At 39.0% G+C, this 72,089-nt stretch overlaps 2 protein-coding genes across 2 annotated transcripts in view; both read left to right on the top strand.

The window, feature by feature from the left end:
• The first annotated feature begins 3,488 nt into the window (after positions 1-3,488).
• On the top strand, positions 3,489-22,167 carry LOC137660648 (interleukin-5 receptor subunit alpha-like). Its single transcript, XM_068395596.1, has 10 exons — positions 3,489-3,591; positions 3,944-4,098; positions 4,233-4,380; positions 4,964-5,072; positions 5,158-5,345; positions 8,736-8,872; positions 13,096-13,240; positions 17,085-17,172; positions 19,607-19,697; positions 22,057-22,167. The coding sequence occupies exons 1-10, from the start codon at positions 3,489-3,491 to the stop codon at positions 22,165-22,167; spliced, it is 1,275 nt and encodes a 424-aa protein (XP_068251697.1).
• Positions 22,168-57,843: 35,676 nt separating this feature from the next.
• Positions 57,844-72,089, top strand: part of CRLF2 (cytokine receptor like factor 2) — a 15,075-nt gene continuing 829 nt past the window's right edge. Inside the window, exons 1-7 of the mRNA XM_068395598.1 lie at positions 57,844-57,919; positions 64,639-64,750; positions 65,493-65,665; positions 67,243-67,382; positions 68,118-68,280; positions 70,218-70,332; positions 71,370-71,454. Of these exons, the coding sequence (XP_068251699.1) occupies positions 57,844-57,919; positions 64,639-64,750; positions 65,493-65,665; positions 67,243-67,382; positions 68,118-68,280; positions 70,218-70,332; positions 71,370-71,454 (864 nt within the window). The remainder of the gene's footprint in view (positions 57,920-64,638; positions 64,751-65,492; positions 65,666-67,242; positions 67,383-68,117; positions 68,281-70,217; positions 70,333-71,369; positions 71,455-72,089) is intronic.

The following is a 72,089-nucleotide window of genomic DNA, read 5'->3' on the forward strand; positions in this document are numbered from 1 at the left end:
AGTTTCAACATTGTCTACTGTCAAATATGGGGACTTTAAAAAATATGAATTGATGGCATTAAATGAAGCAAAATCTTCAGGTAGTCTTAATCAGACAAACAGTCCTAATGATCCCCCTTAGCTAAGACTTTACATTAGAGCCACAAATAAAATATTTCATTGCTTAATGATGGAATTTACCCTCTAAATTAGTCACAATATATTTGTCAAGAGCACTTGAAATTGTCTTTTTGGACATATTTATTATTTTTTCAAAGAAAATACTAAAAATGTTCTTTCTTAAACATTATCTTTTGTATTTGAGAAGATGTAATAATCAGCCCCATAAAATTTTCAAAAATGTCTTTATTCAGACACATGGCCAGTGAACAGATCTACACTTCAGGAAACTCTCAGGCCTCCTGAATTTTTAAAATTAAATGGTTCATTTTCCCCACCCTCAAAGTAACTACTCTAAGTTTTGTGAAGAGTGGTTTCACTACTTTCATTTTTCTTGCCCTGACTGTCTACTTCCCAAATTCAACAGGTGGGTTTTGCACAAACTCTTATGATCTTTGCAGCTGCAGTGGCGTGTGGGCTGGCAGCTCCCCTTACGTTACTTCCCTTTCCCTTACTCCAGCAACCCGCTATTGTAAACCAGACATTGCTGGGCAGCAACCAGCAGGCCTTGGCTGTGGTTGAAGCTCAGCAACGAAAACAAGGGGATAAACGCAATACCAAAAATAGTAAAATATAAGTGTTTTAAAATATTAAGAATACTTTCCTACTAAGAAAAAAGTATCTTTTGACAGTGCGCTGTTTGGAAAGCAATAGTTTATTTTTTATTTTTTTGCTTTATGGTTATTTTTTAGATTATTTAGATTATTAATATAATTTCTATCCTATTAGATTAACTGGACTGTCTGTAAGTATGTTTGGCTAGTGTGCATTTCTCCAGAGACAAAAGGATCAGAGAGCCTTTTTAAAAAAAATTTGTCAGGCAGTGAATTTTATTTTGCACATCATAGACTGAATTTCAGCACCACATGCTAGCATAAAGCTCTGTAGCACAGGATTAGAAACACACAGTCCCATCTGCGTACATCTGAGAAGAAATGTTCTATCTTTCTGCTCATCTATGCTGACATAAATGGAAATATGCATTCTTTGACAAGTCATAATCGAAAGCCTTTTACGTATGGACAGCTTTTTGTTCTCTCCTGGTCGCCTCGAGTGTCTTTATGTTGCAGTGCTTTCGCTTTGCTGTTTTCTGTGGACCAATTCATTGCATATAAACTCAAGAAATACCCTGGGGGGTCAGCCCAGTGATCCATCTGCTGTTCTGCCTGCAGCAGTGGCAATGGCAGGTGCTACTCAGATATAACCTGCAACTCTGGCCACCTCCTGAAACCCATTCTCCAAGTATTCCTCCAGCATCTGCAGTTGCTGAATTAGGGATGTTAGATGGCACATCCATCTCTCATACTTTTTAAGTACCTTCTCATGTACCTGCTCTCCATGAATTTACCTACTCCTGTTCTCAGCCTGCTGGCACTGTCTACTGTCACAGCGCCTGTGGGAGCAAGGTGCATGAGTTCATTGCACACTGAGTGGAGAAGGGCCTCTCGGTGCTGTACCAAAAGGTACTCCTGGGAGCAAGTCAGCTCTGCGAAACAGCAATGATCTCTCCTGAAACGTCTTTCTTTGACTCAGGTTGGTTGTTTTTTCCTAAGTTTGTTCAGGTTTACTTTAAAAATCTTCCTTCTCTGCCCCTCTGTTTCCTCTCTCCGACTGAATTAATTTATATTACCTCACAGATTATTTTTGTTTCTAAGACCAAAAGTTGTTGCTACTTTAATATTTATTTTGTTCCTTTTCCTGCTTCAGGTCTCCTTTTGACTTGTGTTTTCCACAAAAGTCATGTTAATATTAGCCACAAATATTTTAACTTGCTTAGTGTTTTCCATCCTCATTTTTCCCTTTCTCCTAATCTAAATAAAGTACATACATGTTCCTATGACTATTTTTCATTGCCTCATCTCATGGGAATGGATACACCCTTTACAGACAGCCACTACGTGTTGAATTATAAAGCCTTGAAAGCTTCTTGTTTTCATTTTATATTTTCCTTGACTTTGTCTCTTGCCACACACCGTGATATTCCAGGGACATTCATTAATGGCACAGCTCACCACCCCTTCCTTCTCCAGGCAATTGGAACTGGCTTCTTTCCCAGGCACACCAAACAGGAGAATGTACTCACTTTTTTTGTTGGCCATGTGCATGGTGTGGTACATATATTACAGCTGCTGCTGCTGCTGCTACAGCTGTGATCAGTACCAGAACGAACCAGGTGGGGGAATCTCTGCCCTAAAGCATTTTGTTCTGATTTTTCATAACACTTCATAATCAATGACAGCATTCATTAAAAGACCTCATGTTCACCGCATTGTGCCAAAATAACATTATAAATGAATGTGTATGTATATGTATTTGCATAAGTGTATGTGTATGTGTATTTTTTTTTCCAGGTAACCTTATTGCAAATCTTTTGGATGTGCTGAACTCTCACACATTTTCCTTTACATGACCAGTGCCACTTGTTAGTCAGTGTATTGTGAATATTTTGATATGGCTCCAGGGGTCCTTTTGCTGATCCCTGGGTAACATACATAGAGTGTGTCTGAGGATTTAGTATTGAACACAATCAGAGCCAAGATACATCCGTTAGTTTGTGAGTGAAAGACCCTGAACACAGAGGCGTATTAATTCTGTGGAGAACCCAGAAAGTCTCAGAAGTTGTTTTACATTAAAGCAACCTTTTAATGAATACTCAGCCATCAGAGGAACAGCAATTATATCTTTCTAAAACCAACTTTGATCAGTGTGGAATCCGTTTGCTCACTGTATCCCAAATTTAGCAAACACCTGACATAATTCTGCTGATACTTGCTTTTGCAAATGACAGAATTCATCTCTCCTCAGATAGTTATGGTTCATATCCTCCTAAAGCAAATACCTAAACTAGGTAACATGAATCACAACCTAGAAGTGACAGTTGCCCTACTGCCACTAAAGGTGAGATAACTCATAAAGATACAGGTGCTGGTTTTGTATCTAGCCAAAGTTATGTCAGGTGGCTCTTACCTAAATTGTCTGTTTTCAGTATCAGTAACATCATTTCTGTGGTCTTGCCTTGCAATCTAAGCAGTACTGCCATTCAAATCCAGCTCAGTATGGCACACATATCCTCTTTGGCCCCGGCACCCAGTTAAAGAGTGGGCTTAAATACAAACATCCTGGGAACAGAAGGCAACGATCAACAAGACCCGTTAAATATATGTCATTTCATATTTACTTCTTATACTTTGGACATCACTTAAGCAGTTAAGTGAATGTTTCATATTTTTTCACAGATGCAAAATGAAAACATCATGTTCTAACTGCTTTTTCAACCGAACTTGGAACTAGTCTCAGTTTCTGCAGACCTGTGGCCTAAAGCATTTGCTATGACACGTGTTACAGTCATTCCTGTCGTGATGATATTAAGTTTTTTCCAGCGTAAGACATTGTTTTCCACTAGCCTGACAAGTGGACAACTAGATGTAGTGGGTAAGTAATGTATTGAGTAACAGTTCATCCTGCGCTAACCATCCCTGATGTCTGGTCTGAACTTGTTGTGAAGGCACTTTCTACAGCCCATGGAGAGAAACAGACACCTGCATTAGGACAGGTGTCTAAGACAGGTAAAAGTAAATCACCTAACATTTTGAGAGCTGCAGATAAACACGAATTTCAGTGTTGAAGTCAGTCATATTCAACAGAGCTCAGAAAACACCTGCTCCATGTAAGAACAGAGCTCCTGGGAGAGCTACCAGGTGTGCATGCCTTGCTGAGAGTCAAATCCTTTTTGTACACAGTGGTGGGCTCTCTCTTCCTCTATGTAATAACATTGTAATTGCAGATGCACTTGGGCTACGTAATGTTCTGTGGATTACCAAGCATGAGTCGAGAGTTGTTCTGTCCTGGAACAATAACCTGACAAAAGAAGAAACTGAGAAGTACACCGTGAAGTATATTTTGAGTTACAAATTCTTCAATACCACTCATGAAAGGAAAGTAAGTTATTCAATGGTTCCACATAGTTTAAAGTGAAATCATGTATTACTTCATTCAGTAGATGAATTTGCATAATTTCCCTTTCAATACTTAGTACCATCTACCTTTGTGCAATTCCTTCTTACTCCTCTTAGGAAAGACTACAGGAGAAGAAAAAGATAATACGTCTTGAGTTATATTCTGGTTTTAATGCTAAAGTTAAAACACAAGTTTTTGTGAAAGAAACAGAAGATGTAATTAAGGAGAGTGGCTGGACAGAATTTACTTACAAGGCACCTCCAGGTCAGCTATTTCCTGCATGTTGTTAATATGTCCAAGTGTTCGTGATAATGTTCTATCTTACTTGGAGACATATAATTTCTGAAAGCTCATTATTATCTTATGCTATTTTTTTGGTACGGATTTGTTAAGAAGATGACAAGTCTTCTTAACACCTTGGAATATTGGAGAATTATTTCCTTTGTTGACACGTTCAGGTTCAGAAAACTCCAGCTCTGCTGAGCAAGATGTCAGAATGACCCAACCACTCTCTCCATTTTTCCTAGCAACTCATATGTCTCTTGAAGATAGCCTTCTGTATCACCTGCTTTCAGGAAATCTTAAAAGCGCAGAGCTTTTCAACTGCTACTCCAGACATTTTTTTTTCTTTAAGTGGGTTAATAAGGCTTTTGGTGGTAGTAGCAGATGTGCTTTTCAGTTGTCATTGTCCAAAAATCTGAAAGACCCATTTGTTCTCACCTACCACTTACTCATGCTTCTAAAAATAAGGTTACCTAATGGGTTTGTAAAGGCAACCATCATGTTGTTATTAGAACATCTGTGTAAAATAAACATCACTTTATTTTTTCCCCTTTCTTTGTTGCAGTATATATTCGGAATCTTTCATGCATCATATATAATATCTCTTTTTTCAATTGCACCTGGCATATTAAAGCAGAAGCTCCTGAAGATATCCAGATTTTTTTTTCATACAGGTAAAGCTCTTGTGCAAAATAAGTATGAAATCATGTTTTTGTACATAGGTCCTTGATTTACAAGGCTCATATTTCCTTCTCACAGACACATAGGAAAAGATTTTGAATGCCAGAAATATATAAAAAATGCAAGGAAGAAAAATATTGGATGCCATATGAAAGAAATATATTTCCAATCATCAAGAAAAATCAATTTAAACATAACTGTAAGAGATCTGAGAAATAATTCAAGAGGACCATCTTATTACAAAGCTTTTATACCTCAGACAATAGGTAAGTATTGTCTATTATTACCTATTATGAAAAGTTCATTTATTGTTATTTCATTGATCTGAAAAGCAAATAAAAAAAGAGGGAAGTGTGACAAAGTCAGAATATTAATTCTAACTTTTTATGCATTAATCTCTCTGGGAATTTTACACAAGGATCAAACAAAAATTGTTATGGCTCAAAGGTTTTTATTTTTTTCTCTGATCTAATATCATTGTTTATCTATAATTGGTATTTTAAAAAATTGATAGGCTAGTGTGAGGAAATGCAATTTGGAAAGCATTATACCCTTCTTATCTCAAATTTTTCTCTTTCCTATATTTTTCTTTTATAGTGCTGAAGAAAATGTGATAAAAAAAGGAACATAAATAGACACAAGTCTCATTCAGAACTGAATCTAAGAATATGAATGTTCCCAAACATTAGTAACATTTCTATTTATTTATGATGCCATTTTTCAGTTAAAAATACTTTGACAGCTATTTTTAATTATTGACAGTTTTGAATGATCATATAAAATTATTTTTCCTTACTCCTCTGGGAAATTTGAATTAATCTCATGAGTAAGAAATTCACCTGAACTTTAGCACAGACTGCAGATCCAAATACCTTTTAAATCATTAACATATTGATCATATTACAGATGTGTAACACGGGAATCAGTCACAACTCAAGGGATAGCAAAAACTCATTCAAAACTATCAAAATTTATTCTGAGTTAGATTTAATTTATTCTGTTCTAATACATTAGAGTTATTGGCTTTGCCTGAAGAGTTACACTGCAATCAAAGACAGCTATAAACAAGATGTTCTGTTTTAGCAAAATAAAACTTTTTCAAGAAAATCAGAAATTCCTGAAAAGATTAAAAAAAAAAGTGTGTGTGTGTGGGATGACACGGGACAGACACACATGCACTAATATACAGGAAGACTGTATTAGGTGTTTTCATAGCTGAGTGGGAAGGTGCTCACTTCCAGACTGGCTGCTGGTGTCTGATGCCACCCGCAGACTCCAGAGCAGAGAGCTGCCATAGTACATCCAGCTTTAGGATCAAATGCTTCACACAGCAACAAAATATTTCATGTAATGTTCAGAGATGAAGCCTGAACTACTCTAAATTGCCTGACAATCTCCTGAGGGCTTGCCCAGCCCCAACTTGGCAGTTTCACGCTTTCTTCCACCCCTCTGCTACTCCTCAGGCAAACTTCCCAGCCCAGGGCCTCCCCGGGGAGCACAGGGCTGAGGTGGGCAGGAGGGAGTGGGGGGATAAGTAGGAGGGAGCAGGCTGTCCCTTCCCTGCTGCTTTCTTCATCCACTCTATCTCCCTCCTGTTGAGAGCGGCCACCGCCTTCTCTTTGCAGAGGCCAGACTGCCAGCATTTCCTCCCTGCCCTTCTTCCCTTCCCATCTTAGCCGTTTTTAGCCATCATCAGGGTACACACCAGTCACAGGTGGCTCAGGCAACAGCTTCCCCTCCTGTCTCAGCACCAGGCACAAACCCTGTTAACTTGCCTTGCCTTTAAAACCCGTCACCAGGATTTGGTAGGGCACAGCAAAATCTAAGTGAGCTTGCAGGGGACATCATCGTTCACATTGTAAGTAGTGGAATTCCTCTTGCAAGGCTCAAACATTGCAAGCCAGGGTTGCTTTCTTCCTCCTGAGAAGGTGGTTCTACCCTTCAGGTCACACACATCAAAAGGGCTTGTTCATATCTGGACTCCCCTTCTTCAACAGGAAAGCCTTCAGCTGGGCTTTAGCCAGCCTAGCCCTTACATGGTCCTGGAGGTCATGGAGGTCCACCATCTTTCTGTGAGTTACCAGCCCCTACAATCTAATTTTCCTCTAGTAACATGATGCATAGTCTGAAAAAACAGGACTCATGCATGCCCTACGCTGCATGCAGCCCAAAAATAACTCAGTCCTGCTGTCTGTGTGTGGGACTGAAGAATTTTCCAGATGACAGGTGACAAAAGGACAAAAAAAATTTGTTTCCTGCTCTTGGTATACTCAGAGAAGGGAGGGATGCTCTGGGAATAGTATTTCAGAGGTAAAAAAGATGTCTTTCCTACTACACAGATCAAAGGAAAAAAAGTTGTTGTTTACTCTCCTCACCTTTCATGGCTCATGGTGTGCCTTCACCCTCAAAGGCAAGTGTTGGTCACTGCCAACAGCTTCAGGAACAGGCAGAAGTGAACAGTTTTACAAGCCCAAGGTAGCACTGGGATAAATGTTTTTTCTAACTTTATGGGATCATTACTCAAAGAGAAGAGACTTCTCAAGGAAGAGAAGGAAAAAGAAAAGCCAAAAAAAGAAACCCAAGCATGGCATACATGCCTGCGGAGAGACAGGGCCATGCAGCCACAGCTGCTAGAGCAAGCACATCTTCATGGACCAGTAATGCTGCCACTCGCCCTCTTTCTTTCTTTCTGTCCTTTCTCTCTTGCACCACATTGCAGCCATGTCAGGCCCAGACCTCACCGACCCTGGCCCCAGAGACTTGCTGTGTGCTTCTGCCTCTGCTGCGAGGGCTTTTTTTTGAAAATTCCAGCTGTGGTTCCTCACTTCAGAGCAATGAAACAGCATCTGGAGAGGGCTCAGGTTGCTTGAGTACTCCAGCACACACATAGGATCAGTACCCTAACACTCACCATGCTAGAAAGCAACTGTAGACTTATCTAAACCAAAGACTAAAATCCTGGGAACTCAAATGTCCCTTGTTACCAACCCTGCACCTTGTCCCTCCCTAAAAAAACGCATTGCCATTGCTCTCCTTGCACTCCGTGACTGAAGCACAGTGGCAGGAGGGAGACTTTTTTGTTTGTTTACGTGTCCTAAGCACATCTTGCCTCCTCCATAGCAAGTGTTCATCTGCTCATTTACAGGAGAGAGAAAGATTTCTTAAACATCTGTAGCAAACTTCATATATTAATAAGACCTGCCAGGAGCTGGTACGTCTTCAGTAACCCCTCAGTGAGAGATGAAATTCAATTTTTTTCAAAGTTATACTACCAGGGTTGTGGGCAGACTTGGGGTATCCCACAAGACACAAGTATGCTACATGGGAGGGAGCCCGTAACAGATCGGAGGTCTTCTCAACACCCACCCGGACTCTGGAGGGTCTGTTCCTCTTGCCCACCCTCGCTACCTTCTGTGGAAAGAGATGTGAAAAAAACCCTCTCCCTCTCTTTGTTTTGAGACAGAAATGTATGCCACTTAGCAATCAGCACTTTTAAAGAAAATGTGTCACTCACTGAATGCCTTCTTTGGGTGTGATAAACTCCAAAATAGTCAGTTGTGTATTTTAAGGACTAACGCACTACATTTGGCTTGCATCAGCATAAAAAAGAGAAGGACCATGAGGTACAGAAGGTCTCTCTGTGCTCTTTTTTTCAGAGAAACTGAACCCCCCGATCAACGTCTCCATTTCCCTTGAAAACAGAAGTATTAAAGTTCGCTGGAAACCCCCACCTACTGTTGGTTCTGCAAGTAACAAGTGCTTTTTGTATCAAGTGAAAATAACAGATCGTAAGGTAATCAGTTTTTTGGTAATACACTTAATCTGTATAGCATAACTTCCATAAAAACTAGGCATCCCTTGAAGTTAAGAGAACTAAAACTCAAACAAACTTTAAAGAAATCCCAAGATCTTCCATGAATAATCCAACTTTTCTTGTCTTTCTGGTCAAAAACGAAAAATGAACACTTTTTTTAAGTCTTTCAGAGTCATGCTTGCATTGAGGTGGATTGGTTGTTTTTTTCTTTTCGTCTTGAATTTGAATTGTACATTATCAACATACAGATTATTGACCTTTTTGTTATTGAAAAATGCGTACTGATGAAAAGTTTAGCAGCTATTTTGATAATATTTTTAAAGAAAAAAAACACGTTATTGTTGTTATTTCTACATACATCACTAAAAGAATCACCCCTGTTGTTTACATGCGTTATATATATTTAAAAATCTTCCCTGGGGTTTCAGCAACTTCTCTTAGTCTTACCAGTAAGAAATAGAACAGTGTTATAGTTTAAATTATGCCATATGGCATCACCAGATGGCATTTTAAAATTACCTGGAAATTAGAGCTGAAAAGTTTTCTTGCAGATTCTTATTTGAACTCCCAAAATGTAGAAAGCCAAGGACTTAATTCAGAATATGATAGGCATGAAATTCAGAAGTGTATTGGAATATGAGTTTTCTGAATCTGTGGTGTTTTCATTCAAGCTCTCTTTGAAGCTTTGTTTTTCTGTAAGAACCTAAATCTTAGGTACCACACATCTTAGTCAGTCTACAGTACTCTAACATTAAAAGGCTTATCTAAGCTGTCTGCAAACATTTAAGAGACAAATAAAGCCTGAAAGAACATATGACTAAATTGATATGCATCCACTCTTTGTTAGACACAGTAGAAAGGAGAAGTGCAATGAGGTAGACACTTTATTGATCACATAATTTTATCTTCATAAATCACAGCAGGGTTTACTAATTCAGGTGCAGTGCTAATACTGCTAGGCAGCTTCCAGAACAGGGCTGGCTCTTCCCACGTACCCTCATTGCAGCATGCAGAAAAGTTGCTCAGGTCTGTATGAGGACATGCCAAAACTTCCCGGTTCTCTTTGGGTTTTTCCAGAAGAAAGATGGGTAGCCTTCTTCTAGGCCACCTACGCAAATAGTTATCATCCCCTTAACTATTCCCAAGTCTAATACCTCAAAACCCCTACCAGAGACATTGGGGACTTGTCCCTGTCCATTCACAAAACTCCTAATCACTAACTGCTGCGAGCAGAGGGAGCAAGGGAGGTTCATGCTGGATCCTTGGTATCCTGTTCAGATACGTGCTGCGGCCCTTCTGATCCCTTTCTGCTCATGCACGCAGATTTCCTTCCTGTTTGAAGACCCTGAGCAAGGGAGGTGGAAGTGGGGAGGGCCGGGAGTAAGGGGTCCCTTCCCACTGTGGGGCTGGGATGTGTCCAAGGTGACCAGCCAGGGGGATCCTGCAATCTACAGTGTTCATGTAGCCACTGCAACCTGTTTCCAGCTTCCTAACACCTTCCACTTTCTGGAAGGAAATGTAAAATACATAAAATAGTCCAGCATCCTTGCTTAACTGGAATAAACCTCTTATTTTTCTTCTCTTACACAGCTGCTCCTCTGCTTTATACATATCTGCAGGATATAAACATAGGAAAGGAAAGCAAAGAAAAATCATTGGGGCATGGGCATGAATAAACACATATAGCAGTGGAAAATCATAGGGGTTTCTTTCAACAGATGAGATGGTTTGGGAAGACAAGAGAGACGCAGCTGCAACAACAAAAAGACATGAGGGTACCAGCTAAATGAGGGGGCTTTAAGGTAGATTTGAGGAGAATCAGTGTCAAAGCTAGTAATGATTAAAATGGTAGTTACCTAGTCAAGGAGCACAAATCAGGGGGTGGGGAAGATAAGGAAGAAAACTGGAGCAGTATTACAGGAGACACAGAAGAGAGACAAATGGAGAAAGCCTGAGACAATGTTTCTTGGTCAAAGCAAGGTCTTAACTGCTGTCATAAAGACTTAATGAGTTGAGGTATTAGGGTATCTGTAAGCAGACTTGTAGATATTTGTTGAAGAACAGGTAAGAGTATAATGATTAAAATATACAAGTCTCTATTTATTTATTCTGAATACATGAAGAGATGACCTGCTGAATACTTACTATACAAATAATAATACTGTGATAAAGATTGATAAAGCTTGAAAACAGGAAGTTAAGTCTGCAGGTGACTGGAAGATAGGAAGGGTTGGCAAGTGCTATGGGAAACAAGATTAGAATTTGAAATGTTGGGTATGAAAACAGGGAGTTAAGTCTGCAGGTGACTGGAAGATAGGAAGGGTTGGCAAGTGCTATGGGAAACAAGATTAGAATTTGAAATGTTGGGTAAATCTGAAATCAACAAAACAAAATTCAGTAATAAGGAAAATCCTGTTATTAGGAAATGTGCCAACACAAAATAAGGAATTAACATGCAGACAGCAATGCAGAAGAAAAAAAGGTCTGTGGATTACACTGAACCACAAGATGAGTCAATCATTCCATGCTGTTACGCAAAGGTCAAATGTTATTCAAGTATATATGACAAGCATGTCACATGTAAGATGTAGTTCGTGACTAATTCTCCCTTCTAACTACTGAGTTTAACCTGAAGTTTCAAATTGTGCTTTGGGCACCACCAGAAAATATAAATATGTTGAAAAAATGTTCAGAGAACCTCAGTGAGAGTTATCAAAATAAGCATAAGTTTTGAAAACATGCCTAGGAGTGGAAGACTGAGGGACATATTCTAGAGTAAAGGAGTGTAACTTGTGTTAACAATTTTCTGGTAAGTAAAAGGTTGTTAATAAGAACATAGGGCTCATATTTGCCCGTGTCAACTTGTGAGTAGGATAAAAAGTGACTGACTAAATTCAAAGCAAGAAAAACATATGCTAAAAGTTAGGGAAAGTGACCTAATTCCAAGGAAAGCCTAACACAGGAACAGATTTCTGAGGGTGCTTGCGGGTGTCTCTCTATAGAGTTACTGACAATGGATCAGACAAACACCCTCCAGGAATGGTCTGGGTAGATGTGACTGAAAGCTGCTGTACATCATGATTGCCAGAAGGTGGCCTACATAATTTTATAAGAATTCTCTCAGTCCTGCATTTTTGAAATTTCCTATGAGGACATAAGCTTATTATTGGCTCCTCAGGAAGAAATTTACAGGCAAAGCATTTGGTTAGCAATTAACCCTCATAGACACTTAGATACTTTTGAAATCCCAAGGACATTCCCCCATTTTTACTTAACTTTTGAAAAACATCCCAAGTGAACTTTTGAACCTATTTTTGACATCAGATCTGGAAAGGTCTTAAAGAGTGTGAAGGAAGAGAAAGAAATGCCATGGTACACGGGGTCAAATCCACATTGTGCACTGGTCAGTATGAGGACAGCAGGAGGTCACCTTTTCTTAAAGCTGGCTTTACGGTACTACCTCATCATGCTTTCCTAACACCAAAGATGCAAAGATTCTGGGCCCCTCTGTGTCTGAGATGCGTACTTTCTACTTCTTTGCAAATTCCTGACATTTTAAATTGTTATTATCAGGAGTTTCCTCTCCTGCTTTCTTTTTTGTTCCTTCTTAAATTCTTAGCATTGTTTATTTACAGCAGTTGGCTTCAGTTTTCAAAAGTGATGAATGATTTAGAGATCTCCCTGTTTTAAACTCAGACACTCCTTGGGCTTGGTCTTCTGAAGTGATGTGCTTTCTCTTATAGGCACAATTAGAGAAATTTCAAGATAGTCACTAAAACATTGGGCATCCCTCACCACCAGTCAGCTGAAAAACGCAAGCTTTTATTCTACCAGACAACCAAGTATAGCACACTACCCACACCAAAACCTTGAAACTTGCAGTTTCATAGTAACTGTATTCATCCTACACTTGGTGTGATAAAAAATGAAAGGGGAGTCAGTGTTTTCAAATTCTTACTGTCCTACTATAGCTGATACCTCCTTCCATCTTATCAGTTCTAGGATCTCCTTCATTTTCAGTCCTGAGTTTTAACACATGCCAGGTAAGAGTCAGATTGTGTCTGGACGTAAACACTTGTTCTGAAAATCTCTTCCTACTAGGTTTGAGATGTAAATAATAGTATTTGACATTCCTACATTTATATCAGTTTGAACTGCAATGTGAAATCGCCTAAAATAACCCCCTAAACCTGTGTTGATAGATTGTAGATGTCACTGCAGAGACATATGAGTATCCGTTTCATAAGCCATCAAAAAAATGTGCAGCACAAGTGAGGGTAAAGAAAGAGATATGCATAAGAAACAAGATTTGGAGTGAATGGAGTGAACCAGTGTTTATTCATGATGGTAAGTTATCATGTATTTACCATTCATAACTGTTATCATTAGATATGTTATTGCTATTCAACATATTTACTTCATTACTACATCTGTTCTTCTCCTTGCTCTATTATTGTACTGTAGCAGTACCTAGAGGTCCATGGCACGCATCAGGTGCACACAGCTCTAGGTGCTGTAGGTAAAGGCAGTCCTTGGTCTAATGAGTTATACTTCCTTGGTCCTAAGGCAGTCTAGCACAGGGCTATTCTCCTGAGGTAAGTTACATCTGACTCTTGACAGCCTTTAGAAAACAAAAATGGTCAGCAGTCGAAAAGCTCACAACATCCCCCTGCCTGCCCTGCAATGGACAGCCCAAGCATCTCTACAAATGCTTTCAGCCTGAGTTAGTAAGCCAAGAAACCCACAAAAGTCGTAATATTCATCAAATCAATAGTCCTTAAGGACTAAGTCTAACATTTCTTTTACTACATCAGGGGAATAATTCCTTATCTGACAGAGGTAGGAAATGGTTTAGCTCTCATTTAAATATATGTGCTCTGGCTCCTACAGCTCATTTCAGCACAAATTAAACAAGAACCTTGTAATACTTTTTCTTCAACTCCTATGACTAGATTTTAACATTCACATGCTAACAAGGGAAACTTGTGCTTTCCATGATGAGAAAAATGCCTCCACATGCAGCAGCTTCTTGATGTCAGGTTAGGTAAAGGGGAAGTAGTATAATGGAGTGACACTCTATATGGAGAGAAACTGGTGCATAGACTTGTCTCTGTATGTTGACATGCAAAAAAAAGTACAATACTATTGGCAATAAAACAAGATAAATATCTTTAATGCAACACACTGTATATTTTGGAATACGTCTTTTTGATCTGTTGGGTTTCATGTACGTATTTATTTCAAGACACAGGAAACACAAGGCCAGATATTATTACTTTTGCAATGGACTGAATGTAAATTCACTTACAGGATTTATAGGATTTATAGGATGTTGCCTGCCTACTCTATCAGATACCTCACCACATCCCACTGTTCTGCTGTCACCTCTCAGCTGCCGCCTTTGTTGGCCCAGATTCATTCATTTCATTTCAAAAGCATTTCACTTGTGAATTGCCCTTTGGAAATGCTTCTTTCTTCTCACTGAAGACAGAGAGAGCCTAGAACCATAGCATGGCCAGCAAAGGGGTCTGCCTGGTGTCAGGCCAAACACATCTGATGTGTGGACAGTAGAGGGAGGGGAAATTAGATGGGCTTTTCCTGATGGGGAATGTAAATTTACTCACTCCCTGCCAGCTTTCCACCAGAAGAAAGAAATGGAGTTGAACAGTCACCTGTTCTGGTTCCAGCCTACCAAACTTTGCTCTCAGCAGCTGCAACTCTCCTTCAACTGTTTTCAACATCGTTGCTTTCCCACCTTCCTCTACAGCTGTTGTCAAGGCTGAACAATCACAGTGTTTCTTCTGCTTCAGAAAAGTTGATGGTAGACAAGGCCACCATTGCATATAAGCTGTAATATCTCCATGTGTTCAGCGCAACATGTTCATTTATCCCTTGAGGATACTGCACATATGCACAAGCTCATGTAATGCGGCAATTCCCCTTCTTCCTTCCTGCACTTGGAGAGGATTGGTGGCCTTTATAATATGAATCTATGAATATATTACATGCTCAGGCAAGCCTCTTTAAACATCTCCTGTGATGCCTAAAGTTTTCTGCCCATTTTGTTTTGGGAACATATATAAATTTACATTATGACGTACATTTAATATTGCCCAGATTAAAAATCCTTGGTTATTAGTAGCATCACTCATGGTAACTCCATGGAAGTCAGGTACCTAATTTCATAGACACAGTGAATTGAAAAAATTGAATCTTTCTGTGGAGTAACTTGAAAGGAAAAACATCTATTCGGTATTTTTATTTTGGAATGTGTCATTTTTTCTGCTGAAAGCCTTGAAGGAGCATGCAATGACCTGCTTTTTTTTGCTTCTACATGACATGCCAATGTTTCATCTAGGAAATGTGCTACATTCCTTTAAGAATGCATTTTTAAGAGGCATTTCAGCCTCCATTTAAAAAAGCTGAAACATCAAAATGAAATAACATAATTCAAAACATAACTAAAATATTTGTTCTGAAATGTTCTTTTGACATGAAAAGAATTTGTTAATTTTCTCAAGGGAAACACATTCGTTTTCCATTGGAATTAGCATATGCCCTCGAAAAAAACCCACAATTTAAATTGAACTGAGCTGTTTAGCATAGAAACTTTCTGCTAAAAAAGAAATGTTTGATCAGCTTTATTCATATATAGAAACTTGAAATAATTGGTCCAATTTTTAGAGCCGCTGAGCATTCATAGATCACTTTGAAGTTAATAGTAATTCAGAGGTGTTCTGCATTTTTGCAAACCAAGCCACTTGTTTTGGTCTCAAAGTACTGTTATTTGTGACTAAGTTTAAGCATTTGCATCTGAAAAAAAAGCCACCATAAAATGGTCTATCTAAAAGAATATATGTGCTTCTTTTTCTTCCTCCTTTCCAAAATGTATGAAGTAAGAAAGCAACAGAACCAAGCCTCTTTGTGGTTTGGCTGATGTAAAGACCAATGCTTCCTCTTCTCTTGGGTGTGTACGTGATATGGGGTTAGCAGAATGATGGAGAAAAATTACCTCAAACAAATTAATTTCTACTACACAGTCCAGAGATTGTAAAGAATATATTTTCTGAGCTCTCATCTCAAAATATAAGAAGGGAAAATCTCCCTTTTTATCTTAAAGTGAATAAAGAATATTTTTGTATTTTAGTAGTACATAGAGATTATTCTTATACACAGTTCTACCCAGAGGTTTGTGAGCTTTTTCTTGGTTTCATATAAAACTTGTGGAAATTCATAATATCCTTGGCTTAAACTACAGATGAGTTCAAACTAGGAACATTTGTACAATTCTTTTGTTCTTTTAGATTTGATCTAGATTGATCCTAAAACCATTGTGTAACTGGCCTCGGGCTATTATCATTTTAAGAGCTGTTCCTGCCTGTTTTTCTTCAAAGTACTTAGTTCAAAGCAGTCCTAACTAGTTCTGGTTCTAAAGCTAGGTATAAACAAAAAATACAATTTGCCAAAAATACATTTTTGAGTCAATGAAAGACATTGCTTTTTGGTATTGGGGGTATTTTGGAGAACAGAATGCAAGGTACAGAGCAGTAGTATTTGTTGAACAGTATAAATATGTATTGCTGGTATTTCTGTAGGACTATGCCTAGCAGGCTTAAAAAAGGTAAATATAATGAAAACCAAATGTTGCTTCTTGAGTCAAAGTGAATATTTTGTTTGACAAAAAGCTTTTTTTTTCATTTTGCCTTAAACCAGTTACAGCTGCGAAGGGGTGAGGAGGCAGCAGCAGGGGACTCATGGTGTGTGGAGACGGGAGGTGGCAACAGCAGGAATCCAGAAACAGCTGGGGCAGCAGCAGGCATGTCAATAGCGGATGGACAGAGGGTTTGATATCCAGAGGAATCAAGGCTGGATGGAAGTATCCAGTGGCAGGATGGGCCATGCTCAGCATGTGAAAGCAGAAATCCAGGGAAAGGAAGGGATGGAGTCTACCAGAGAAGAGGAAGCCAGTGAAAGTGCTGAATTGAGGCAGCAGCAAGGCTGAGAGCTCAAAGGAAAGAACAGTGCTGGAGTCAGAAGCCCCTGTTTCCCCTAAAAAAGCTCCAAGAAATGTTTCTTTAAATCTGTGGCAGTTCAGGAATAATGCTATATTTATGAGTCAATATATAATTCATCCATTTATGAACTATCCTTTCCCACATTATTAACATTACCTTTCCCTCTTCTTTTTAAGAACAGACAGTAGACGTCATGCTGCTAAGCCTCACGTTGTTTTGTCTCCTGATTTTTCTTGGAGGTTTGCTGATATGTGCATGTAGAAGGTAATGTACATTTCTGGAAGGTAGTATAAATTACTGGTGGAAGAGAGGTCAGGGTGAAGGTAAGCAAGCCATATAATGGATTAAAGTCAAACACAGATCTTCTCAGATAAACTATGTTTACAAGACAATTTTATTGTGCGTTTCTGACTATTCTTCTAACAAAGGAGTGCTAAGTGTTAAGAACTAGTCTAAGATACTAAGCCCTATTATGGTCATCTCACAGCTCCTACCACAGTCTCTGGAGCTCCAGCCTCACGCTCTACTCTCAGGTGTCTTTCTGCCACTACAAATGACATTTATTCATCTTACTCTGACTGCTGCCTCTCTACCCTCAGTGTGACTTTACCCCATGCTTTTGCACGTTCTGTGTTCACGGCCACCAGTGTTAATCGTGCCAAAGAATAACTGCATTTGCCACATTGCCCAATTTAATTTCATAATCCATGGGTATTACCGAAAGCAGTCTTCTGCTCTAAGCTGGACAGTTTACGAGAAAAAAATAAAAAAGGAAAGTCAGGCTGTTGGAAGGAATTTGCTTTGCTGTACTATTGGTACAGCAAAGTAATAGTAGTGGCCCTACATCCACCACCAATTAATGTAGCCAACTGCTTCCATGCCACTACTTTTCTCCCTGGCTACATAGCTTTCCTATTGACATCACAAAATCACAGAATCACAGAATTGTTGGGGTTGTAAGGGACCTCTGCAAATCATCTAGTTCAACCCCCTGCCAACGCAGGTTCACCTAGAGCATGTTGCACAGCGTCGCGTCCAGATGGATTTTGAATATCTCCAGAGAAGGAGACTCCACAACCTCTCTGGGCAGCCTGTTCCAGTGCTCTGTCACCTTCAAAGTAAAGTTTTTCCTCACATTCAGATGGAATTTCCTGTGTTTCAGTTTGGGCCTGTTGCCCCTTATCCTGTCACTGGGCACCACTGAGAAGGGTCTGGCCCCATCCTCTTGGCACCCGCCCTTAAGGTATTTGTAAGCATTGATAAGATCCCCTCAGTCTTCTCTTCTTCAGGCTAAACAGACCCAACTCTCTCAGCCTCTCCTTGTAAGAAAGATGCTTCAGTCTTCTGATCATCTTTGTAGCCCTCCGCTGGACTCTCTCCAGTAGTTCCTTATCTTTCTTGAACTGGGGAGCCCAGAACTGGACACAGTACTCCAGGTGTGGCCTCACTAGGGCATAGAAGAGGAGGAGGATAGCCTCCCTTGACCTGCTGGCCACACTCTTCCTAATGCATCCCAGGACATCACTGGCCTTCTTGGCCACAAGGGCACATTGTTGGCTCATGGTGGACTTGTCCACCAGAACACCCAGGTCTTTCTTTGCAGAAGGCCTCCAACTAGACTCAGCACCGCTGATCACAACCCTCTGAGCTCTGCCATTCAGCAAGTTCTCAATCCACCTCACTGTCCACTCATCTAACTCACACTTCCTGAGCTTATCTATGAGGATGTTATGGGAGACAGTGTCAAAAGGCTTGCTGAAGTCAAGGTAGATAACATCCACTGCTCTGCTCTTGACATGGCAGAGAAGACTTTCTTGAACTGCAAAATAAGCTTGTTTGGGATAGGATGGTAGCTCAAGATGCCTTAACATTTGGAAGGTGCAGTATAGAAATGGAATCTCTGTTAAAAGTAAGTGAATTATTTAATTAGTGACTAAAACTTATTCCTGATTAGGATAAAAGAAGTTATCATGTGCTTCAGTAAAAAAAGACTCAAGGAACTATAGATATGAAAGAGATAATATAAAAATACAGAATAAAAAGTTTCCCCTGGGGCAAACAAAGCATGTGTTTGAAACCCATCTGCATCTACACATAAAACAATATTCTGGTCAAATAATGAGGAGTGACTCTGGCCTCAAGAGATCAACTCAGCTAGTAGGTCTTTTCAGTGGAAAATTTTCATAGTACGCAAAACCAACAGATAATCCTTTGTGATGAAACAAAATGTTTTCATGGTTCTGTGCAGACACCACTCACTCTTAAAGACAAATTCTTCTAGACCTCAGCAAATGAGATAAAAGATGTTTTCGATGCTATGTGTGCTCCATGTCATCCAATGTTTCTTTCTTTGATTATCACACTTTATAGGTAATATTTTTAATTATGAAAAGCACATATAGGAGTAATTTTTAAGCTATAGACATAGTAGCATGCCACAAGCTCTCACTTTGCTTGGAAATTCTATGTTTGTGCATAGACATACAGTTCTTTTAAATCTCTGGCAGGCTAAAACCCAGTCAAGCTGAAGAAGAGCTGTGAAAAATGTTGAGAAAAATGTCTGCAGTGAAACAAAAAAAGGATAATTGTCTTTAGAAGTGGTAGATGCCTGTTGGATTGGCATATTGTTTACAAAGCATTATTGACTGATCTGTTTCTGCAGACATTAAAGAGTTGCATCTATATCACTCTCTTGTAGGTACAGATGCCTGGAAGTTATAACCATGCCTGTTCCACATCCTTCAGATAATATCAAAACTTGGTTAGCTGCAGATGAGACTCACCACCAGGTAGTGTGTGTCTGTGTTTTTTCTCTCACTATATTGACACATATGATATTACAACATTACATCTAGAGCAGCAGGTCATTTTTAAGAAAAACTGGGAAAAAGGTATGCACAATATTTGTAGTGAAGCCAGAAGAGAACAGAAAGCTTATGGAGGTTACAGGACAAAGATCTCAGCAGACCGGATGGAGAAAATCCTCAGGGGAGTATTATCTCAAGTGTGCCTCAAAGAGAAAGTGTTTCAGCATATCCACACTCAATGCGCCAACATTTTAAGGAGTGATCACCCTGACTCTCTGCAGAATAGTCAGTTACGGGATTTTACACGTTTAAGCATGTGGGCAAGTTATCAAAGCGAAAGATTTTGTGGAGATCTGCAAGCCATTGGTTATGTTGTCGTAAATGTGCTCATTCTTATGGTAAATAAGAGGAAGCTCCACAAGGAACGAAACATAAACTACCCCAACTGTGCACCTGCTGCAGGATAAAACCGTGTTACTTTGGAAGAGCTGTTGTGCTGTAAGTTCAGATGCTAGCTTATTTCGTTGCAAATTACAAGTCTAGTCAGTCGTGCAAAACAGAAGATAAATATTTTCAATATTTGTGTGGCTATCAATCATTAATGGAGCTCCTTGGCTGGCATATTCAATGCTTCTTATCGCTGTCTGTCATTGTGTGAGTTAGAGGAAAAAATGCACTAGTAAGGCAGTGGTCTAGATCCCTACAACTCTGGTGAAGCTACACAGTGAACTGTGCTACAGGAGGCGTGGTAAGACGGCCTGTTAACTGGTTCTTCTGCAACACATGATGAGAAGGTGCAGGTGTGTCCAAACTATGTTTTTTGGGGGGGAAACATCATTGAAATAGAAAACTGAAATGAGGATTTCCTCCATTCTATATACTAAAAGCATTTATTCAGAAGCTTTGCAGGATTTCTATTAATTTTACTCTCTCCTACTGTACTTACACTGCAATATTGAAATCTCTTCTAATAGTGCATTCAGTAATGTAACTAACAATTGCCAATGTGAGCTGTTATGCCATCTTCTCTCCCAGGGGAAAAATGTATGCCTTCCAATATTGAGTTTTATTTTTTGTATGAATATACCTACATGATTGCAAACTCTGACAGAAACCATGGATCATCTCAATTCATGAATCACAGTCTGAACTGTAAGGCAAGAGGAGTGGGTTTTTTTGTTTTATTTTACCTTCTCAAAGACAAATTTATGAAAAAACTGAAGTGCATATGCTATCTAATCATACTGCAAACAAGAAGATTGAAGTGTTTTCAACTTGCACCTAGAGTTCATTCCACAAACCTTGGGCTGGCTCCCAAGAGCAGTCTGTGCTCCTCTTCTTTACAGTGATCTTCTCAGAAAAGAAAAGCCCAAGAGTTCCAGAACCAGACTGAAACCAAGTCTCTTATTCTCAAGATTCAAAACCATTTCTGTGACACCTCTGGCCAAAATTATTTGACCAAATGTAACCCAAAAGGTGCCATATTTACCACCTTTTCTGTGCAAAAATCCTTTGGCGCCCTTTTCACCAGTAATGGTGTGCAAATTAACTGCTAATTCCCCTTGTGGCTATCACATGTGGACTGGCAGAATGTAAAGATAAAATCATCACCATCAAACTTATATTCTGTATCTCCCTCACCCTAGAACTTCATACACTGTTATTTAGGGGTCTTTGTATTCCATATATAAATAAAAAATCACAGCAATCAATGATCACCACAAAAAAAATATATTTAACATCACTAACAGAGGAGGAAGACATTTCTGTCCCCAAACTGTTACAAACCCTGAATATACCTTTGACAGGAAGACCTCAGCATAGCTGTGCAATTAGTGTCTAGATGATTACAACAAGTGTCTTAGATGGTTGTTGATGGCACTTCTAGGAAAGATAAATGGAATAAAACATATGGAACATATTGCTATCTCAAATATTGCTGACCCCTGAAATAGCAAAAACATTAGCTTTGGACACACTGTAAGAGTTAAGAAGACAAGGGAGAATGGTGCTGAGATAATCTGCTTTATCCAACAAGTAAATATAACCCCTGAAAGCTAGACTGTGAGTTTGACATAAACCTTAGGTACATAGTCATATCAGCCTGGAGGGTGACAAGTAACAAAATTAGGGTTCAGAACAACTAAGTAAATTTGCCTGTGAGCAACTTTCAGTTTGAGAGAATAACTCGTATGATCTCTGTATTCCAGTTATTATGACATAGTAAGTAATTTGTACTAATCTCAGATACACCAAATAAATCGCATGCTTGTAATAACATCCAGAATTTGTAATACCATTGAATGTAGATGTTGTGCATAATGTAATTTTTATCCAACAGAAACAAATGTCAGAGATGCACTCAGAAATTACTCTGGGAATACCAGAAGAGAATGGAGATGAGAATGTTCAACACAGATGTTTGAAGGAATCTGGATTAGAAGACCTGTAGGGATGATACGTTTTTTTTTTTATCTGCATGCAAGAGTTGCCTTTCTGTGAACTGGACAATATTCTGACAGATCTAAGAATGGCTGATGCTGGAATTTGTCTCAGCCCAATATTTTAAAGTATTTTGAGATCTGCCATTGTGCAACTCTTAAAATGAGCTTTGTATCACAAAGGCAAAGCAGTACTTCACGGTTTGTTTCTAACTACTACTTATATTCAGCCCAGTAAAATTACAGCACCTCAGACAATATGATCTAATATTGAGGTCCACTTGGGTTAAAATAGAATTAGAGTTAGTGTTTCATAATGCTACAATAGCTTCCAAGTACCATCTGATAAATCAATGCCTTTGAAGACTGGCTGCTCATACAAATCCCATACTATTTAATGTCTGTTTGAAGTAGTCATGAGAAACAGTGGAAGAAATTATTTTTTCTGGAAACAGCAGCAGAAGCTCACAAGGGTTTTCTAAAGCTCAAAAAATATCACTTTCTGAGGCACTGCATTCTGTAAGCAGACATCAACCAGAAAGAAGAGTCACGTGTGAAGACATAAGGTCTTTTTAATGTGATGGGCTTATTGCTTTGCAGTAAGCAAAAGGAGAAAACTTTAGACAAGATAAAGAAAACAAAGTTTTCCACTGTATTGTGATTGTTTAAATAACTATAACTTAGAGGAGTTAAAGTTCAGAACTGACCAACTATTGCTGTTTGTTTTTCCCTGTGCTTTTAAAGAAATCTTTCTTTCCATTTCCATGAGGTGGTGAGCCATGCCAGTTCATTTTGAGGTACATAACCAGGGCAGACTATTTGAACCCTTAGTTGAGACAGTATGAACTCATAGTAAAGACAGTATTTATTTGACTACAAGAGAAGGAATATAGGGCCTTGATTTTGCAAAGAAGATGTTTCTGTAGACTTTTTGTAGGTGGTCAATGCAAATAAATGATGGACCTAGTACCTAAAAAATTCTTGCTTTCTTTTCTGGTAAAATTTCTCAGTGTTCAAAATAACATCGGTTGAAGGAAATATTTAATACTACTTGAAATAACATCTTTTGTATTGTTGTAAGGGACAATATAAAACTTTTGTTTGCCCTTTTTTGAAACATTCAGTTTATAAGATACACTTCTGTGCAGAGTATTGATTCACCTGAATATGCTTTTTCCGGCAAAATATCTCCCTCACCACAGAAGAGAAGACTGCACTCTTTAGCCTTTAATACTAAGAACATCTTGTAACATCTCAAGAGCTGAAGCTGGAAATGCCTGAACAACAAAAGGACTATCATTGACTTTGTTTGCATAAGATCAAGTTCATGACCTCAGGAAAAAACAATCAACTTTACTAGTTAGTGTTACCTTTCCTGTTGTGTATATTTTACAGGAGGTAAGGGAAGCCTTACCTTTGAACATCAGTGCTTTTCCCCCCGTACCTGCCAGCCTGATGCCTACGCAAATCATCAGGGAGAAGATGAATGGTAGATATCAGGTACTGAATCAAGCTTCAGTAATGACAACTCCTGTAATGCTTCCTTATGTGTCCTGAGTGCAGATGGGAAAACCAGCAAACATATTCATTTTTGTCTTGGATCACCGTCTCTGTGGGTAGACAAGGAAGTTTATCCCACCAGCCATGGTCCAGACATGTTTTCTCAAGAAGGGGGAGAAGAATTATCACTCCAGTTAAAAACCATTACAGGAGGCATTTAGAAAACAAGTGTCATGAACTTATAGATTCCTTTCTTGGTGAGGATACAGAACTGATATAATGAAGGAATCAGAACATATGTGAGCTAAGTGGGGTAAAGAAGTACCACACATTATCCAAACACATCTGGAATCCAGACTTCATATAGTGAAATCAGGCCACAGTGAATATTATATCGTTCCTTAAAATATATTTTATTTATATATATTTTATATAGTTTTGGCTTGCAGTGCTTGAAACCCACAACCAGTGCCAGGATTTAAAATAAGATAGAGAACCTACAGATTAAAGTAATTTTACTATTTTATCTGAAAATAGAATAATCATTTTAGGTTAAAGTTGTTTTGCGCACAAGAGGCCTCAGTTTTGGTCAATACACACAATTTGTCCTCATGCACATGGCAACCTCCAGAGACACACCAGATAAAATGAAATATTATAATATCAGTTGTAGTGAAAATTAATCCTAAAGTGCAAATTTTTTAATTAAAAAAACAGTATCTGGACCTTCCTGAGAAACACTTAACCAATTTCTTTAGAAAATGGTATAATTTTTCTTTAAAATAAGAATATTATTCTAAATCTATCCTAGACCTATTCTCCAATAGTGGATTAATGTGCAATATATACATGAAGAAATATAATTATCTGAAAGCAAAACTGTACCATCCTCAACAGGGCAATAAACACTTAAGTATATACAGAATATTACTCAGCTCAGCTGGCTTACTGCTGTGAATGAAGGGCTTGCCTTCACCTTACCTGTGAACGAAGCTCCTGTGAATAAGATTTCACCTTCTGGTATTCAAGTGGCACAACCTGATGAGGAACTGGGCAGTGCATTGCATATAGAGAGATTGCTCTTCCTCTCCACTTACAAATGTGCAGAGGACTCTGGAGTCAAAATCCATTTGTCTGGATCATAAAGCGCTGTGATATATCATGAGTAGATATTTTTATGCTTTTAACTCCAAGTCCCCACTTCTGACAAGTATATATATCACACAGGGACTTAGTCCTAGGAATATTATCCAACACTTGTGTTTCTTCCTGAACATCAGCGACTATGCAGATATCAGGCATACCTTAATGTAGCTTCTGAAGGCACAACAGCCCCTGAAAGGAGGATAATTGGAAGAGAATGAGGGAATCAGCAAAGCAACCCGCAGACTTGGGACTTTGCACGAAGGCTGGTCAGGTTGTCCATTGCTGCCACCTACTGTACAAACTGCTTTTAATGAGAAATATTCCTCAAGTTTTCAAATTGGTTTCACTCAGGGCAGGTCTGTTGATTTAACCCCACTGATAGAATTAATGAAGTCCACCTCCCTCTCTATCTTGAAGACCTGGCCTTTATTAGGGACAGGATGCATCTCCCCTAATTTTAACTTCTCAAAGTTGGATGTCTAATCAAACAGAGCTGGCCAGGGCCCTGGGATGTTGAGAGAAGACCTCCAGTGAACACATTATTCCAACCTAGAACAGGTCTCCAAGAGAGGATGACTCTCCCCTCTGGAGATGCCCATCTCTTTCTCATTAGACCCTAAATGATCAGACTCAGATTAGATGCCTACATCATTGGCAAAACATGCCTTTCTTGACCTAGTTATTCTGGCTCTCCCTACCCAGGTGAAAGGAGATACTTTGGCCAGAGAACATCTTGACAGGTGTAGTCTTTTTGCTTTGGGAGTTTTTCAAGCACAGTTAAAGAAGTCCCAGTTCATATCTCATCATGTTTCAGACCAACATTATTAAGCCAGCAACAGCAGTTTTGATCAGAAACAGCCTTGATCAAGACCAAGGGCAGAGAACCTCAAGCAGCAGTATTTAGGCTGAAGTCCGAGTTCACAATTTTATTCTTCTCACTATCAAGTGGAGATGTTGGAGGACACAAGCATCTAACATGCATAATTGTATACCATTATAAGTTTCACCAAAAATGAAATGTATCAAACAGATAAAGAAAGAGTGTGTGCGTGTGATGTGTGTGTGTATATGCATGTGGAAGGAACATGGTCAAGGAAATGCTGTCTATATGGAAAAAGGCACCAAAGTTCATCAGAGCCAAGTGTATGGTGCATGTTGTGTTCTTAGTGTACTGCCTGTATTTTCTCCATTACAGCTGTACACGTTATCTGCTGGCATTTGAATATCCAGTGCTAGCTGACTGGTACAACTTAATCTACTTATATCTGAAGGAACCAGATGGCTCCTACAGAGTAACGCTAAAGATAAGGATAACACTGATAAGATAAAAATGCCTTGGTGGCTGGTGCAGCACTGGGTTGCGCTAGGAGCTGTATGACTGCATCTCATTAGAATATACATATCAGCATATTTTCGGTACTCAGAAAAAATCCAGCTTTTAATGCTAATTTCATATAAAACCCATCACCATGCTTCTGGTTCTCCTGAAACCTGTCGGGTGATCAAACCCCTAACCACTGGACAAATAGTTAGAGAATGGGATTTTGGTGTTTAGAATGACATAGACCCAGCGAAGTAGTCAACATCTTTGAGTCAAAACTGCCGTAGCTTTACTTGGCTTTCCTATTATCATCTTCTATTTTTATAAAAGCTTCTAAAAAAACACAGTCATACTTATCTAGCTGCTGTAAATCTGAAACACATAAGCATAAATAAATACATATATAATACATACGCAAAGCAAGACATTAAAAAGAAGGAAAGAAGAGAGAGAAGTGGAGGGAAAAAAGAAAAGAATTAGTATTCCAGGCCATACAACAATATTATTCTGTTTTCATTAACTCACAAAATTAGTTTGGATCCAGCAAGCTGACACTTTGCATTCATACAGATGAAAAATAATTGTATTTTAAATCTGGTTTTGGCTTCTGGCTGTCATTTGTTTTTTTGACCAATGAAGAAAATGAGAAATGCGGTGATTATGTAAGTAGTCTAGACCACAATAGCTAACGATATTCATTTCATCCTTAATTTTGTGTAAAGGGCTGCTATGTGGGGGAAACCTTTTTCCAGTTTTTAAACTACAGAGCTGTTTGCTACAGGATGTTGAAAATGTACATGAGTTCAAAGGAAACTGGACAAAACCACGAAAAAAACACCTATCAAAGACTTGCTAGATTCTGACTCATGTGGTCCTCCACTCATAAACTGCAAGACACAGGGAGAATACAACTGCCCTCTTCTTACTTTCTCCCCTAGGCACCTGCTACTGGCACTATTAAAGAGAAAAGGGACCACTGGTCTGAGTCAGCCTTTTGACTGGTCAACTACACCCATATTTTTAGCGCAGTTGGAGGAATCGCTGAGGCATTGTATGTGTTTCCCAACTGAAAGACTAATGGGTTCACTCCTAATGTTGAAACCAAGTATATGACCTCTGTCTTCACGAGAACAGCAAGGCATGCTGCTCAGCTAACATCTAAACCCAGAAAACCTCAGAACTGGGTGTCTTCATAAATTCACCTAATTCATCTTCACGGTGTTAAAGTGGGGAAACTATTTGCCTGGACTTCCAATAATAATATAGAGAGGGGATTTAGCCACTTATATAATTTCAGTAGCATCTTGAATCACAGGGGTTTTTTATAGAGCAAAATGTTTTATTTAAAACACACAGGATGGGAAAGCTTTATCCCTGATCCCTTTTGGATATATAATAAAAAGAAGTAGCAATGCATATACCAGGGACTGTTCCAACATCTGACAACGAGAGAAAGAGATGGACTCTAGCAAAATTGTGCCCACTTTCATCAGGCTGAGGAGAATTTATAGTAACACATATTCATTATATTGTGAATGTAGTCAGATTTGACACATTGTAAACTACTTCATTGAAGAGTCTGTGAAGTATGGAGGTATTCAGGGTTATATAAAAACTGTAAATTATTTGCTTCCTTACATCTCTCAATTTATTTCTTCATGAAAACCAATAAAGAATAAAATAACAGAATACCTGCCCATGTGTAGCATATACTTTGGATTCCTTTAGATTGAAGACAATGTATGAATGTATGTGAAAGGAAAAGGCTGTGCCTGGTGAGCAGTTGTTAGTCCTGGTAATTTGAAATTAAGAGGCTTCAGTGTAACCTGTTTGGGGAATTTATGTTGCTCATCCCCTGCCATATTCCTAGCACATGGACTTGTACTAAAATTTGTGAGGAAACCACTTTCCTGGCAGTGGAAAGTGGGGCACTGCTGGGCTTTGCGGGAGCACAGAGAAGCCAGGGCCACTCCACTGGTGAGTGACAGGTCAGTCCTCTCCCAGCTCTAGAGCCATGGGTTAGTTGCAATGGCACAGGAAGGTCTGGGGTACAGACAGCACACTTCAGATGATTAAGTTACTGAAAACATAGTGATTACTGGGCCATGGTGATTATTGATTTAGTAACCCAGTATATCCTGTGATCTCTGTAAATGCTACTTTTCTAGGGCACCTCAGCCCTTGACTTGGGGCATTATCAATGGGGTGGTATTTTGAAACAACTGGGAGCTCCCCTCACTAAAAATAGCCCCTTTTGGTTGTTTTTATGTACATTCTTTTTTCATGTGAATAGATTTTAAACACTAGGTGTCAGTCAGTCACCTCACAAAAGCCATAGCACATTTGGCTTTAGCAGCAAAAACTTTTAAAGGGAGTAAGTACAATAATGTACACATTAAGTAATAACTGCAGTAATGCCAAAGGCAGTTGCAGCAATTATTCCACAGGACTGTTTAGCAGCCACAGAGATCCCAGAGCCAGGGAATGTGGAGAAAACCCTTTTGTAGAAAGATCTTTGCATGCACTGTGGTGAGTATTCACACAGTCTCTGTAAAATCCTTGTTAATCTGTTGTCTAATGCTACAGGTGATTGGTAAATTCCTCTGGTAAACCACCCATACTACTCCAGCTTCTGGAACATTTGTAAAAAACTGGTGTTTCAAAAGAAAGGACAACTGTCAGCTAGGTTGAAAAACAGGAGTTCAAACAGCACTCTTCTTTTCTACATTTCCTCCTAGCTAAGTCAGGACACTTGGCAAGGGGTCATGCTACTGCATTTCAAGAAGTTATGAGCCTCTCTTGTTTTCCTGACCTTTGGAGGTTGCTCCCCACAGGGCATTGTTGGCACATAGAAAGTGAAGCCTGCAGCCAAGCTGTTGTGACAGCTGAGGGCTGTTTAAGCAAAATGCTTGTGTTGAGAGTAGAGTTTAAAGTTTGCTCCTTTTGCCAGTTCTCCAGCAAAGACGCACTGCAGATCTTCAGTTTTGTGGAGGTGGCTTTTAGTGATCTGGTACCAGAAGAGATGCAGATATACCCAAGCTGTCGCCATAGAATAATGATATACAAGTGGAGCTGTTTGCTTAAGTGCTGCTGCGTGACTACAGGCATACTGCCTCAGGACCCAAACTAATATGTCCTCACTGAGCTCGCAGCATGGATGTGTAGGGTGGCATCCTGCTGCCTCTCTGCTGTGTGACTTGGGCACCCAGCTTTCCCTTCAGATTGCGTCATGGACCTGTCTCAAATGCTCACAGCTCCACTAGATATCAGGGCACATACATCCTCTGGATCATCTAACCAGTATCTGAAATTTGGCTTTGTAGTTACAGGATTTTTTATTATTCTCTTCAGCTACATTTTGATTCAGAAATCTCGATAATCCTCTAAAATTCTGTTACCTGTTCCTGAAACATGTTCAGACTTTCTTTCCTGGAACCATACATGTTTATCATTTCAAACAACTACTTTTAAGACTGCCACAGTGTAGCTCAAATGGAAACTTACTCCAGAGTGTATGAAGAAATGTATTTTACAATTCTGATCTCTACTCTTTTACACATACATTTAAAATTGCTGCATTTCTGCTGTGAGACTGTGAGGAGAAATGTCTTTTATGACATGCTGACCCCAGAATATACAATTTTTTCCATCCAGCCTGTGAGATCCCAGGATGCTAGGCTTATGCTGCTCTCAACTATCTGATCCTGTGGTACCAAAGGTTGGGTTAGTGCACCTCCCTCTATGTTTCAGTCCATAGGATGAAGGACCACTGAGGACATCTCATCAGAGAAGGTAGGTAACAGCCTTCAGGCTAAAAGAACAGAGCTGGATTTTTCACTGCTCTGTAGTTTGTGAGGCAGAATACAGCCATGTGTAGGGCTACCCATGAGAGCAGTTGCATTTCCGCCCACTCTTCACTCATCCCGCCTGAGCATAGGTCACTGCAGAAGGCGAGGGGACTGGAGAACCAATCCCTTTGATGTCTAGACATTCACTGCATTTGGGTCTTTTTAATATTGTTTAGTTTGTTTGATCTCACATCAGGGCTTTAGTACCTTATTTCTGGTGATGGGAAGAAACAGCAGTGAATTAGTTTCTCATCTATGTACCTGTTTTCCTGCTGTGATCACTTGGCAATCCTTACTTATTCCCTTTACTTCAGGGTAGCTTTGCACCTGCACATCATCATGATGACCATGACAGCCCCTCAAATCAATAAAAACTAGACATATTTGTACGGCAAGCCTTCTACCAAGACAAAGGCTGCCTTGTGCGGAGCAACGTGCAAACAACTATACCCAGATAGATCCCACTTAAATGAGGTGTCTCTGTTAGAAAACCAGAACCCCTCCATAGCCCATGGAGAAAGACACCTCCAAAGGATGGTTCATTCCACCTGAGGATGTCTGTTTCCTTCTACTTTTCTCCCTGGACTTGCAAGAGATCCCTCTTACTCTCCCTCTTACTGCAAGAGCTCTAGTTCAGCACATAAAGTTAGTTGAAAAGAAATAAGGGGAAAATATTAGCTATACCAAAGATGTAGCAGCACAAATAGAAAACATGGTTGAAGGTAGAAAATGGAAAGATGGGGGAAAGCAGTGTAGCGGTGAATAAGAAAATGGCTGTCAGGTGCCCTGTGTCCTCAGACTTGTCATCAGAAGGTGGCCTGTCTTGGCCATATATACCTGCTAATTTGAAAGTTCTGTCATTTTCATAATTCTTCTTTTGAGCAGATGCAAGACTGATAACCAACACTGCAAGTATCCTCCTGATTGCTTGAATTAGCCATTTATGACTCCATCTAAAGCCAGTTCAGAAAAGTGGGATGAATTTCAGACTCATTATATGCTTGAAGCCTAAGACTGACCTGGTGTCATGAGTACTGTCTTTGCCTTACTCAGAACCGGAGCGCAGAACATGAAGCATGTGATACTAAGCTGATTTGATCTGTGAGATACAGCCATAAGTAAAAAATTATATCCTTCCAAATTATCATGTGGGTCTTTTGTTCCAAACTGGCTATATGAAGCTGAATTTGGTGTTTTACTGCTGAAGTAAAACAAATGAACACTGTAACAAAAGAACTTTACATCCTTTGCCTATGGGGATCCTTTCATGGCTATGAAGGTTGAAAGAATTGGCCTGACACAGACTCTGCCCTCTCTCTTCATGACTTCTTTAACGTTTGTGAACACTGCATATTTATCAGTCTTTTACTTTCAGTCAAACTCTGGTTGAAGCTGGCTAGCAGGATTAAAAAGAGAAAAGAAGATGTGACTGAGAGACTTAGGCCCATATACACACACAGCATGATCAGTCCAACCTCATTTACCTAATAAAATAGGCTCAAAGTTCTTGAAGACGCACTACTACTCTGAACAGTGAAATTATCAAAATACTAATATAACACACATAAGATCTGACCCTTAATGAGGTTAGATAAATTCACTGAACTCAATTAAATTAGTCTCATACACACACAGAAAACTTTAGCAAATGAACTGATTGGTATGCTTCATACTTAATAACAACTTTGAAGACTAAATTATATTTTTATAATCAATAACGAGTAAAAGAATTCACAGACTCAAAATGCTGAATTATTTTTTTGCCTCTGTAAAAGATCTTTTCTTCAGTGAAGTTGAGTGAAAGAGCTCTCTGAAAAAAATCAATTGTTTTACAATACATGTGAAAGCATGACATCATTATTTGTCAAAGAAACCAACTGAGATAGACACTGAGCTGTTTGAAAATAATATGGGTTTATTAAATATCTGATTTTAAAAGCATACAACTCATTATTGTGGTTGCACACATCCTAAAGATGTGTTCAGCTCGCTCTGTCATTAAAATACAATTTTTGCACTTGTGGTGAATGCAAATCAAAATATCACGTAAACTTTATGAGGGCACACCAATCTTGCTTCTAACGAAATTAATAGCAAAGTTCTCACTGAGTCTATGGAGTTTCTTTATACCACTGAAAAACTGGGAAATGCCCACAATTCTTGCACAAAGCCTGGTTGTTCAGCACTGCAAGGTAGAGAGTGATTTTGGAGTCCAGTGTCATCCACAGAAAAAGGGAGAGGTAGACACCACCTGAGTATCACATCAGGATGGAGATATATTTTCCTCGGCTTACAAAGCCAGTATAATTGTGCAAGCAGGAATTATTTCATAACAAATTTGAAGCTCCTGAAACAAATATTATTTCAATATTACAAAAATCACATAAGAGACAAGATTAAAAGATATTAGTTTTGGTTGGCTGGCTGGGGTTGGTTGTCTGGGGTTTTGTTTTGTTTCTATTTTGTTTCATTTTTTTGCCAAAGCTAGATGATACTTGATATAAAGCAGCCATTTGATCTGTTGTATCATAACACAAACATCCTGTCAAGACAAACTGATGGTCTATCTAATTTTTCCTATGTAGTGTGTGGGTATGCTTTTTATCTATTTATTTATTGGTTTCAAAAATGTTTGTAATTTATAAGAAGGTAATAAACCAGGAAATATTATAATGACATTATAAAAATTCTGTGTATCAGTGGCTCAAAAACTGCATGCAGGTCTGTCTGTCCAACCTAAAAAGAATACAATAAATCTAGAAAGCGAAAGACAACAGCAGTGAAAGGTGTGAAATAGCTTGCACCTGAGAAAAAGCTAGGTGGTTTAGGATCCTTCAGCCTGGGACAAAGGTAGGTAAGGGGAAGGATGGTTATACTGGCTATAAAGTAAAAAACTAGCTATAAACTAAACAAATCAGATATATCTCTTCCAACAACATGCATTGTTAAGCTGTAAATATATTTGCCAAGGAGCGCGGTGGATGCTGATAGTCAACAAGGGTTCAAAAGTTGATAGAAAACATCTTATACAGTAATCCTGGATTCATCAAGAACTACTAAGCACACTTCTGTGACTCGGGAAGCCCCTGAGCTACAGACAGACAGACAGGGGGAAGCTGCAAGCAACACTCGTCCCCTTCTTACATCCTTCCCTTGGCCTCTTGCAGTATGCCAGCTGGAGAAGCAGTTGGGTTGGCAGTGCCAGGTGCCCTCCCCACCTGCCCTGAGACCTTGTCCTTGGCACGGAGTCCTCCAGACTGAACATGGAGGGGCTAAGGGGCTGCCCTGCCTGCCTGGGGAGGAGCTGGCTTTTGTGAGACCAAGCCATGCCCTCCCTGGGAGAGAATACAGAGGAGATTCAGAGCTGAGCTCCTGCCTCTTCTTTCTTGTGCTCCTTTTGGCAAGGGGAAGAAAATATATAGCGTTTGAAGTGTAGATAAGCTCATCACCTTTGACAGGGGTATGAGCAGGTGTGGCCCATATCTTCTTCCTGGAATCTGTTCACTAAAAAGCTATAGAAATTTCCTATAAAAGGTGAACAATGTTAGAATATAACCTGACACAGTAACAATGTCCTACAGAACAGCCACACATTATTTTGGGCAGGGGCACATGACTTTCTGGGGGTCATTTTTAATGGCCATACTGTCAGGGCTATTACCATTGGGTTGTGGGTGCAGACACAGCACCAGCTATGGCAGCTTCCATCTCTACACGAGGACACGTGCAATGCAGAATTGTCTCATCTACAACCGGTAGGCACATTTCATGTTTTGACTCCCTCCTTCATCTTCTTCCTTCCTCCTTGGAAAGAAAAATGCTTGTCCAAAGATGCTGCCTGAACACAGACATGGAGCAGAGAGAATCCATTTTGTTCAAAACAAAACTTTAAACTTGCTCAATGTGTTCTACTCTCTGCTTTGTAGCTTGATAAAGGAGATAATGAAATTGGAGATAAGAGAAAAAAGAAAAAAGGCCTATCTTGATCTGTTTGTTTTTTCCCTGTAAGTACTGTGTGTTAGGTGCCACTAAACTTTGTTTCTCTTACATTGACTTCAGCAGAAACTATTAGTTGTTTTTGTCATTTGTCCTGTTTGTCATGCCTACTAATCTGAATTTATCCATCCCTAATTCAAGTTTGTATTTCAACACAGAACTGGGACAGAGAGTGAGCCTGACTGACACTTAATTTGCTTCCCATGGTGAGAGGGATGGCAGAGATGGGCTCCAGCCTGGGCTGGCTCCCCTGGCACAGCTGGCAGCCCACAGCTCTCCTTACAGTATAAGGTGTGCTTCTTCCTTCAGTGAAAGAGTGAGGAAAATCTTGTCCTTCATAGTTTCATGGTTGACAACTGATTGATGGGGTGAAAAATTGAAACCTACCACTTTGCAGGCTTATGCTGAAGGCAGTGATTTACACCAGGGTAAGGCAAGATAAAACCGAGGCATTCTGTTATAGCGTTGTTTTACACTCCTGCAGAAGAGCAGTGAATCAACGCATACATTGCAAGGCACTGAGCATTCAGGCTGACCCTTCCTTAGCAGTGAGTGAAGATGTCCCAGTTTAGTCCTCTTGTCACATAAGTAAACCAAGAAAGCTTCTTCTCTGAAAGGTAGTTAAAACAACATAAATGTGATTATATGGGAGAGGGGCAGTGCAAAAGAGGAGTAGCAGAGGTGAGAATTTTGTATTTATTGCTTCTAAATCACTTAAAGATATAATTTGCTCCCTTTAGAAGTGCTTTTCATCAGCAATGCAGATTGGTAGAGATGTGACATACCAACCTTTTGTGAGTGTATGATGCCAGGAAGCCCTTTTTACTTAGGCTCTCCAAGAACAGTTTTTATGACTACTCCATATCACTGAAATACCTTCTATAGTAAGGATGTAGCTGAGATTAGGCAAGGGGTTGGCTCAAACATTATTTCACTGCAGTTAACCATGTATTGCTGGAATTCTCTGTAGCTGAACGGATTTCAGAAAAGAAAAGCATGAAATATAACTAGCTATGAAATGTCCATGTAGTGTAGAAACTGCTTTGCTTCCATTCATGTATTCACAGAGGCTCTGCCATACCCAAACATCAAGTCAAAGGAGAAAATTTTCAGGGAAATTAGATACAACTTTTCAGCGTGCTTTTCCATAACAGTACCACATTTTAAACTGAAATAATGAGAAAATGTCATATTGAAAAAACAGAGTCCTCCTTTCCAGCCCCCAAACAATACAATCTTTCTATGAGCCCTCCCAGCTTCTACTTGCCCATTCCATATTGCCTTCTAAAAAACACTAAGAAAAAAAAGACCCTATACACAAGTTCTTCCCCTTTAGATCTAAGTTGATAAAAACTGCCACCCTCCACTCTCCATTCCCCATATGGCTGCTGGTCATGGCCATCACAAAGTTAATACTGTTACCAGAAATGAGCTTAACTTAACTCAAAACATGTGTTTTCCTGTACAACGGCATTTTAGAAAACTTTCCTTATATTTCCCCATCTTTAACTTTTCTATGGTTTGTTTGTTTGAAAACAACATTTGAAATTCAATTACTTTTACTGCAGTTCTGAGAAGGGCCCCTGCTTCCTTTTTAAAACAACTCACAGACAAAACAAAATGGGGACTGTCAAGAAAAAATAAAAGCTACTGCTGGTGCAAGAGACTGTTCTAGATGCTGGTTTCCCCCTTTTTCCTTTAAGCAGATTTACCTATTTAAGAATATTATCTTATGCATAGCTCACTTCCAGTTAGTGTTGTACTGAAGAGTGCTGTCAGCAGTCAGTAATAACTGCAGCTGGATCATACGGTAATAAAACAAGAAGATGTCCTGGTTGAAGAGTCCCCTCAGCCCAAAAATAACTCATATTTGTGAAAAAATAGACAAAGATCCAAACTCTACCTAGACACAGTGACGTAAGATATCACACTGCTTTGACCACACAGTCCTCTTTTACAGTATTTTTGTATGATTGCTATTCTAGATACAGGGAATCTTCATTGTAATTAGCTATTAAAAGGCACAAGAACATTTTGTTATTAATAGCTCAGACAGATAGCAAAAGATGAATGACATGAACCACATTCCCCGATGCAAAATCCTCTTCCCTGAGGGCAGAGGATTACTAGATCTCCAGAGTCTAGAATCACATCTCCATCCCCTTTACTGAAGGAAGATCATCTACAGAGTATATAAATAAGTCTCTCAACTCTCCCCTCCACACATGAGTAGCTCTTCCCTCACAACTTGCTTTAAAGCTTCAGTACTACTTGTGGCACAAATACGAGTAACAAAACAACTACCTTCTGAAATTTGAGATTCTGATACAATTTTCCAGAAATACAGGTAAATTGGTGCCTGAGGGAGTAGAAACATCTTTAGCTAGTTGTATGATGGGTAGCCATTTGGTCAGTGTAAGGGAATATCATTAAATGTCCTTTTATTTCCTTGCTTTCTTTGCTTTATGAAGTCTTCCACAGTTATGAAGAGCCCAAGCTCTCCCCAGGCCATTATATCCCATTCTGATATACTGGACTAAGCTAACAGAAGGCAGGATAAAAAGCTCTCACAAAGTGTCCAGCACTCTTTGTGGAGTGTTGAGACAGCATCGTTCTTAGGGAAACCCCAAAATGTCAGATGGATGAACATGATGTGGGAGTTCTTAGTAAATCATGGTGGGTAGATGTTAGGAGTTTCCACTATACTAGCAATTCACCTCTAATACACATGGGAAAGAAAGCAAAGCAATGAAATCTTATTAAATAAAGTATGTGGAAAAAAATTGAAATAATTAAACATTAGGCATAAAATACGAATATTTAATTCCAGCATAGAATTTTAAAAATATGTAGGATTGCTATCAATTTTTATTACAATGGAAACAAAGAATGTGTATAAGAAAAAAATTCTGGTGTTGAATATTCATCACAATTTTCTTCTTCTGAAAAAGTTGAATTTTGCCATCATGGGCTGAAACAAACAGGCAAATAGTTCGTGTTACAGTTGGTTGGGTATTTTTGTTTGAAAATCAAACCAGAGGAAAGACTGAAAGAGCAAAGTTAGCTTTCCTTTGCAATTTTATGTTCATAAACTTTTACATATATGGGTTCATTCGAGAACAGATGAAAGAAGTTGTAAAACACCACAAGACTGACATGAATCAACATAATTCTGCATCAACTGGTAGTATGTAAAAGAGAAGTCTGGGGTTTGTGAAAACTCAAAACACTGAAAAAAGTAAGTTTCACTAAGCATTTCAATTTTTGCTACTTTCGCTATTACCCGAAATAGGACTTTTTAACAATTTAGGACTAATTAAAATATATTACTACAAATAAATAGAAAGTACTAACCGGAGATCTTAAGCAAGCAAGAGAGAGATGTTTACGTGTAATCCTTGCATATTTTTGTGAAGGCAGCACTGCTGTGTAAACATAGATGCCTGAACTTCTCTAACCAAGGCCCAGTCTGGAAAAGCTGCCAAATGACAAAACCAAAAACTATATACTGTATATATACACTTACCAGAGTGGCACTTTACAAGTGTTCAGAAGATTTACCTGAAATCAGATCTTTCATGTTTAAAACAATTCTGTTTTTGTGAAAAACACACAAATCCAAATTTTTTCAAAAAAAAAAACAACCAAACAAACCATTTTTAGATTTCATTTGTCATCTTCCTAGAGGAAAAGTAGGGAAAATGGCAGTTACCCATGAAAAAAAATAATTTCTGTCATACTCCCATTTTGAATAGGAATATTTTGATATTAAAAATGCTTCATTAGGTCTATGCAGGAATATGCAGTGACACAAGGTTTGTCAGGAAAGACATTGTCTTTTATGAAAGCAACTCACAGACCTGGAAAAAACACAGAGAAGCTTTTAAGCACACAAACCTTTTACAAGTCTGAAGTGGACACAGCAATCTTAAGGCTGCCCAGAGGTTGCAAACAATTGCTATGGGTTTAACATAAGTACAATCATCAGAAAGTTGTAGTGAAAAGAGATGTACCACAGAAGGAAGTGATAAGCTCAGACCTTGTCATAAAGAGAGGGAACTGACGTCAAGTATGATCTTGAATGAATAAAACATTTTTATCGTTGAAGAAGCTCAAAGTAGATGACTACTCTTTTCTGAAACCATGGTAGGCCAGGGTGATTTGTTGTTTCCTTTAATTTCCATGCAGATGAAATTAGGATTTGAGCTAATCAGTCAGGCCCAATGTGTTTTTCTTTGGGGACAGGGGAGGAGAGGGGAAGGCAGAATGTTTTGGGGGTTTTGTTTTGTTTTGTTTTGCTTTGTTTTGCTTTGTTTTGTTTTGTTTTGCTTTGCTTTGTTTTGTTTTTAAAGAGAGAACTAGACATTTTCCATATCTTTGGGAGTTCACCAGCATTCCAAATATAATTATGCAACATGAATCTCAAGTGCTGAAATGCTGGAGCATGTGTTGTCAGCACCTGGGGCAGAAAGGAGAACAGCCTAGGCAATATGCTTCAGGCCGTCTCTGCTGAGCTTTCCATGGGGGCTAAAGGACTGATCCCAAATCCTTCCACCTTGTTACATATTCCAGGGAGTTAGTTTTTGCCAAACATGTTTTACAAGTGTGAAAAACATAAACTTTTAATAGCCCAAATAATTTGGTTATAATCAGGACCTCCATGCAATTTCCTAAATACACAACTTATCTTCATGACTTGCATACATAGCCTTATACATGTAAGCAGTTCAATTGAAATGAATGATACACCCTCAGTGGAAAAAAAAAAAATTGTGAGATTGTGTCTGGAAGAGATATCTTGCCAGTCCGGTGGCCTTCATTTGAGAGTTTTTTAAAGAATATGAAATTATTGATTTTATTGCTTGGAATAGTTATGTTTATAAAATATCTAGTTTATAATTTGAAATAATTATAAAATAACTATTTTATAAACTATGCTATATAAATAGGTTATAAAGTTATAAAATAAGTTGGTCTAGATCTTTTCTTTGTATTGACATTTCTGTTTAAGAATTATCGATACCTAATTCACATTGGGAGTACAGACAAAGCCACCATCAGGAACACTTAAATACAAGGTTTTGCTTTTCAAGTTGACAAATGCATATTATGGTTTCGTTTTCAGCAAATGCCATAACAGAATTGAGGTTTTACAAATGCATGTAATTTTGAGACTTAGAAATCACCAATGAGTTCATCCAGACCAGCCAGTGGTCAAAGCACTCTGAAAGACTCTGGATGATCTGGGAGTTATCGCCACTGCGTGGGTGGTGTCGTGGCACTGGTTGACAGCACTTAGCTCGGGCATAAAAAATGCAGCCTAGCAATCTGAGGCTGCCAAGCATCCGAAGGTAGAAAGCATCAGGCATCACTCTGGCTAAAATTTTTGTTTCCATATGTTGGCTCTTCACTCCCTCCTCTGCCCTACAGTATGTGGGACTGTTTAATCTGCCAGTGGGGCAATCAAAGTTTAGTACAATATTAAGAGCTCTCCACAGATAACTCTGCTTCCACAAGATTTGCACACAAAACTTGGGGAGCGCCAAAGTAATCAAAATGACCATTCATATGCTTAGCTAGGAACGTGTCTGATTTTACAGAGTTTATTTAATTTTCTAAATCACTTTGGGGCATAAGTTGGTATAAATGCAAGAAATTCATATAATGAAACCAGAATTTTATGCCTAGGAAAAATGCCAAGATTCATAACCATTCCCCCAGCTAAGTTCTACTTCGCCTGATTTTCTGAATTAAGTGGTGGTAATTATGTGCCTAATATGCATTCCTAGTTAACATGCTTGTCTCTATAAATTCAGTAATTGCTTATTCAAACAATGCAACAGGCATGTAACACATAATTGGCATGCACAATTACCTCATTTGCATCAGCAGTCACTGTAATTTCATGTCACACTGATTATGCATGAAATCATGAGTGTATTTTGGAAGACATTTGAAACCCAAATGCAAAACAGAGACACAACATAAGTTTCTAAATCAATAATCTTTTCCTCTCCCTTTAAAAATATTTTACTTCCATGGAGATTTTCTTCATTATCGAGCATTTACTTGTGTTTGCTTTTTTTTTTATTTTTACTTTCCTTAGCTCACCGTCCTGTAACCAGGTCTGCAGAAGACTGAGAACAACTAGTCCCATGAGAGGGACAGATCTCCTGTGTCCGCCTTTGTCAGCTAAATGGTGCTTACATTCTTTCATGTATGTTCAAAGAGGCCTAAAATTTTCAATAAGCAAAAGCTGAAGCGTTTTCATCCGGGCATGGCTACCTTCTGAAAAGGAAAATTTTTTCTAAACATAGTTGATGTTATTGATGATTATGTATTTGGCCCTCCCAATTATCGAACTCCCTATTGCTATTTTTTAATTAAAAACCATTTATACTATGTTATTGCAATTATGACTTAATTTTTCATTTAATGAAATTGGAACTTTGGACAAATTACTATTTTTACTTCTGAAAGCTTTACAGTTGGTGATTTAAATCCTTTAATAATTTCAGTAGAGATACTTTTAAATAATGTTTTTCATATGCATTTTTTTAATTGAATAAATATAATATTTTTTTTTAAAAAAAGACTGAACCCCTTATTGATGGAACAAGTTAAAGGAAGCTGTGCTCTATTTTTCACTGTGGAACGTAATACAGGCGGAAAGCAGAGCATTAGAGTAATTTAACAAGGTGAAACACAAGTAACAGTAGCCTTGCTGGTGTCTCTAGGATGGGAAAGCTGGAGCTGATTCAGCTTTTTTGATGCCTGTGCCTGGCTGTATCACACTTCTCAGCTCAGCTCTGCATAAAATTAAATGTTCCATTTAGCTGGTTTTCAACTTTTCAGTTACTTGGGCATTTAAAGCCATTTTATTTCCCTGTATTCTCCAAAGTATCCTGGATTAAGATCCATGAAGCTGCTGCTCATTAGTTCTATGTCTTATCTTAACTAGTGACAGCAGAGTATTAACTTAAGTAGGTGTTATTTTCTCTTAAGTCTGTGCAGGACTTTATGTCCACGCAGTTCATCCCTGTTCTCACACTCAAAATGCATGTTCAAATTACTTTGTCCTCTTGCAGAAGAGGCTGTTTGAAGCCTGAGCACAGAGCTGGAGCTTTTGCCCTCCCAGAGCTGCTCCTGGACCCACACTGGATGGGGTCCTGAGGAGCGCTGGGCAGGGGCTGGTGCAGAAGGATGGCAATGCCTCCCTGGCAGCTCCCCAAGAGACTGGGACTGGTGTGGTCAGTAAGTCAGGATGCTTACTAGCTAACGCTAACCACCTGGGTAAACCTAAGGAAAAAATGTCAGATTTGGGCTCAATCTGTTTAAGGTAGGTAGGTAATCAGTCATCTGAAGGCATCTCTGCTTATAGAGAAACTCCACCTGTTATGTGAGTTCTCTTATTTTCTGTGTGTGTGTATAATTTATACGAAGTAAAACAACCCCAACAAGTGGGAGTGAACAAGGAAAGCAGACTAACTGCTAGGTTAGTCTACTAGGACAGTAGAGGTTATTGATTATGCAATATTTTGAGGAGTGCACTGAAGTCACTTTTAAAAGTCTACTTTTTTCATTGGATCTAGAAACATGAACAATAAGTGTCTGATTCATCCCAGGGTAAAATAATAAAATATATATGAGTGTGTATGTGTTCATATGCATGTATAGCAATAATTTATTATAGAATATGAATATGCATGTATTTATATATTTTTTTTATATAGAACCCATACACACAGATGTGTGCGTGAGTGCATGCACACACATACAAAACACCAGAAGAGCATTAAAGAACTTTGCAGTTGAAGTGATATATAATGCATCTTCTTCCCTCCTTGCCTGTGACAGAGCTGCAGACCGCAACACAGAAGCTGCCCGCTCATTACTGGGTAACAGCTTTGGCATATTTTATTTCCCACAGTCATTCATGATTAGAGACCAATTTGTTCTGTCAGCAGCTGTCTTTCATACCGCTCTGTGCTGAAGGTGTTCAGCACCAAATAGGTGATTGCCCACAAAAATGGAGCTTCCTATTGCCATACACAAGAGGTCAGGATGGATTATGATGCTGAAAGTGTAAATTATGATGTCTTCCTGTTTATTATGACATCAAGTTCTAGCCATAGGTTTTAGGAAGCTGGCTAAAAACCTCAGCATGAGCTCTCCTATCACATCAAACTTAAAAGCCAATTAACAGTGGAATATATATTTGCCAACACAGGAGTCACATCTTCATTGTATGATCATCAGGGCTATGCATGGCTGGAGGAGTCAGAAGTAGCTGCATGCTCATACTGAATGGCTGTTGTCCCAGTTTAGAGACACCTTCAGGGCTGTAATCACCTGCATTTCATCCCATTAAATGGTCTTTAATGCTTGATTTTCCCCTGCGTTATGTTCTAAAGCAAGTAAACAAGTACTGCGATCTGGGACTGCAACTAAATGAGGAGAAAACAAGAAAATGTATCTACTCTGCAGATAAAAAAGATGGAAAGAATAATATCAATACCATTACAGGGCTACTTTACAAGTGTGAGTAGTGTAAAAAGATAAGACTTACAAGGAAGAGCAATGAGAAAACTTCCAAACATAAAGGCATGTTCTTCTTGCTGCTGTAACTGCTATTATGGAGCACCTTTGAATCATTTTTAATTAATTTTATCTGGTTTTACTAACCACATCCATTATTCTTTTGAGCAAAAACATTTTAACTGAAAAATTCAAGACTGTATATCTGTCACCTTAGTGTCTGGGAAACTCACGTTCCTGCTGTTTGAGATCAGGTTCAAAAGCCAGAGTTCTTTATTTAATATGCCTTACACATTTAGAGAATATTTATTGTTTTTCCCAGTTGATTCTCACTTGGTTCCATTTGAGCACCCAGGTAGTCTGACAGTATAATCTGACTCAGAGTTCAGAATATATTATTTTGTTATTAAAAGTGGTGCAGTCAGTTTTAGGGGTGCTGATCATGTGCATGCTCTGTCTCCTTGTACACCAGTCAAAAGAAGCAGCGATCACAATGCTGACTCATAACCAGAGAAGCTGCTGATGTGGAAGGTGGCGAAACATGGAGTGGTTTCATCGTGCAGGAGGAAAAGGCCAGCAGTGCTCTCTGGCTGCTGCTGACACCCTGGCTGTTTCTTTTCTGCCGAGACATGTCACCAGGTGGAAAAAACAGAAGAAACCTTAAATTCTCACATCTTGCCCTTATTTTCACATGTTTAGATCACCTGGCACCCATCTTTGCGCGTGCTCATTACTGCAGAGAGACAGGTACATGTAGAAGAGCAAATCTATAAACTTGAGAAACAGGCTGGGCAGGAATACAGACCAAAGCCAGGTGATACCATCGTCTCGCCCTTCACCTTGTGCTGACTGCAGGAAGCAAATAACTTTATTCTGTGTGGTTGCATTCAAAAAACTGCCTTGTCCCTGACACAACGTTCAATTATGTGTGTGCAGTTTGAGATGCCTTAAAACATCCCATTTTTAACATATGGGGAACACAATTTTTGGGGGTAACTTATAAGAAGTGGCCATTTTACATGTTTCTTTTTTGAAAATTAGAAAATCTTACTCTTGATATTTTAGTTAGTTTAGATCAAACCTGGTTGGCTTGTGAACCACATTTTCAGGAGTTCTCATTTCTTAAAACTCTTTTGAGACCCACCAGAGTACAAACCTGCATCCATTTAGCTCACCAAATATTGAAAGCTTGCTTGAGTATTGCTCGTCATTGGAAGACATGATTTCTCTTGATCCCTGCAATGACAGCGCTCATACCAGCCTGCTCCTATAGAAGAGCCTCTGCTGCTCCTTGGACAGCCTCAAGCAATACTTCAGAGAGCTGGGCACGTGTCGCTTCTGCTCATTTTAAGAATCACAGCAGGCCTGCATGAAAAGTACTTGCTGTTAGATCAAAATCATCCTTCACTAAACGCAGGTTAAGTTAATGTGGAAATGTGTCTGTTCTGGAAGGTATATTCAAAATAGTTGATGCTTGTAAAAGAATTGGGAAAAGAAGTGAAGAAAATAAACAATACGATCTTCCTAGAGCAAGCACAAAACTTAAAGGCCTTGTTTATCTCTCTTTTAGGTGACAAGCTGTAGGTGCCTTCTCGGCCTGCGAGATCAGGGATCTCTGCTCCCTGTTTGCTGCTCATTGCAGATAACAATCTTTGGAGCAAAACCTTTCCTGATAAAACTCATTAACTTTTGTAGCTAATCTATAGCTCTTCTCAGGGTCTTCCAAAGTTTTATGATTCAATTTCCTTTCCCAAAGCTTATAGACTAGGAAAACTCACTAGTGTTCAAAGTCCTGGAAAATTAAGGACTGTTGGTACCCATTGCAAATGCTACTTGCGCAGTGCAGGTGCTATTTGCACAAAAGGATCTGTTTATATTTCCTTGACTCAGTGAAGGGTACAAATCCTCCACTGTAACCGAGGTTATTTTTCTCCTGGTAGCAACATCAGCGTAAGGATATTCTGTTCCCTGCGTGTTTCCCCTTCAGAGTCCCCTGCTCTCATATTCTGATCCCTGCACTGCCCTGTAACTGACCTAAACTCTTTGTTGATTTTAATCTTACTTTAAATTTACACAACACCTGACTTCAAGGTCAAGGGAACATAGTTCAAAATATCTTTGATGTTATCAGATTTTGTGCAAGATTTAAACTCAAGAGCACTAAAATATATTCAAACAATGATTGCAGTCTGGAATATTTTTAGGACGGTGTCAACAACAATGGAGTAATGTGTGAGTTTTCAGGACTAGCAAGTTCAGTTAGTTCATGAGAGATTTAATCTGTTATGAAAATTAGAACGAACTATTCAGTGCATCACAAGTCCACAGGGCTCAATTCCAAGTACCAGCTTTGCAGATCTTTCTGTGATTGAATTTAGGCGTGTTAGAGGTGAAAAATGCTGATTCTCAGTCACACTCCATGTGGAAAAAGAAATGTAGTGATTTGAGAAAGCAGATAAAAATTCTCAAAAGAAAGTATGAACAGAGATCAGTTCCTCTTCTGAGAATAAAATCCTATGTTCCTGGAAGCCCTTGCTTAGTAGTTGCAAAAGAATGAAATTGTTAGTATGCTGTAATTTTTTGGACAGTTTATTCTTGTGAAGAGTTAATCTTATCTAAAAACCGATAAAAGCCAATGCAATAAACTGCCTGATAAATGAAATGAGTGTGGTACCTGCATGTTTCAAAACAAATACCTGAGACAAGGATTAAAATGCTTCACAAAGATAAGAAACTTCAGTCATCTCATCACATCCTGAGATTACTGACTACTCAGTCTAACATTATTTCACTGATCAGTTGATTTTTTTTTTTAAATATGTTTGGTTCCAGATACCACAAAATTTTGCTGTTAACAATTGAGCACAGACGGTAAGTGCAGAAAGCATTTAGCCTGTTTCAATACACCCTCCACTGGCAAGCTGCTGAAACACCAACAGCATTTCATATCAGCAATGGGTGAAATCTGGTGGCGTTTGTTTTTCTCAGGGTAAATCAGTGCATGTTGCAACTGGAGCCCAGTTTCTTGAAATGAACTGCTAGCTGGAAGGTTATAAGCAGTGGTTTTGCTATTGCTGTAGCTCTCACCATTGCAGTCATAGAAGATGCAGCAGAAACCATCTGTCACTTCACCTTTTCTAATGAAAAGCCCAAATGACTGTAAACAACAAAACAGAAATAGGTCTATTTCATTAATCTAATTTGACCAAGAGCATCAAATTTGGCACTCAGCAGCAGAAAAATCCAACAACTGCATTTTGTCATGATGCCTGAAAACTACTGCATTCATAAGAAGTTAGTATTAGTATGGGAAAAATCATTCTTAATGTTCTTATCTTAGTTTCAGTATCTCCTATGCAACTACATGTGCAGATGCTTCTCCGGAAGAGCTTTTAAACTTCGTCCTTATCTTCTCCCCATCAATGTCTGCAGCAGTGGAGGGAGGAGGGGGAGGGAAGCCAGCTGGAAATTCCAGGGTACGTTTCATGGAGTTTCCCGACCATTTAGGACTCACCAGTACACACAGGAACCTGCAATGCCTTATGAGAACACCAGCATAAAATCAGCGCCTGCTCGATGCCCATCTCGTGCCTGTCTTCTTTGTGCCCTGGCGACCATCTGCATATTGCAGGCAAAACCCTCTTGGCTGTCAACCTGCTTTCCTATCAGGCTCATCCCTCACACAACACCCTGGGGGTTGAGTGTCTGTTCTCTACCAATGCAGAAGCAAATCAAGACCAAATCTTACTCTTTCCCTCTCTTACCCTGGCTAATATCTTAACTTCCATTAAAGTTAATTTTCCCACGAACTGGCTAAATGAGAAGTGAATGCGATTATGGGCTCCAGAAGCTGAAACTATGATAGTTACAAATCTCTGAGATACATAGGTCAATGCAGAGTTTCCTTGTGTGTGGAACATAAAAGTCTGTTTTCAGAAATGATGCTATTTCTTTCATGATTTGAAAGGCAGGCCAGGATTTTAGTAGTGCGGCGCCATCCAGTGAGTAACTCATGGGACAGGCTATGAACCAATCTTGAAACAGTTGTTTAACCCCCAGGTTTTCTTCATTCATCCTACAATTTCTGAGAGGTGTTTCACCATTTTGCCGTGCAAGTTTTGCTGGATGTATTCCAAAATAGTTCAAATGCTGAAAGACTAAATACTACCCTGACGTATTCCTGGCATGGTCTCCTGCCCCTGTGACAGCAGGTGAGGACTTGGGGAAAAATGAGAAATGTGATGAAATAGCTTTCCGGTGGTAGAAGGAAAGATTATTGGTTTGCTATTGACTCCATTACTTGCTCCTTCTTTTTGACAGTGGAAACACTGGTGGCCAGTTTGAGGATGCTTATTTTCTCCTCTTTTTGTTGTTTTTTTTTTTTTTCTCCAAATGTGGGGAAGATACACAGAGAGGATATACTCACTTTAATAAAAATTTTTTTTCTTACAGGTTACAAATGATTATTTAGGTTTCCTTTCCTCTCCCATGTAATCCACCATAATTTCCTACCCAGTATTTTTTATAGATTTTTAATAAATCAGATCTTTGTCCCATATATATGTGTTGACTACCAGTTCAGGTTGTGTTCCTTTCAGCTTCTTTACCCTTTTATGAAACAGGAATAAAGCCCCTTGACTGCAACACAAAATTGTTCCAGGATTACAGGAGCTCTGCCTTTAACGAGGAAAGAGCAAGGGAAGATGTGTTGGGTATCTTGCAAAGGAATGTACCAGAGGATTAGAAATTTCAAAAATAAGTCAAAATATTAATGACAGGAGATAGAAGAAGCAGACTTCTTCAAAGAAGAGTAACTGAAAGTCACAGAAATTATTTTTAGCCTATAATCTTTCCTACCATTACAGGACTGTAATGCTGTAATTATATAATTACATAGTCTTATTAATTATTATTATTAATGTATATTATTAGAATCTTAAGGATCTTATTCTTACATAATCTTAAGGATTATGTAATCAAAAGATCATCATAAATGCACTTGTACACAAATGCTCCTTTGTCTTCTGCAGATTGTTTTACAGACCATATGGTAAAATTTGCTTTGCCATCTTTTCAATTAAGATGTGGGACTAGGTCAACATTTTGACTTGTAGTTGAAGGACCCCACATGTGATGTTAATGTAAATAAATGGGAGAAGAGAAAGAGAGTAGAAGTGTCACTGACTGTCAGGTGTCCATTTCATGAAAAATACTCCAAAAATGGAGGATGTCCCAAAAAGAGAAATGGGCTCAGTTGTATCCCTGAATTTATAATTCTACTATTCTCTTCCCCAGAAAATAAAAGCGTAATGCTAAGAACAAAAACGTCGTACTTATTACAGGTATTTTTAAGGATACACATGGCAAGTATGAAATTTAACAAAGCAATATGGTAAAAAACTAAACATGCACTATTGACTGGAATAATGAAAAGATTTTTTTCTAAATGAAACAGTTAACCCCTTCTAAACATGCAAATTGTTGTATAATACCCATTAAAAGTGTTTTCTTTTGCTTATAATATTTCAGTACTTTATAACTTGAACTATTAATTCTTAATTTTTATGTTATGTCAGGTGCTTGCTTGTGTCTGATTTTTTTTAAAGATGCTTAACTTTAGCCAAAATATTTTTTTTCCTTTGGAGGTTCAGACTTGACATTGTGAAACATTTCTTTACAGAGAGGACGGTCAAATGTTGCAACAGGCTTCCTAGAGAGGTGGTCAATGCCCCAAGCCTGTCAGTGTTTAAGAAGCATTTGGACAATGCCCTTAATAATTTGGTTTAACTTTTAGTCAGCCCTGAATTGGTCAGGCAGTTGGACTAGGTGATCATTGTAGGTTCTTTCCAATTGAAATTTTCTCTTTTCTTTTCTTTTCTTTTCTTTTCTTTTCTTTTCTTTTCTTTTCTTTTCTTTTCTTTTCTTTTCTTTTCTTTTCTTTTCTTTTCTTTTCTTTTCTTTTCTTTTCTTTTCTTTTCTTTTCTTTTCTTTTCTTTTCTTTTCTTTTCTTTTATTTTCTTTCCTTCTTTCCTTTTCTTTTCTTTTCGTCTTCTTTTTTTCTTTTCTTTTATTTTTTTCTTTTCTTTTTTTTTCTTTTTTTTTTTAATGACTAGTTTTTGTTATTTGCTGGTGGTGAAATATTTCTGCTGATAAGCATGCTTATTCTTTTTGGTAAGGACTTGAAATTTTATATGGGAGCTGTTAATGTCAGTAACAGTCCTCATCAAAGCAAGGAACATGCAATGTGTAGACAGATGCCATGCACAGCATGTGACTATCCTTATCAGGACATCCTCTTTATTTCTGTAGCTTCCGGATTCATTCAACATGTATGTCCTGGTTTCATTGGGATTTGGCCAGCCATTGTGGTCAAGGCACTTAGCAGTTAAATCCAGGGCAGCTGTCCCAGGCTGGCCCACACGTGATGCTATATCATTGACATCAAGCTCACTATGAAAGGGAGGGCTTGCTCTCTTTGCCTCTCCTCTGTTCTCCCTCATTTCCAATGATTGTGATTCCTAGAGTAACTTGCTGGTGCTCTGTAGATAAGTATAGTTTTGTCTCTTTTGTGTTGTCATTTATATTGATTTCTTTATTTCATTAAATCTGTTTAACTTCAACCTACAAGTCTCCTTCCTTTTTCCAATTCCCTTCCTTGTTTGGGGGAGGGACATTGGGTGATAAAAAAATTGTTTATTGTTTAGCCCTGGATGCAGGCTAAATGAGGACAATGTACCTTTCATATTCTTTAGCACATCAAGTGGGGTCCTACACAAAGGCTCCTTCATGATCCAGGTGTGATGCATTCAAAAAGCAGCATCTTTCTGCTTTCTGGACTCACCTCTCTGTGGTGAAGTTGTATGCAGTACACAGAAAAAAGGAGCTGAATAAAGAGTTTAGCTTATACATCACTCTTTATTCTGACTTTGAGATACCTCACTTTGCAGCTCTAATAATGACCTTCTGAAATAATTTTGTGTGAGACTGCTTTACCTAGTGGTGCAGTACATCACTAGGTAACACAGACTAGGAGTCTAGTTTAAAGCTACCCTTCCCTTGGCATAGGTATTGTCACTGGTGGCAATTGAGTACCAGGCAGGTACAGGACAGTGCTGAATGAGAATGGTGCTGGTACAAATGACTCAAATGACTGCAGATCAGGCTTTTACACACTGCTCTCTGCACTATTTTGCGTGAGCTCACAGTTTTGAATGCTTGCTTATTGTGGCTACTACTAGCTAACAGGCAATGCCTGAGAATGAAGAAAAGCTCAAAGTTTCCAGTAAGTTCAGAAAATAAGTACCGTTGGGCAGATTGTAATGATATCATGCAAACAAGTGCAAAGTAGTAGGAAACTTTCAGTCCTCTTTAGTGATAAAACTCTGTAGTGCAATCATGCATGGGATCTGTAATTAAGCTAGAAGAGCAATGTTCTTGCACACACACACAAGTTAATCATTGCTTCATTTACAACAACCCCTACTTTCCTACTTCAGGGTAAATTCCTGCAACAGAAAGATCAGCCTGACAATTTAAGATAGTCAGATTTTAATGTGACTTTCCACACACATTTCTTGGATGTAACTGTTGCAGATCTGTCCAGTGAAAGAGATATGCGAATGTTTGTTGAGTTTTAGCCATTTGAATATGCCCGCATTGCCAGTCCAGGATTTATGGGATAAAATTGACTGGTTTTTTGTATGTAAGAAGTCAGATCTCTTGGTCATAATATGATATTAAAATCTATGACTAGGTCTTACTTTGTGCAATTTGTTCCTCTTTCTTATCCATACTGATTAAAATTTCAGGTTCCAGAGCATACCTCCTCTGATCATGTCAGCTTCTATTTCTTGTGAACAGACAAGTGATATTTCTCTCTCCTTCCTTTTTCACCCATTGTCTACTGACTTATTTCATGCTTACTAGTGTTGGCCATGTCATCATTCCTAGACCTACCAAAAATACAGTATCAATTGCCAAGCTGCAACTTGCTCACTAAGGAGCACTCTCCACTGTTTGAAGATATATTTTCAGAAAGAGTGTTATTTGATGTTTCTTCTAACCTTGCTGCTTTGTAACTTCATTTTTCAGGAAGTCTCAAGTTGTGAGAAAAGGCAATCAGTCACTCCTTAGTTACCAGCTCATTCTTCATGAACTTCTCAACCTTTATCAATTCTCCACTCACTCATCTTTTCTCCCGAGTTGCAAAGCACCATTCTCTCCATTTTTTCATCTTACAAATATTGCTCTCTGCCTCTGACTGGTTGACTTTGCAGCTCGCTCTTCTCTCTCTTGTCTAACTCTACCTCATCCTTGGGCAATGGGGGATAGGGAGGTACCAGAACTCCAATATTTCAGATGTGTAAATGCAAAGTGGTGTGACATTTCCCATGTTTTCACAACATCACAGAATGGTTGAGGTTGGAAGGCACCTCTCAAAATCATTTAGTCCAATCCCCCTGCTCACGCAGTGTCAAATAGAGCCAATTGCCCAGGACTGCATATGGTTGGGTTTTAAGTATCTCCACAGATGGAGACTTCACAACCTCCCTGGGCAACCTGTGCCAACGCTCAGCCACCCTCACAGTACAAAGTGCTTGCTTGTGTTCAGATTGAATTTCATCTTTTTTAATTTCTGCCCATTGCCTTTTGTCCTGTCAGTGGGCATCACTGAGAAGAGTCTGGCTCCATTGCCTTTACTCCCTTCAGCTATTTATACACATGGATAAGATTCCCCTGAGCCCTCTCCAGGCTGTCAGCCTCTCCTTGTCTGAAAGGTGCTTCAGTCTCTTAATTATCTTTGTGGTCCTCCACTGGACTCACTGTACATCTTTCTTGTAGTGGGGAGTCCAGCACAGGACTCAGCACTCCAGATGTGTCTCACCAGGACTGAATAGAGAAGAAGACTCACCTCCCTCAATTTGCTGGCAACACTTTGCCTAATGCAGCTCAGGAGGCTGTTGACCTTCTTTGCTGCTACAGTGCACTGTAGGCTCGTATTCATCTTGTTCATTGGGAAACCAAGGTCCTTTTCTGCAAAGCCGCTTTCCAGGCAGTCAGTCCTCAGCATGTACTGGAGCCCAGTGTTATACCTCCCTAAATCAGGACATGACATTTCTTCTTGCTGAGTTTCCTGAGGTTCTTCTCTATCTAACTCTCCAGCCTGTTGAGGTCCTGCTGAACAGCTGTACAATCACCTCGTGTATCAGCCACTCCTCACAGTATTTTATTGTCTGCAAATTTGCCTAGAGTGCACTTTGTCCCAGATGTTAATCTGTATTGGTCACAGTATCAGCCCCTGAGGTACACCACTAGTTGCTGGCCTCCAACTAGACTTCATGCCATGGATCACAACACTTCGGGACTTGTAGTTCAGCCAGTTTTCAATCCACCTCAACTCTTATATAGCCTATACTTTGTCAATGTGCTGGGTTTAGCTGGGATAGAGTTAATTTTCTTCATGGTAGCTAGTCTGGAGCTATGCTTTGGATTTGTGCTGAAAACAGTGTTGATGATAATACAGTGCTTACACAGAGCCAAGGCCTTTTCTGCTTCTCACACCACCCCACCAGTGAGGAGTGATATAATGATTAATGGTATAATGATTGAGTGATATAATGGACTGTTAAAAACTATACTGAGGATATGACTAATGACAATGTATAAATCTGTATGTTGCATCTAAAGATCATTTAAGTATGTATTATAAGTTGTAAGTGTTGGTAAGAGGGGATTTCAGGAATGAGAAACAGATACTGGAAGGGATGGTCAGAAGACATGTGAATGTATGAAAGTATGTAGGATCTGAGCATGACACATGGTATGGAATAAAGAGTGGAGACTGCATTGGGTCCAGCTGGGCCAGAGCAGCCCATATAGTGCTGTGCTTTGTATTTGTACCTAGAACCGTGTTGGTAACATACCAATGTTTTGGCTGTTGCTGAGCAGTGCTTGCACAGCATCAAGGCTGTCTCTCCAACCCAACCCCACCCTACCCACCCCACAAAGGCCAATAGGCTGGGGTGCACAAGAAGTTGGGAGGGGACACAGTCAGGACAGCTGACCCCAGCTGACCAAAGGGATATTCCATACCATATGACATCATGCTCAGCATATAAAGCTGGGGGAAGAAGCAGGAAGGGGGGCACCTTCGGAGTGATGGTGTTTTGTCTTCCCAAGTAACCGTTACATGTGACGGAGCCCTCCTTTCCTGGAGATGGCTGAACACTTGGCTGCTGATGGCAAATAGTGAGTGAATTCCTTGTTTTGCTTTGCTTGTGCACGTGGCTTTTGCTTTACTCATTAAACTGTCTTTATCCCAATCCACAAGTTTTCTCACTTTTACTCTTCTGATTCTCTCCCTCATCCCGCCCTGGGGGTGTGAATGAGCAGTTGAGTGGTGCTTAGTTGCTGGTTGGGGTTAAAACACGACAGTCAACTTGTCTATGAGAATGTTGTGGGAGACAACGTTAAATGCCTTACTAAAGTTAAACAGTGTCCACTTCTTTCCCGCCATCCACCAAGGCAGACTCCTTGTAGAACGTTATCAGGTTGGCTGAGCATGATTTCATATATTTGGAAATGGTTTCCAGGTTCAGTTACTCCATCACCTTCCCAGGGATTGAGGTGAGGCTGATCAGCCTGTAATTCCTGATCCTCCTCATTCTCCTTTTTGAAAATAGGAGTGATGTTTGCTTTCTTTCAGTTCTTGGGAATCTCTCCCATCTGCCAGCTCCATCAGCACTCATGGATGTATCCTGTGAGGCCCAACAGACTGATGTACGTCCAGTTCATTAATGTGCTCACTAACCTGGTCCTTCTCTGATAAAAGTGAGTTTTCTTTGCTCCAAACTTTCCTTCTGGTCTCAGCGGCCTGGAATTTCTGAAGGCTGGTCTTGCTAGTAAAGACCGAAGCAAAGAAGGCATTGAGTACCTCAGCACTGCTGTATCATTTGTCACCAAGTCCCCTGCCTCATTCAGCATCAGGCCCATGTTTTCTTTAGTCTTCCCTTTACTGTTTATGTACTTGTAGATCCTTTCTTGTTGCCCTTCATGTCCCTTAACAGACTCAACTCCAGGTTGGCCTTGACTTTTCTAACACTGTCCCTGCAAGACAGAAAAGCAGCTTTATACTGCTAGGTCACCTGCTCCTTCTTCCACCTTTTGTACGCTTCCTTTTCATGTCTGATTTCGGATAGGAGCTCCTTGCTCATCCATACAGACCTTCTGCCGTCTTCGCTTGTTTTTTTCCCCCTATTGCTTTCCTGTCATTCATAAAGAAGACTGGGACAGAGCAAGCCATGGTGATGCAAGGGAAGACCAACAAGTGATAGTTTTTGAAGTGATTGCACAGGAGCATGAACTTCAAGAATGCCAGGGACCCTTGAGGATTACTCCCCTAAGCTTTGCCCATGGGTGGAAGATGGGCCCAAAAAGTAGAGTAGAGGTCTTTACACATGCACTTTGCAGAATATTACAAAAGGGAACCAGGTTCTTCTGTCAGAAGAACAGGCTGCACTGACTCCAGTTGACTAAGCTGATTTGTCATGGAGCGATTGGGACTCACTATTTTCTATAAATGGGTCATTGTTCTCTTTATACCACCCACTCAAAGCACACTGAAATAATTTCCTGTTAATGCTAAAAATCACAAGGGATCATCATTGCAAAAAAGAGACAATCTCTGTCTGTTATTTTGCGGGGCTTTTTGTGGAGTCTGTTACCAAGGCCATGAGTAAGTAAATAACGTTAAATGGAAGTTACTGACAGGCTATTGATTGTTTAGGTTCTAAGTGAAGGAAAAAATAAACACAGACAATTTGCTTTGCTGAACTATGTGGTGATCAAAGACCCATTTTACACCACTGATGAAATAATAGGAAGAGAAATAAAAAGAGAGGAAGGAAGATGCTGAAAGTCAGTAAGGGTGCTGGAGGTTGCAGCTAGCAAGAGAAGTCACCTCTGAGAGCTGCTGTCGTGGGTGGAGGACTTGGCAGAGAGCCAAGGGCTGTATTTGCGGCTTATTCCAAAGTGCAAAATGAAGTCAAAAGGGCTTCTTTTGATTTACTTGCTTTACTTGCATTGTGCTCATCCTCTGGGTATCTTGCTAAGAGTTTTCTCTACTGGCAATCAAAATCACAAGCCCTGTCTGCTAATTTTCAACTCACCCTCATTCTTTGCTTTCCCTGTTTCTGCATGAAGTTGCAATATGAGGATGGATCTTGTTTTCTCAGGCCAAACATGCCAATGCTGCACTGCATGAGAACCCTGAAGAGGGGGCACACTGTGATGATGCTCTGTCCTTGTCCTCATGGGAGCAATGACACAGAGGATGTGGGTGAGTTAATCAATTACACTCCTGCAGGCAGACAGAAAAAGACCAGGGGAGAACAGATCCCGTGGCTCACAGATGGCTTTTCAGTTCATGAATTGGGATCATCCATATTTGAAAAAATGAAACCAGGTAATCAGAGCTGGCTTCCAAAAAGCAGAACCTGAGGCAGGTGGCTGGGCCAGTGTTTGCCTGCATGGGAGGGAGGTGGGAGGTGGCCAGGCACTATATCCCTCAAGTGCCAAGTCTGGTGTTTCTCTCAGCAGCAGCAAAAATAGCTCAACAGTGCATCAGCTTTATGCAAGCAGGTTGTTTGACCCAGCTGTTGTGGTTTTTTATTTGCCAGGACCTCAGCCCTAGGTTTGGTTTCAAAAGTAATAAAAGGAGCAATTTTGTTTGACTTCAAGAGGCCTTCAGTGTCTTAAAAGGAAGTAGAGGCTAGTGTGAGGGACAATTACTCGAGGTACCAAAACACATGGTAGGAGGAAAAGGTCAGTGAAAATGTGCTTATTAGAATTTGTTTTAGATGCAGGGTCTCAAAATCAGAATAATTATAAGCCAGAAGGTATTTTAAATACCTTTTCTTTGTATGTTGTCTCCCCACACCCCTTTCCCCGAAAGAATGAACTGTCTTAGGAAGTCTGCAGTCCAGTGTGTTTTACCTGTATAAAAAGCAGACAGGAACAAATTCAGCTCCATCACACTCAAGACGAATGTTCTGGAAGGAAAGATAAGACACATATTCTGGAAGGAAAATGTGTTTTTAACTCAAGTGGGGACATGTGGGAGTTGCCATGTCCTAGAGAACCTGAGAATTTTGGATCTCTGCCTTCATTTGTTTATCTCACTGGCTTCTGCAATGCTGACTGTGGAAACCGTGAGCAATTTCAACTTTCCATCAACTATCACCTACGACCTAGTTTAGTATTTCAGTTTTGTGTTGCTTGTTATTTTAGTTCCAGGAATTAATGCCTCCCTGAACGAACCTGATCAATCAGGAGCTAGACAGTTAACAGAGTGCTATATGCGTGTCAGATAGTTGTGCTGGGGTTTCCAAGAGTCACTGAAATTTGAATAGGTCTTCCTGGGACATGCAATGGATAAGCCAGTGAAAGTAGCCAGCCCAAGAAAAGTGAATAGCCAGATCAAAACTGGTATCACAACACCTGCCTGGAGACTTTGATGATGTCACAAAGCTGATAAGGGTCTCATCTGACAAACAGTACTGTTGGGTTAAAAATGACAGTCAACATGTTAGGGAAAGATCTAAGAGGAATGAAGATAAGCCTAAACAGAAATCATGGCAGAACTTCTGGGTATATTCCGAGCCACAATCCAGCTCCCTTCCTAGTACCATATGTGGCAAACTTCTACTTTCCCTAGTTGAGAAACTGGAGGCAAAATGTAGTCTAGGGGAGGAGGTCTCCAGAAGGCAGCATGGTGTGTGTGCCCAGCCCACTTTGCATGCGGCATGACTGAGTCATTCATCTGCCCCACATGGCCCTGCATGGGAAGAAGGTTCCTGTATTTTTTCTGATGCAAGCACAGAAAAATCTTGAGACCAGCTAGGAAACACAGACAGGAACTGAGGTCTACCATTTATATTTTTACTTGTTGATTTCATGGAGCGGCTTACTTTGTGTGATGCTTAATGGAGGGAGAGACTGGATTTGAAGGGAGTTGATGTGCTTTTCTGTTTCACATATCTAGAAAAATAAACTGTAAACCTTTACCAGGACGTGAAAGGAGCAGCCAGCAATCCCAGAGAAGAGAGCACTTTGTCACTCAAGGCTGTCTTCCTGAGCTCTTGCTGGACAAGGGCAGGCTAGGGCCACACTGACTTGTCAGTTCAGATTAGGACCATCCTTGTGAAGTGAATCTCCCAATCATCCCCATGCTTTTGTTCACACAGTAAAGCACTGGGTTCCTCTTGGGTGAGCCTAGCCCAGAAGATATGCTCCAGGAGGGCATCCAGCAGACTCTGACTGCTAACAGTCATCCAGCCCATGGGGCTGTACTGCTGCTAGTCTAGGGAACACTCTCCATTGTCCCCGTGCACACTGCGTGGCTCTTTGAGTCCTCAGCACCAACTGCTTCACCACTCCTGCTTGCTGCACTACTATGTGGATGTAGTCTAAACCCAGTTTACTGCAGACCTACAGACAACAGGTCTCTTTAGACATGATAACTGTGATTATTATAAGATTTTAAGTTCTGCTATTTCTAAAATAAGTTTCCTCTAAGGCAAAACACTGCTCTATTTCCCACTTTCTATGCATAATTTTAAGCATATGGATATATAAGGTATAGGTATAGTGTATATATATATATAATGTTAGATATATGGATATATTTGGAAGCTATAACAGCATACATGTGTCCAGGTAACACAGGAGGAAATTAATTCTAGTGCTACCTCTTGTGTAATAGCCTCCCTACCCATAGCAGCTCAGATCTCTCTGTCACAAAAAGGCCCACAACTTCTGCCTCTAATCTGGGGACAGAAGTGGCTCAAGCCAGCTGAGGTGCACCAGGCATGTGGAGTGGCAGTATAAATATCTGCTAGCAGGAACAGATTCTGATTTGTAAGTGAGGAGGCAGCCTGTTTGTACGTCTGCTACCCTCAGGTCACTGGGCACTTTGAGGTCAGTGTCTTCATCCACGATATGATGTCGCCACAGCTATGCACAGCTACCTGGCCTTCCTTAGGATCAGGGCTACGGTCACCTCTGATTAATACAGCTATGAAAAGATAAAGCAAAGTGCTGACAAGAGACATACTCATATTGTGAGAAATTAATTTTATTTTCTTTAACATCATATGAAGAAGGTGTGAGTTCCAAAGTCATGCACTTCTTATTTTTTTATAGCTAGAGATATGCCAATTTTTTATTTCCTGTAGTCATTTCCTCCAGTTCCCTTCAGTCTCTGGTATAGAGTGATCAAATAGTAAAGTCCAGAGATTACAATTACTCATCTCTTCACAGCCTGTTGTGTCATTCTGACCATGAGGCTCATCTTTCAAGCATGTTCAATGATCTTCTCACTGGGTAACCTGGTGGCTTCTCAGTCACAATCTCCGGGTAAGTTCAAATCCACAGATATTTATTTAAGAAATTTATATATTAGTTAGCAATATTTCTGTGCTTACTTTACCTCATGTGTTACAATATTCAGTACTTTTTTAGTGAAGATAATCAACTAAACAGAAATTCATATCCAGCAGACATGAAAGGTGATTCTTAAAAAAACCCAATAATGTTTATGATAATAACAGATTTCTATGAATGTTTTCTGATTAAAAATCAAGGTAGAATTTGCTAAGCTTATGTCTGTTCTTTAAGCAGGACTACTTACTGTCTAAGGCACAGGTTATAACAGGGTAGATTGCATCCAAAAAAGACTAGCCTTCACATTGAACAAAGATGGATAAAACTGATTCCAGGTAAGACTTCAGTGCTCAGTATTCTGGAAGAATGAACACAATGGGAAAATATCCAGCAATATCTTGCACCTGAGAAAGCATCAATGTAAAAATACTATTAAAGAGCAAAATTAACAAAGACGGCTACCTAAATATAAGAACAACTCTATTTCATGTGTTTTTGTCTGCAATGCCATTACTTATAGTTTGAAAAAGATAAATGGATTCTTACAGAAATCAAACATAAAACCCAACAAGTAGACCAATAATCTAATCTTCACTCTTGATAATTTATCACAAGTTCCCTGCAATTTGTGTTATACAGAGAAAGAAATACTTTAAAGTTATGCTCTCATCAACCTATAAATCAGCTCTCTGTTCTGCTGTATGTACAGTAAGTACCATTTTCAGCAATGCAGCACCACCTGATTCTCCAGTGTTAATTGATCCTGAGAGTCACTGGCTCTCCTGTGAGAGGACATGACTCTTCCCTGTCCTGAGATGGCAATCACCTATAGCCATGCTGTACTGACAGCATGACTTTGTGAAACAAAGTTTGAAAATTACAGTTCTGGTTCTTATTTGATGCAAAGTGTCATGATGCCTATCAATGGTTGGTGATCTTCTGGAAAAAAACACTCAGTTTGATGGGGTATAAGAATTATGCTATAAGGATTATCCCATAAGGATTATGCCTCACCTCAAAATGTCTATAAAATCTCCCTCTTGCTGTCTTGTTCCTTTTCTTGAAAAGAGGTTTTCTATTCAGTCTCTGTCCTGTGCATTCAATTCAGCAGTCTTGTGTGCAAGGACTTGCACTTCCACCTACATGTGTTCCTATTAATGAAATGAAACTGTTCTCATGGATCAGTAGTATTAAGGGTAACTAAACACTGTAGGCTCAGATCTGGATCTTGCTCTCCAGTAGTTTCTATACAGTGTGCTGCAATATGTGGAAGTTCAACATGTGGTTACTTATCAGGTTTCACCAGTGTAAGGAAATCAAAAGTGGTTTTTCTTAGTTATGTTTCAATGAGGTTGCAACTGTTCCAGTACATACATGTTCCATTCTGTTATCTTTGCAGACTGACATTCTGACTCTCCTTTTTCTCTTTTTTGATCTGTTCCATGACATTCAGACTTTTTACAATATTCCCCTTTAATAGTATTTTTTCTCAGTAATAAACTTTGAAAAGTCGCTCGGAGGTGGAATGTACTTTCTCATATTCTTGCTCACGGTTGTGTCTGCATAATTTATTGCTCAAGGAAATTTCTTTTTTTTTTTCCCCTGTAAAAGTGCTTTCTCCACACACCATAGTGGTGTTTTCCACGCTTCTCTGTCCTGAGAAGAGTTAGGTGCTCAGCAGTGTCTGTGAGGTCAAAGACCTACCAGTCCCCATCTGGTTTTACCAGAGATACAGACTTGGCTAATTCTCCGTGGAGAATTGTCTTGCTGGAGCTTATGCTCCAGGGCACTGGTATATGTCCTACAGCACTGCAACATACTGTATACGTAGCTAGATCAGCAGGCCGTCCTCAGACAGAAGGTTGCTGCCACTCCTCTTTAGCCCAGGGACTGCCTATTCATAATATTTTTGACCTTTCCATCCACCCATTATCATAATACGAAGAATAATGGTAAATGTGTTACTTTGGTCTATTGTGTGCCTCTAGGATCATGAGCAGAAGAATGCTTTAAATAATTACAATTACTGTGGAAGAGCTGGCTGAGAACGATCCATGGTGTTACAGGTGGATTCATAAAAATTCAATCATAAAGAAAGGGAGAAAAATGGTGCCCTCTATTCTCTTTCTCTCTATCTCTTTCCTTTAACAAAAGATATGAATGATTCTTCCTCCAGAAGTATAGGTGTATAGGTTCTTTAAAAGAAAAAAAGAAAATAAACACCTTTTCAGTTAAAAGCAAAGGAAATATCATCAGAAAGAAATATCATATTTCAGATAACTTGTACGTATCCTCAGAGGATTTGATGTCAACTTAATCAAAATTTTAAAAACCTCACTTAGGCTATGCATCTTTTCCTGTTGAAATGTGAATTATGCAAATATACATGCTATGATTTGAAAAGATGCAAGCAAATATTTACTGACTATTTACACAAAACACAACTCATACCGCATTCAAAAAGGTTACAAAACTCTTGAAATTAGAAAGCACAGTAGAAAATCGCCCTGACTAGACCTCTAGAAATGCAGTCTTTAATAATAAAAAATTGGTAAAGCCTTTTCTGTCCTACATAGCTATTTAATTATGTTAAGACTGATTTCTTATGAAGGTCTTAAAAACTAGAGCACAGGAAAGAATATGTATATATCACCAGATAGTCTATTACAATTTCTGTTCCATTTCTATTAAATTGTTCTATTTATTGTTAAAAAGTATTTAATAACGTATTACCTACATTTTAGTATATAAATAACTGCAGTTACTGGAGTTTATATTTCAATATTAAAATCCCAGAGTTTCAATTCATAATATTTAGAGTTTTTGCAGAAAAAGGTTCTGATCCTAGAACGATTTATATGTGTTGTTAAGTTGATGCACTCTGAGTAATCCTGCTGAAGTCAAGTGGACTACTCAGAGTGTGCAAATTTAAGTCCATCAATAAATCACTGCAGGACTGGAGCTAAACTGATATTCTTCTCTGTCATCCAAAAAAAAAATGCATTGCCAAACCCATCTGTGTGTCTCTGAATTGCAGCCACTAATAGGTAGTATAGAGTTATCATAATATAACTGAAAAATAGAGAATAATGAGTGTTGTCCAAGGTTCAGAATGAATTGGTGACTTTTGTTGCCTTCCAACAGGCCAGTCAGATCAGACCATCAGGTTTTACTCAGTGTCCACTCCTTAATGTGTGGAAATCTCGCGTGGTCCCTATGGTTTCTTTATTATCCATCTCTAGAGCCAACCATGCCTCGACTCACCCACTGCAAGTTTGAAGAGATCGAACACCCCATTAAAGGAACATTATGGGATTCGGGATTTTGTTGCTGGTGTATTTTTTTTGCATTGGAATTGAGGGAAAATTTGGCACCCTGAAAAAGCATTTCAAGAGTTGGACTGTATGGAGAGGGAAGGATGGGTTACCACTTTACCAAAATCTTTACTTTTATTTCTCTGCTGGCAGTGTCAGGGTTATGGGATACATAGTCACAGGTTCAAGGAGCTTCCCAACCACACATCACCTATTCAATCTAAATATTGACACCATAGTTTTTCTCAGGTGTATACAAAAAGTTTGCATGAGCACATTCTGTGTACTCTCTCTCACAATTAATGAACTGTGTTAATTTCACCAATTCCCCTATAAACATAATTTTAAAAGAAAAAAGTTATTTATACTTCCCAATAAGAGAAAATTCATTCAGAAAAACTAAGCAGTACAATATTATTTTACACTCTGAACTTGGAGGGATAAAACTCATAGCATTGCAGTATTTTCCTCTTGGAGGTATTTAAATCAAGCTTTTCCTCTCCTTCTCTTCTTTTAATTGTGTTGCCTGTTTAGGTTATAAACTCCAGTTTTCCGCTTCCTTCCTTTTTTCTCTACCTGTACAGCCCTTGTGATGAAATTGACTGAGCACCTCAGAGCTATTAGAATCATTTTTCATAGCAAATTCTACAAGATCCCCCAAAACCTTTACCAATCATTTGACATCTGCAAGCACCTACTTTTCGCCAGTAAAGGTACCTCTTTGCTTTACAACTGCTTAACACTAGAAATGCAAGCAGATCTTTCACATCATGGGCCAACTGCTGCAACCTCAGAGCCGGAAAACAATGGGATCAATGCTGGGTGTTGAGCCCACTCTCCAAATAATGGAAAAAACATTTCTGTGTTTTCCAGTGAGGCTGCCCAGTTGCCCAAGACCACGTGATGGTTTTGAGCTGGCACGCTTCGTCTAGTAAGTGTCCTGGAACAGCCTGGACTGGTTGGCTATGCCCAAGATAGGACTCTCAGATACCCTCCCTTTGTTATGTCCTACCGGTGAGACTGCATGCCTCTCTGCTTAGCACATAGCCTATGTAAAATCTTTTTGTCAAGCTCAGGAAGATGTGTGTGCATAGCTCTCTGCAGAGATGTTAAGCCACCTTCTGAGATTAAACTGAAGAATTTAATTCATGTTTGACTTATAAATTGATTCAAAAACATGCCCTACAAACAGCATTTTGCCATCTGTCATTGTGTCAAACTATTGTACACATAAAAAAAAAGCATTGTAAATTAATTTTGAAATTAATTATACTTGAAAGTATGTGATTAAAAAAAACAAGTACTCTTCCTGGTTTTATTTTCATAATTGAAGCACGGACATTAGCAGTTCTTTCTCAAAGTGAAAATATGAGCAGTCAGACTAATTATCAACAAGTGGAGAGTACATATTTGGTTGCTTCTAAAGGGAATTGAAAGTATTCATTCTATACTCATACAAATGATCTCAGGACAGTACAGTATTCTCCATTCACTAACAGTTATATTCTTTTTTACAATGTTAATTTTATTTAAAGATGAAGAACATGTAATTAGACACTCAAATATGCATTAAATAAATATACTTTTAACTATCTTTATAGAAAATCTAAGTTGAAGTAATCATATGGATTTCAGTTACACTAAGCATAACACTATATACTGCACAGCACAACCGTGCTAGAACTCAGTCCACAAAAATTAAAATACATTAGCATAATTGCAGACCAAGAATCCACTGTCAAGCGCTTTGCCATCACGTTTCTTAGTTGCTTTAGTTAAAGACAAGATCATCTCTTAGACCTGCTGAGGGGGCTTGAGGAGTTAGGCAACAAGGGCAAGGTAGTCCTTTGTAACAGAGGTAGAACTGGCTGGATAAATTTCATCTTATGATAGCTTTTGAGGTTTTGAATTTCTGTTTTTGCTTCAGCATGTAATAGTACTGACTTTTCTGTTCTTCAGAAAAACACAAGATATTGAGTTTGAGAAAATACAGAACAAGCCTGCAGGCATTAATTAGGAGTTGGAAGGCTTAGTTTCAAGTCCTTCTCTTGAATAAGAACAGAATCTTTTTTACCAGAGCTGCATCAATCACATAGCAGGGACCTGCAGCTACATCTACCCAATGTCTCTTGGACTTCTGTCATAACTGTATCTGGAATGATTTTGACAAAAGAACATGTTACAACACAATTACACCTACACAAAAATATTTTTATTAATTACAGAAGTCATGAAATGCCTAGACACAGAGATATAGCCATGAAAATAGACAAAACGGTTACTTGAACCCACATTCTTAGTGTTGATTATGGAGCAAAAGATAGCAACCATAAAAAGAAGAAAGAGCTCATAAGAAATGTTTTAAATTTTTTCCACTTTAAACCCCTTCAGAAATCCAGAGTGGCATAAAATGTATACAGCAATCAAAACTAAAATCCTCTATTCTTCTGCTAGGCAGGAATATTCCAGCAAAAGTTTTTAGTGGTAGACACTTCATGTCTGGAGACAGCAGTCTGCAAATTTTACCCTCAAGTGCTTTCTTGCTGATATTCAAGATACATTTTCTTCTTCTTTATTCATTCAAGTAAACAGAATTTCACATCTTATAGAATGCAAAATAAATAATTCATCCTTCTTCTTGATATAGAACAGATTTCTAATCCTTCTACCTTCTTAATTTCTCCACTTTTCATTGTCAGATTTATCTTCAGTGTCTTATTGTAGAATCCTGATGGACACAGAATTAAAATACCTGTGTCCCTAGCAAAAGCTGTAACAAGAAGAAGATCAGGAGAGGAAATAATAGCTGAGTGCAATCAGAGGACACTAAATGATCTTGTTTGTCTGTAAGGTGGAATTGGCCAGAACTACCTAGATCAAATATACAGTACACCTACTTGTGCTGGTCTGCTCTGGGTTCTTATAGGTCTTGACCCAGTCTTGACTTGTGGTCTTAGTCCCTTGTTTCTTACAGTAAACATTTGACAGTTTACACACAGGCTCCATGTGGCATTAGTTCACAGTTTCCCTTAGCAGGAAAACATTAGCGGGTATTATGGGGAAAAGTTGGTCTCAAGGTATAGGCCCTTTGCATTACATACACGTGAACGAGTCTATACCTTTTGGCCCAGGGACGATGGGGTGCTCTCTGGTGTTGTAGTGCATGTTTCTATTTTGCTGTTTTGAAATTCTAATTTCAACCTCTCTAGGTTATTTTACTCTGTTTCCTTGCATTTTAGATACTCTTATATCTTCTTCTTTTATGATCATCTGAGTCTATTGCATACATATCTTTTAAATACTGATTGCCTACCAATGTCAAGGGATGCTTTTCATACTCACTGATGAAATCATATTCTCTGTCAATGTCTTGGGCAGGTTGGAAAGATGCCATCAGCACCACAATAATCAATTTCAACAATGAGAAGATGCAAATAACATGGGCAGCAAGAGAACTATTTCCTGGCACGAATGTGTCATTTTCTTACACGTGAGTATTGACAGTGCCTATTCTTCTCTTCTTAAAGGGTTTATTTTGGGAAGCTGAAATATCTAAGTCCATTTGAGTCTTCTGTGAACTGTACCTGAAAATGCTTTTAACATTTGTTAATCATTCAGCATGAAACTTGTTTATATTCACAACCTGCTACAGAAATGTACAAATCAATAAGCCTACTGTATAGTCAATCACAACATCATATGAAAGATTTGTCCCTCTTCTGTCATTGTGGTAGATGCTAATTACACTATTGAAAGTGTTTTTTTCCACATATATATGTGTATTTTCCTTATTAACTGATGTCATTAATTACTAAGAGAAATTTAATGTTTTGATTAAAGACAGTTATAGTGCTTGATCTTCCCCTTTCTTCCTGGATGGTATATATGAAAGAACTTTTAGCAGTACAATCTTGGAAACAGGTTCATGAAAACATCTGTGTGAGCAATTCATTCTCTTATTAGAAAACAACAACAACAACAGGAAGGAAACTTGATAATTTCAAACTGCATCAAAACCCAGGGCTGGAAGTCATTGGTGTTTGGGTAACAAATTCACTCACACCACTATGAAATTTGCCACTTCAAGAAATTCCATACACAGACTTCCCTTGTTAGGACCATTTGAAAAAGAAAAAAAAAAGAAAAAGAAATAAAAAGAACAGTAACAATAAGGAATTAACTTGTGTTAACTGGTAAGAGTGTTCCATTCGCCAATATTATTTCATTTATAGATTTGATGAAGGCAAGCATAAAGTTTGGAAGACATGTCCCACCTATTTATTGGATCAAGATTATAATTCTGGATGTTTTTTTAAGACAGAAGGACCAACCCTTGCCATCTCTATCAGGAACAGCAATGGAAGTGAAGAGCTTTTTTCTAAAAGACTAAAATCTGATTTTTATAGTAAGTATGTAAAATCACAACTACTTTGGTAGTCCTAGTGTCTTCACTGATTCTCTAGTTGTCCTTAGTTTGAGAAGAAATCAGTTATATTGATGTACAAAATGTTATTAATGTGTGTGCCCAAACCAAGCTATAGTTATTTCATGTTGATTTTAATCCCTTGCTGTCATCAGTAGTTACAAAGGCCTGTGTGCAGCTGAAGCTAAGTGAGATTACATGGGACAGTCAGATTTGCCCCAAAACACAGTTTCAAAATCTGAATGAAAATACTAAAATATATGTGTGTGCTTAGTCTAGTGCAGGCCTGCTCAATATTCATATCAGGAAAACGATTAGAAGTTGATAGTTTCTTGTCTTAGTGCTGGCTGTGTGATCTTTCTTGTATTTTCAACCATCCATTCTTTTGCCATCTTCCATGCGATGCAAGGCAGAAACTACTTCTTATCAAGGAGGCTGTCATAAAAACATCATCAGATGTCAATAGAAATTAGTTGAGTGGCTCTGGTACAGTCTGACAGAATAAAAGATGAGTCCTGCTACTAGTAGAGAGATGATGTTCCTGTGTTTATTAAATCCCTCCTGCCCCCAAATACATATTTCACATCTAGTGTGAGATTAGTTTATCAAAATCTTCTGGAATTGCACATAGTTGCAGCATTTAAAGTGGAGAGATTTTTTCTGATAAAAATCACACAGAAAATATACAATGCAGAATTATCTGAAAAAATATACACATTCCAAATACATTATTAGCATTTATTAATAGTGTTTTAGCAATAGAGATTAACCAAAAACCTGTTAAGGCATCTAACTTTGAGAATACCAATATCTGGTAAATTATGGAAAGCTGCAGCCTGATCCTCAAATTTTGTCTATTAAACATCCACTGATAGTAAAATGAATTTGAAAAAGGTTAGGTAACAAACCACAAATATCAAGGATCAGACTTAAGTCTTTAAATTAGGAAGGCAGAATTTTCATAATACAAAAAGGCAACTAGAAGGACTGAGAAAATAGGTAGCATTCTTCTCATCCCTCTATTTCCCACTACTGAAGACTAACCAGCTACATAGATCAAACCATCGCATGCTCTTCAGACCATCAGAAAACAGTGAGGGGCAGATTCAGTTGTGCACAAGTAGACACCCAGTGCTTTTTGCAGATGCCCCACCATATCCCACTCAGCCTGCAGCAGCTGCACAAGTGTGTCCTGTAGGTTTTATGGTACTGAATTTGTCAGTCTCTTTCTAGTTAAGAAGCCTCTTTCTTTCTCTTCATTGCAGGGAGTATGAGGAGAGTAGAGTCCTTCCTTAAGTACTTGCAATAGGTTCCTGACATAAGATAGTATCTACCTTTGAATGTGGCACCTTGTATGGTGAGCAGTGTCATGGTGTCGAGGTCCATTCTGATGTTTAATAGGGAAGTCGGCTACAAAAGTACATCCTCCAAGAAGAAAGTCCACCTTCTTCACTTACTGCTCAGAGAAACACGGAGAAAAGGAGGGAATAACAATAATTTTAACTGTAAAGTACTTCTTTTTAAGATACTGTAGCATAATTTGTTTCTCTTCTTCTTAGTAAAGCCCAATCGACCAGAAAATGTTACCTTTGTCTGGAAAGAGGACACTGTTACTGTAAGCTGTAATAAACCAGAGAGAGCTGTGAAGTGCCTGAGATTTGAGCTTCAATACAAAAGCAAGTTTGACAAAGACTGGCAAGTGAGTTGGACATGACATTTTAAATCAACGTTGGAAGGAGCTGGAAGTAGCATCTCCGCAGAGTGTAAAATATAGTTGTTTTCAAATTGTTCTCCCATCCTATATTTTTAAATATAACTGGTAGCAGAAAACAGTTAGATTTTTAGAATCCTGGATCCCTGCCATGCCAGAAATCATTTACTTTTTGAGTTATGTCTAGTTGCCACATAAAGAGCTGAGGACAATCTAAGGGAAAGGTCATACGTTCAGAATAGAGGAGTATTGGAAGACAAAAGCAGAAAGCAGAGTAGAGTTAAAAGAAGAGAGAAAAAAGGGAGGAAAAAACATGAAACAGAATGAAAGAAAAGACATGACAAAATTTTTATTTATTCTAAAGTTAGCTGTTAAGTATTTCTAAATATTATTTCATTGACTTAAACCTTTCCAGTCTCAAATATAACTTGTAAATATTTTGTGGATCGAAGTGTCTCTGCATATTGTAAATATGCAACTGTAACATAGTGCACTGTGTACTAGCTGTTATGACCTTCAACTCGATATCAGACAATGAGGAATGGCTATGAATAGTGAAGAGTCAGTCAAGAAACAGAATTCCTTGAAACTCAGAGAAGTGAAAATGCAGTTCTGAGGTTTTGGGTTGTCCTATCCCTTGTCCTATGTGACCATGACTGAATGTAGCATTCTGAAGCACTGTCTTGAAGACCAGAATTAACGATGATATGCCTTCCTTCTCAGTCCAGAACTTCTAAGTGTTGCAGTGTTGGAGAGCAAGGCTTTGATCCAAGGAAATGCTATTCTTTCCGTGTCAGACTGAAGAGGCTAGTACCCTACTGCAACGTAGTTAATTACAGCAGTGACTGGGAAGCAGAAACATTTTGGATGAATGGCACATTATTAGGTAAAAGCTGTGCTACATTCCTATATTGTCTGAGTACAAATGGGGAAGGGGTGACTGCAAAAGAGGCTGGGAATGTGCAGCAAATTAATGTTCCACTGTTGTGCTCCATCTGCTGTTACCAAAGAAAGTTCATGTCGATGTCTAATTGCCCATGTTTAACTCCTCTCCACTTTGTTCCTGATGGCCCATAACACTATCAATTTATGCCATAATCAGCAAAGTTAAGAGTGTCCTTACTATTTGTGTTACAATAGTGTCTAGGGTCCACCAATGACAGCAATGTGAGGCAGGGGTGAGGGGGGGCATTGTCCACATATGATATGTAGACATCAGACCTGAACCCTAAGAAAATCCTTGATGCCCCATTTTTGAAGGCAGTTTGTTTTGAAAGTACATCCAGTTGAACTACAGGATGAGACGTCATAGCAGTCTGATGCTCATGTGCTGGATTGATCAAAACAGGGAGGATGGGGGAAAAGAGATGACATGGAAGCAAAGTCAGTATCAGCACTGCTTTCGCACCAGACAGACACATTTAACTGAGTGCAATTGACCATCTTTTATGGAAACAGTATTTCTGCTGGTTATCAAAACCAAAACCCAGATTTGCTGTAGTAAAAAAAGACTGTACACCGTCCCAGCACATTCATATCGTATCAGCTAAGCAGAAAATGCAATGGGCTATTAGCTCACCTGAAGAAAATCTGTAGGCACAAAGCTGGGATGAAATCCTGGAGCATGGTATGTGCAGCCTGTGCACTAGTAGTAGCCACAGTGCTGACCTCCAGTGAAGCCTCCTCCACCATGCAAATTGTGAGCCTTTAAGCATGTCCTCAGGTGTGTTTTAAGGGCATTTGCCAGACAGCCTCTGGTCAAATGCTCCAGGTAGGGCTGTTATGTGCTCACCTCTCAGAGGTGCACAGGGAGACATTTGACCAGAGGCTGCCAGCAGGTAACTGCAAGGACAGAAAGCACAGAGGAGTCAGACTAATGGTTTGATCGCTCTGGGTGCCCCGGGATCAGACGTGACATTGGTACAGCACCTTCATTGGGGCAAGCACTTCACTTCAGGACTCTAATGAGTCATTATTGATTCCAAACCTAACATCAGAGTCATGAACAAAGCTGTGCTCAAGAGATTTCACAGACTCTGAATACCTTACTTGGGGATCACAACTTTTCTCATGGCTTTCTGGCCAGCTGAGCAAAGCAGGCAGATGGAACAGGCTGGACAGTTGCTCCCACATGAATAATCACTTTAGTTTTTATAGTATTTATGTGGAGAGCAGAAGGTCGGTAGTAGGAGGTAGAGTTTTGAGGTGGCATTACAAAAGCTGGAGGAAAAAGACTGAGAATACCAAAAAGTGAACAAATGCATTCGTTTTATTTACGTGTGTGTTAGATGATATCCTGCCACTAGTTACTTTCTGGGTATCAACACTTGTGGTTTGCTGTCTTTTTGTTTGCTGGGATGGGGGAGATGTTGTTTGTTTGTTTGTTTGTTTGTTTTACCTTGGGAAATAAGAAATTTAGGCTACATGTAAAATTGCACTTGCAGCGTTAGTGATTGTAAGTAGGTGTATGCAATATAGATCTTAGCACAAAGTTGCTGTGCCCCTGTCAATGAAATGTGATGAAGATGAGAAGAAACACACGATTCGTTCATAATGCCTTTACTCTTTGCCTGTAAGCCCACTCCTTTGTCCCGTACCAGGTCAATTTAGATAAATAAAAGCACAATTTTCTTTTGTTGCAAGGTTTGGGGAAGGATGGCTTTTCTTTTCAGTTTCAATTGAACAATGGAACTTGTCTTACTTGTTCTTAAAATCTTTTCTGTTTTTTTTCTAAAGAAAAGTCAGTGTTCTAGCATGATTAAGAATATTTACTGTTAAAGTAAAAAATAATTTTTTCACATACTTTTTTATGTTTATTCCTAGATTCATGTGATGATGATATAAAATCTCAGTCAAACACAGTAATTGTTTTAAGTTGTTTGTTGGCAGTACTTCTAATGATACTTATCCTCTTGATTCTTCTGTGTAAATGGCAGAGGTAAATATAATTTTATTGGTTACTACTAAATAACCATGTCATGAAAATAGAGCTATCATTCAGGATCAAGTCTCTCAGCACTCAAAATTCTTATTTGATAAATGAAGTCATCATGAAGATGTAGAAGTCAGTAGCTTAATTACTATTTGAGGGATAATGCATCCTGGCCTTCCAAACACCAAGGCCTTTGATTTACAAAACCAGAACAATTCTGGTAAAATACAATGTTTCAGGATAAAATTCTGTCTCTTCCACTTAATTTCTTCTCTTTTTCAGAAATCTAGTTACATCCTGAGAAGCCAATTATTTTGGTTATTTCTTCTGAAGTTATATTCTTTAGTGCAACTTTCATCAGACTCAATGTCTTTTTGCAGTAGGCTGAAGTAAGCTTGAGTGCATTCAACTTTAATAAGACTATACCAATATTTGGATTTGCAGTTGAATGACTCTATTCATGTTTAGAATCTACATTTAAGAAAAAAAAAAAAACAACCAACCAACCAAGAAAATATCTGCAAAGGCCCCAAATTTTAGCTTTTTTGGTGTGAAAAAAAAAAAAGCCAAAAATGCAGTATTTCAGAAAATGAGCTGAAAGTATAGGGGACACTGATAATCTTTTTAGATCATAAATTGAGTTTTCTCCTATACTTCTTTGTTTCAAGTTTGCATTTGTGTTCACTAAGTCAGCCAGTACAGCTGCTTGCTGCACCATCTTCCCTGTCTAGGGGACTGTAAAACTCAGACTGCTCCATAGAGCAGAATGGCCATTGCTGACTAGCTGGAAGTTTGTATAGAGTCCAGATTTTAGTAGGATGGGGTTGGCTGAAAATCCAGCAGAAAAATCACTCTTAGCCTGATGGTGTTATCATACTCTTATAACTGCTTTTTGACTTTAGAACACATTTAAAAGAAAACAAGCTTAGAGTACTGTCATGTAGAATATATTTGTGGCTACAGAATTGTGCTGAAGTAGATTTTTATATGAATGACTACACTGTAACAAAAAATCATTTTGTATTTTTCTTTCCTCTTTGCAGGCTTCAAAAATCAGTCATGCCTGCTATACCGGATCCAAAATACATATTTACTGATCTCTTCAATGATCATAATGGAAACTTCCAGGTAAACATTCCCTTCCTAGTAAGGCTGTGAACTCTACAGTGTTGAGAATAATCTGAAAGTAGCTACTGATACTTGCTCTGCACAGACATTACCACAAGCGCTCTCTGACCCAAGAGAAAAGTCCTTCCCCTCGTTGCAACATCACCAAGAGGATCCACAGAGCAAATACCAGAGCTCATACGATCAGTGTAGTGCTACTTTCGCACTGTGAAAAGACACGTGCTATAGAAAGAGACAGAGAAATTGCTGGAGAAGAATTTAAGTATGTCCAGAGGCACAGTATCCAGCAAGATGCCATTGTGGTGTTTGCATCCATTCCTGCACACTATAGCTCAGGGAGCTTACTTCAACCTGATCTTGCCCTTTATGTCTGTGAAGTACTGTGAGACTTAGTCCTGAGCCAGTGATGGCACTCATGCCTTTGGAGGCATCAGTCACAGTAGAAGCATCCTCTCTTCGCCACAGAGGTGTAGGGTCGCTAAACCTTTAGACATGAAATGGCTGTCAAATGAATAGATCACAGTTTTTGCTTTTGTTTTCTTACCTCTTCTTGAGTTCATGACATCACGTATGTGATGTACTTTTCTGTATTAATTGGGCTGTCTTTATGTTAATTATTACTAAGTTTCCTCTGA

The sequence above is a fragment of the Nyctibius grandis genome, chromosome 2 (genome assembly GCF_013368605.1).
Source record: "Nyctibius grandis isolate bNycGra1 chromosome 2, bNycGra1.pri, whole genome shotgun sequence".
NCBI classification, from domain to species: Eukaryota; Metazoa; Chordata; class Aves; order Nyctibiiformes; family Nyctibiidae; genus Nyctibius; species Nyctibius grandis.

Excerpts from the sequence above, each read along its gene's own strand:
- LOC137660648 (XM_068395596.1), top strand. The coding sequence starts at position 3,489 with ATGACACGTGTTACAGTCATTCCTGTCGTGATGATATTAAGTTTTTTC. Across the intron at positions 4,099-4,232 it reads ATACCACTCATGAAAGGAAA|GAAAGACTACAGGAGAAGAA; the intron begins GTAAGTTATTCA and ends TACTCCTCTTAG. Across the intron at positions 4,381-4,963 it reads TACTTACAAGGCACCTCCAG|TATATATTCGGAATCTTTCA; the intron begins GTCAGCTATTTC and ends TCTTTGTTGCAG.